Consider the following 72089-nt stretch of genomic DNA (forward strand, 5'->3'; position numbering starts at 1 on the left):
TTTGCACATGACGCAACATTGATTCTGGCGCACCTGAGACCTGACTGACAAATCTGCGACCTGACAATAGGCCGATTTGTTCGCGACGACTGACACACAGCTGTGTCCGTGTTGCCCGGAGGCTACACTTGGGACGACGTGCGAATACTTGTGTGCCCCAGTCCGACGCGTATGCGAAAAGTGACTCTCAGACCAGAACCTGACGCCTAGATCAGAGCCTGACACTCAGACCAGAACCTAACGCCTAGATCCGAGCCTGACGCCCAGACCAGAACCTGATATCGAGACCGGAACCTGACATACAGACCAGAACCTGACACTCAGAACAGAACCTGACACTCAGGTCAGAGCCTAATACTCTGACCAGAACGTGACTTTTGTGTTAAAATCTCCTGAGGCTGGACCAATATACAAATGGCTTGAGTGTTTCCCTGCCCACATGCGGGAAGTGATGAAAACTCTGTCGTCATGACACCAGACGGATATGCCGTCATGATACCAGACGGACATGTTGTCATGATACCAGACGGATATGTCGTCATGATACCAGACGGACATGTTGTCATGATACCAGACGGATATGTCGTCATGAGACCAGACGGATATGCCCTAGACTCGACTGGAGCCGAACTCGTGCACTCTGACGCTGACTAATGACTGAAGGCCTTACCGCCCTTTGCTTTAGCTGACTTGATCTGGCCGGTTTCTGTGCTGTCCGCCATAGTCTCAATTGTGTTTATCCGCCAAAGTCTCGTTCAGGACACCTGAACGAGACCTTGGCGGACGAAATCACCCCTTAATTTTGCGTGTACGCACATGTGAACTGTGTCAGACGAAACATGACGTGACTGTGTGTGTTGCATTGCTCGTGCGTGGTTCTTGATAAACTTGAAGGCAATATTTCACTGTTTCCAACTCACGTGGAACGCGCCGAACAATGCAGCACCCACCTGATGCCTAGGCTGTGGGGAGAACTGAAAGACAAACGACTGTTGTGGTCCCTGACGAGATACTACGCCCCGACTAGTGCCGACTGCCGGAAACATGTGCTGACAACGATCCGCCCAACGACGTGCCGACTTTTGTTCATAAGACGTAGGTGTTGTGCTTTACAGTGGGGCGATCACGCGGCGCTCTGTGCTCAGATGACTTGTTCTTCACCATTCCACGAGCATGTGAAACCATAGTTTGGCTCGTGCATTGGATGCGGCAGAGCAGATTGCCTCGCCTGGTGGACGTGCAGACATTACAAGCCCCTTGCCATTAGGCCATAGTATGTGAGCATATGGAATCAGGTAGCGCGTAGCCACTTTGCCTATGCGCCCATCCATACATGGGCGCGGTTTTCCTGGCAGGCTTGGAAACGGCTTTCAGGGTTGTTCAAATCGTTGGACGGAATAAAGCATGAGTGCCAGTCTGACCGCTCATTGAACGCAAGTGACGAGGTCGACGTGAGACGGCTTCCCGACATCTGACTGAGGTCCCAGGTCAAGTAAGACGACTCCCCGACATCTGACTGAGGTCCCAGGTCAATTGAGACGGCTCCCCGACATCTGACTAAGGTCCCAGGTCAAGTGAGACGGCTCTCCGACATCTGATTGAGGTCCCAGGTCAAGTGAGACGGCTCTCCGACATCTGATTGAGGTCCCAGGTCAAGTGAGACGGCTCCCCAACATCCAACTGAGGTCCTGGTGTCAAGTAAGACGACTCCCCGACATCTGACTGAGGTCCCAGGTCAAGTGAGACGGCTCCGCGACAACTGACTGAGGTCCCGGGGTCAAGTGAGACGGCTCCCCGACATCTGACTGAGGTCCTGGTGTCAAGTAAGACGACTCCCCGACATCTGACTAAGGTCCCAGGCCAAGTGAGACGGCTCTCCGACATCTGACTTAGGTCCCAGGTCAAGTGAGACGGCTCCCCGACATCTGATTGAGGTCCCAGGTCAAGTGAGACGGCTCCCCGACATCTGACGAGGTCCCAGGTCAAGTGAGACGGCTCCCCGACATCTGATTGAGGTCCCAGGTCAAGTGAGACGGCTCCCCGACATCCGACTGAGGTCCTGGTGTCAAGTAAGACGACTCCCCGACATCTGATTGAGGTCCCAGGTCAAGTGAGACGGCTCCCCGACATCTGACTAAGGTCCCAGGTCAAGTGAGACGGCCCCCCGACATCTGACTTAGGTCCCAGGTCAAGTGAGACGGCTCCCTGACATCTGACTGAGGTCCCAGGTGGTAATGAGACGGCTCCATGACCGTGGCTAAGGCACCAGGTCCACTGAAAAGAACTGGCCGATATCTCACCCGGGTGAGTTAGTGTGAGGACTGTCAGATATCCAGCTGGTGTCAGGAATCTGGTATGAGAACTGTTGTGCGCTGGACTGCAAACTCACCTTTAATACTTATCTGCTCTAGTAATGTATCATGAAGATTGTCAGACACCTGACATACGCTCCGGACCTAGTATGAGGACTGCCAGACACTTGACAAACGCTCTGAACCCAGTATGGGGACTGTCAGAAACCTGACTGACGCTCCGCACGTAATATGAGGACTGTCAGACACCTGACTGACGCTCTGGACCTGATGATGACTTTCAGACACCTTACTAACGCCCTGGACCCAGTATGGGACGGTCAGATATCTGAATGACACCCCGGACCTAGTATGAGGACGGTCAGATATCTGAATGACGCCCCGGACCTAGTATGCAACTATCAGACACTTGAATCATGTCGCGGGCCTAGTATGATAGCTGTCAGACGCCTGAATCGTATCCCGGACCTAGGATGACAGCTGTCAGAAACCTGACTGACGCTCCGGACGTAATATGCGGACTGTCAGACACCTGAGTAACGCCATGGACCTAGTATGGGGATTCCAGACACTTGACTGGCACTCTGGACCTACTACGAAAGCTGTCAGACACCTGAACTACGCCTCGGACCTAATATGAGGACTGGCAGACATCGGAATTTCGCCCCGGACCTAGTATGAGCACTGACAAACGTCTGAACAACGCTTCGGACCTAGTATGAGGACCGACAGACATCTGAATTGCGTCCCGGACCTAGTATGGGGACTGACAGACATCTGAATTTCGCCCTGGACCTGCGACGAGGACTATTAGATGAGGACAGATAGAGGACTGTGCCTGACCTGACATTGACGTGACCAGATGCCTGACCATGACATTTGACACTTGACGTAGGTTTGGGATCTGCTGGCTACTGAACATCTCTCTCAGACCCCGGGTGTAATGTGGACGCTGCCCGACGCTTGAATGATGCGGTGTCAAGTATGCCGGGCACCTGACTGGTGACCTTTGTAGTCTGATGTAGCCGGACATGACCAATGACCGTCCTGTTTCACCTGACGAGCCAGTGACAACGATTGAGGTAAATCAGTGGAGCGGGTCTCTCAACATGAGACGAGCGCACAGTTTGACCTGACTAACTGGTGACGCGAGCATAAACGGGAGCATTGGCTTCATCTAACCAGCTAATGACACTTGACATGTATGGGTGGACCTGTACAGTAATTGATGCTGTTTGGTGTAATGTTACAGTACTGGATTAGGCATAGTCAACTGGTATGGTTTGTGCTGACCAACAACGACCCCGCAAGTTTTGGTTTTGACGTTAATGACTAGTGACAAGCGACATGTACGGCGTAATATAAGCAGGTAGTGGCACTTGACTAGTTACTTTAGCCTCATGAACAGGTGTCTGAATTGTCGTGATTCGACCTAACCATCTTGTGCCGCCGTGGTCACAATGAGTGCTTGGCACGGGCGCATTTACTGCTCGACCTAACTGACTGATGAAACTCGACTTGTATCGTTCCACATCACCACCTTGTGACACTTGACTGTGGTATATTCACACGACCAGCTAGTTACCCTTGTCTAGTATTTTCACATGGTCGACTGTCGATAAGTGACGCTTGCCTAGTGTAGCTTTGCCTTACCGTCCTACGACGATGGTCGACTGTCGATTAGTGACACTTGACTGGTGTAGCTTTACCTCACCGTCCCACGACGATGGTCGACTGTCGATTAGTGACACATGACCGGTGTAGTCTTACCTGACCGTCCCACGACGATGGCCGACTGTTGATTAGTGACACTTGACTGGGGTAGCTTTACCTCAACCGTCTCACGACGATGGTCGACTGTCGATTAGTGACACATGACCGGTGTAGTCTTACGACCGTCCCACGACGATGGTCGACTGTCGATTAATGACACATGAACCGATGTAGTCTTACCTGAACCGCCCCACGACGATGGTCGACTGTCGATTAATGACACATGAACCGATGTAGTCTTACCTGACCGCCCCACGACGATGGTCGACTGTCGATTAATGACACATGACCGGTGTAGTCTTACCTGACCACGTCCCACGACGATGGTCGACTGTCGATTAATGACACATGACCGATGCTAGTCTTACCTGACCGTCCCACGACGATGGTCGACTGTCGATTAATGACACATGACCGATGTAGTCTTACCTGACCGTCCCACGACGATGGTCGACTGTCGATTAATGACACATGACCGATGTAGTCTTACCTGACCGCCCCACGACGATGGTCGACTGTCGATTAATGACACACGACCGGTGTAGTCTTACCTGACCGTCCCACGACGATGGTCGACTGTCGATTAATGACACATGACCGATGTAGTCTTACCTGACCGCCCCACGACGATGGTTCGACTGTTGATTAATGACACATGACCGGTGTAGTCTTACCTGACCATCCCACGACGATGGTCGACTGTCGATTAGTGACACATGACCGGTGTAGTCTTACCTGACCGTCCCACGACGATGGTCGACTGTTGATTAGTGACACATGACCGGTGTAGTCTTACCTGACCGCCCCACGATGCTTGACGGTGCAGCTTGATTTGAACGGACATTCGACGGGTGGTAGTTCAAGCTCGCTAATCCTGACATTTGACTGATGTAGTTTTCGCTTTGGAGCTAGTGAAGCTTAACTGGTATGGTTTGATTTGACAAATTAGTAGCGATCGACTGTCGTATTTGAGCCTGACCGACTAGTGACGCTGCCCTCCACGGATCCAGTTTGAGTTCATCGGCTCATGACGCTTTACTAGTGTATTTTGATCTGGCTGATTAGTGATACTCGACTGATGATGCTGATCAAATCAGCAAGATACAGGGACAGTGTGATTTCATTCGATCAGCTGGCGACATTCGACGAATCAGTGTGATCTGACCAACAGGGTCATTGAGCTTGCATGCCGTGATCACATCCATTGTTGACACTGCCCCGATGTATCTTAATCTGACCAACGAGCGAGACCGGACTGATGTTTGACCTGGCCAACACTGACAATCGGCGGCCGCAGTGCTGACCCGCCCGGCCGCTGACACGCGACTGGGAAGTTCGGTGCCATCAACTGGCAACACACGTCTGGCATAGCGTGACTTGACCAACTATGTCGAGACAACCGACTGGTATGATCGTACCAGCTAACGACGTTCGACCGGGTATATTTGATCTGACTAACATGTTTGACGCATAGCGTGTTCAGACCAACCGGAGACTCGAGTCTCCAGTTTTGGTTTTTATGACCATTTGGTAGCGCTTCCGATGTAGTTTGTTGCAACTGACTGGACATGGGCAGCATAATTACCAGTGGCGGACAATCTGGACCAACTGGTGACGTCCGACCAGCATATGTTGATCTGACCATCTAGCAACGTCTGACTGATGCACAGTTTGTTGCGACGAACTGGACATGGACAGCGCAATTTGACTGGACCAACTCGTAACGTCCGACGGGCATATGTTGATCTGACCAACCAGTAACACCTGACTGATGCACAGTTTGTTGTGACCAACTGGACATGGACAGTGCAATTTGACTGGACCAGCTAGTGACGTCCGACAAGCATACGTTGATCTGATCAACCAGTAACGTCTGAGTGATGCACAGTTTGTAGCAACCTAATGGACGTGGACAGTGTAATGACTGGTGACGGGCCAACTGGACCAACTCGTAACGTCCGACCGGCATATGTTGATCTGACAAACCAGTAACACTTGACTGATGCACAGTTTGTTTGCGACCAAGTGGACACGGACAGTGTAATTTGACTGGACCAACTGGTGAGATCCGACCAGCATATCTTGATCTGACCAACCAGTAACGTCTGAATGATGCATAGTTTGTTGCGACCATGGACCCGGACATGGACAGTGCAATTTGGCTAGACCAACTGGTGACGTCCAACCAGCACATGTTGATCTGACCAACCAGTAACGTCTGACTGATGCACAGTTTGTAGCAACCGACTGGACGTGGACAGTGTAATGAGTGGTGACGGACCAACTGGACCAACTCGTAACGTCCTACCGCATATGTTGATCTGATGAACCAGTAGCACCTGAATGATGTACAGTTTGTTGTGACAATGGACCTGGACATGGACAGTGCAATTTGACTGGACCAACTGGTGACGTCCGACCAACATATCTTGATCTGACCGACCAGTAACGTCTGACTGATGCACAGTTTGTAGCAACCGACTGGACGTGGACAGTGTAATGACTGGAGATGGACCAACTGGACCAACTCGTAACGTCCGACCGGCATATGTTGATCTGATGAACTAGTAACACTTGACTGATGCACAGTTTGTTGCGACCAACTGGACATGGACAGCGCAATTTGACTGGACCAACCTGTGACGTCCGACCAGCATATGTTAACCTAACCAACCAGTAACGTCTGACTGATGCACAGTTTATAGCAATCAACTGGGCATGGACGGTGTAACGACTAATGACAGACCAACTGCTGCCGTTTGATTATCATACGCTGATCCTATGAACTAGTAACACCTGACTGATGCAGTTTGTTGTGACTGACTGGACGTGGACAGTGTAATGACTGGTGACGGACCAACTGGACCAACTGGACCAACTGGCGATGTACGACCAGCGTATGTTGATCTGATGAACTGATTACACCTGACTGATGCACAGTTTGTTGCAACCGACTGAACATGGACAGTGTAATGACTAGTGACGGACCAACTGGTGGCATTCCACCATCATATGTTGATCTGATAAAGTAGCAACACCTGACTTGTGCACAGCTTTTTGTGACCGATGGGACATGGACAGTGTAATGACTGGTGGTGGACCAGCTGGACGAACTGGCGAAGTCCGATCAGCGTATGTTGATCTGATCAACCAGTAACGTCTGACTGATGCACAGTTTGCTGCGACAGACTGGACGTGGAAAGTGTAATAACTAGTAATGTGTCAACTGTACCAACTGGTGGCGTTTGACCAGCATAGATTGATCTGATCAGCTAGTGGCACTTGACTGACGTACAGTTTGTTGCGACTGACTGGACGCAGACGGTGTAATTTCGCTGGACCAACTGGTAAGGTTCGACCAGGTTAGATCGATCTGATCAACTCGTAACGACAGATTCATGTTCAGGTTGTTTCAACTAGACATACATTGTGTGGATGAACTCGGCGACACACTGTTGACTTTTTCCAGATGTAGCGTGATCAGACTGATGTTGATGACTCTACATTGTTTGACTTGTGCAGTTTGACATGGCCGACTGGTTTATGACTGGTAGGGTTTGATCCGACGAAGAAATGACATATACTGTATAATTTGACGCCACCAACTAATGCCGTTCGATCGATATAGTTCGATCAGACCAACTAGTAACACCCGACTGGGTAATTGGTGTCGACCAACTAGCGACATTTGACTGGTCTCAACAGTTTGACCCGACTGCCTAATGGCCCACGACCGGTGTGGTCTTGCAATGACGTGCTCTTGACTTATGGAACTTGACTGCTACCTGCCACCGAAATGGTCATTGATATGAGAGACTGCATAATACGGTTGGAATTTCGTTGATTCTGATCATGGCATCGGACTAACTTATTTGAACCAGTGAACAGCGCCATTTAATGGGGGCATGCCTGTTAAGATAATCTGGAAGTGTGATTCGACCTTCTAAGTTTGAGCTGACCTTTTAGCCACGCTTGAGCGTACTGGTTAAACCTGGGATTCAAGTGACAGCCTGACCTTGCCAGTTTCACACGATCTGCATGTGACGAATGACTGTCCGAGTTTGACCTGATGTGCCAACGCTGATGAGGTTTGACTGGCATTGTTTGGCTATCGCCCGTTGATATTTAACTACGTTGGCGTGAGCTGACCAGACAATGGCATTTGATAGGTGATCAGCTCAGCCAAAACTGACAAGGCAGTGACAACGGAAGTGCCTGACATATCACCTGGCCGGTCCGGTGACAACAGACGTGCTTGACATATGGTGTGGCCGGCCCAGTGACAACGGACGTGCCTGACACATCACCCGGCCGGCCCAGTGACAACAGACGAGCTTGACATATGATGCGACCGGCTCAGTGACAATTGACTGATTAAAGATGACCTGGGAGGCCGCTAGTGACGCTCGACTGATATATGTTGACCTCGCCGCACAGGGAGGCAACAACATTTCAGTTTGACGGTATCTTTCCGTCTGTGTTTCCTGGCATAATGTAGTGTGACTGTCAGCTGTGTCTTTACCGGCTTAGTTGGGCCTAGCCTGAACTTTCACGAGCATGTGGCTGGCAGAACTTGACCTGCCCTGGTAGCGGCAAATGATTGGTATGCGTAAGTCGCACTCGCTTTTGGCACTGACGATCGGCTAGTGATACTGCGCTGGTGTTGCTGGACTCGACCAGCTGCTGACAATCGCTTGACAACGAACAATGTAACCTTCTAGTGATACCAGATCAGACCCGCTAGACTAGACTGGGTTACTTTAGCCGCGCCAGACGGTCCTAGCCGGTGTTTTGTGACATTTACCAAGCGCCATGTAGGCAACCCCGCCGTACGCTGGACATCCTGTGACCGGACTAAAGCTTTGCCATTCGTTTGTTACTATAGTGATGTTTGACTTAACAGCACGTGGTCTAAGGGGTTCACGCCTTGTGCTGTGCACTATTCCTTCACACAAACAGCGGGTTGACGTCTCATTGACTCCTCTGGTGGACCAGAGACCAAGCAGTGACGCGGCGCCATTGGTCCTTGACTGGACAGTGGCACAGCGCCAGTGTCCATTGATTGGACATTGACGAAGCGCCATTGACCATTGACTGGACGTAGACGCAGTGTCAATGACCCTTGACTGGACAGCGGCACAGCGCCATTGGCCATTGACTGAATATGGACGCAGCGCCATTGGCCCTTGACTAGACAGTGATGTGAGGCTATCGGTGCTTGACTGCAGAGTGACGCAGTGCCATTGGCCCTTGACTGGACAGTGACGCAGTGCCATTGGCCCTTGACTGGACGGTGATGCAGCTTCATTGACCCTTGACTGGACAGTGACGTAGTGCCATTGGCCTTTGACCAGACAGTGATGTAAGCCATTGTCCGGTGACTGGACAGTGACGCAGCGCCATCCGCCTTTGATTAGACAGTGACGTGAAGCTATTGACTATCTGATCCTATCGATGACGTGACGACATTAAGTATCGAACCCAACGTTGATATGCAGCCATTCGACATTTGACAGTGTAGTGTCGAGGCGTCGTCGGCTCGTTGATCACTGTGACATAGGCCTGTTTGCCATTTGACCGGGCGATGCCCTCACATTAGCCCTGTCACCAGACGGCGACGGTGACGACACTGGCTATGGACCGAAGTGTAACGCGACACCGTTAGGCATTTGCCCTGACGGCCTTGTGTCACTGACTCTTTGATCAGACTGCAACGTGACACCATTGACTCTTTGACAAGGACAGTGGTGTGGGATAACGTCGCCCTTTGACAGGACATTTACGTAACCACCGTGGCCTTTACCAGGACCGTGGCATGCCAACAGTGACCCTTTGTGCAGACAGACGACGTGACGATATCGGCCCCTTAGTCCGTACCGTGACCGTGACCAACGTCGGTACCAGACAGTGAGGGTCCTATATTTACCGTGACGGACCAACGTCTGTACTCAGACAGTGACGTGACGACATCGGTCCTTTATCTGTACCGTGACGTGACCGACGGTGTGTACTCAGACAGTGACGTGACGACATCGGTCCTTTATCCGTACCGTGACGTGACTGACCTCTGTACTCAGACAGCAACGTGACGATATCGGCCCCTTATTCGTCCTGTGATGTGATTGACGTCTGTAATCCGACAGTGACGCGACGTCATCGGCCCCTTATCCGTACCGTGACGTGACTGACCTCTGTACTCGGACAGACGTGACGACATCGGCCCTTATCTGTACCGTGACGTGACTGACCTCTGTACTCGGACAGTGACGTGACGACATCGGCCCTTTATGTACCGTGACGTGACTGACCTCTGTACTCAGACAGACGTGGCGATATCGGCCCTTATCCGTACCGTGACGTGACTAACCTCTGTACTCAGGTGACGTGACGACATCGACCCTTTATCCGTACCGTGACGTGACTGACCTCTGTACTCAGACAGTGACGTGACGATCGGCCCTTTATCTGTACCGTGATGTGACTGACCTCTGTACTCAGGCAGCAACGTGACGATATCGGCCCCTTATCGTCCTGTGATGTGATACGTCTGTAATCAGACAGTGACGCGACGACATCGGCCCCTTATCCGTACCGTGACGTGACTGACCTCTACTCGGACAGTGACGTGACGACATCGGCCCTTTATCTGTACCGTGACGTGACTGACCTCTGTACTCAGACAGTGACGTGACGACATCGGCCCTTTATCTACCGTGACGTGACTGACCTCTGTACTCAGACAGTGACGTGACGATATCGACCCCTTATCCGTACCGTGACGTGACTGACTCTATACTCAGGCAGTGACGTGACGACATCGGCCCTTTATCCGTATCGTGACGTGACTGACCTCTGTACTCAGACAGTGACGTGACTGACCTCTGTACTCAAACAGTGACATGACGATATCTCCCCCTTATCCGCACAGTGACAGGACTGACCTCTGTAATTAGACGATGTTTTCAGACGTCGGCCCTTGATTCGCACTGTGGTGTTACCTTTGTAATCAGACGGCGACGGACGCCTTCGCCATTTGGCCTTCCGATAATGTAACGTCATTGGTCCACATGCTTAAGCGATCCCGTTGATTATCTGACCAGTGGATGGTGCGACGACATCGGCTCTTTGACCACGTCATTTGACGCCATCGGTCATTTGACCGGACGGAAATGTGACCACATTGGCCATTTAACTCGAGGGAGACGCGACACCATTGGTTATTTGACCGGACAGAGAGGTGACAGCATTGGTGATACAACTTCGGATGATTGGGGGTGACATCATTGGTGATACAACTACCGTTCGGTCAAACACTACTGGTCATTTGACCGGACGGAAAGTGACACTATTAGTCATTTGACCAGGCGGAGACCTGACACCATGGGTCATTTGACAGGACAAAGACGTGACCCCCCATTGGTCATTTGACCGGACAAAGGCGTAGCCCCTCATTAATCATATGGCCGGACGGAGGCGCGACGCCATTAGTCATATGTCGGACGGAGGCGGGACGTCATTTGTCATTTCGCTGGACGGAGATGTGGCAACCATTTGTCATTTAGACGGACGGAGACGTGACGCCATTGGTCATGTGACCGGACGGAGGCGTGACGCCATTGGTCATGTGGCCGGACGGAGGCGTGACGCCATTGGTTATTTGACCAAATGGAGACGTGACGTAATTTGCCATTTCACTGGACAGAGACGTGACGCGTTGGTCATGAGACCGCATGGGGACGTGACGCCACTGGTCATTTAGATGGAGGGAGACGCGACGCCATTGGCCATTTAGACGGACGAATATGTACCACCAATAGCCCGAGTGGCGACGAAATGACAATGGCTTTTTGATCACACGGCAACGTAGCGGGATAGCGGACGATGATGGCGCTCGTGGCTTGTCTTCTTTGTTCTTGGCCTGTTTTCTTAGGTTGTTTGCTGTGACTTAGGTAGCTTTAAGTAAAGCTTGATCAGACCAGCCTGTCTCACGGTCAGCTAAAAGTCCGTAACCAATATTTGTCTGGCCTGTGGTCGGTTTGCAAATGCACGACTTTTCTGACCCCACTTGGCATTGTTTTATCTGACGTGTTTAACAAGGTTTTGTGACATACTTGGTCTGATAACGCTGCCACGACTGGTGACTTCTGCCGACGTATCAAGCCGTTGACGTTATTTAACACTGGACGGACACGCGCCCACGTGGCTGCTGATCACGTAACACGAAAGACAGCGGACTTGAGACGGACTTACCTAAGTCGTCAACGCCTGTTGGCATTGCAGACCTCACTTTTCTGACCCCACGTGGCTGCCGATCACGTAACACGAACGACGGCGGACTTGAGACGGACTTACCTAAATTGTCAGCGCCTGTTGGCATTGCGGACCTCCGACCGCTAACCTGCCTGGTAACACGAATGTGCGTGACATGCATTACCGATCTTACGTAGACAATGCTGGGCGGGGTAATCACGCAGCTGAAGACCTAGTTCCCCGTAAGTAGGTAACTACATGCTCCGTCAGATAACAGTTAAATGCTGGACTGAGCGAGAAGGCTAAACATTTAGTGTTCCCAAACGTAACGCCAAGAAAGCTTGGCATCTGATATTCCGATATTCCAGAGGTTTTTTGCTGGCAAAGATGGGGTTCATTAAAAGTGTTAAGGCGCTCAAATGCTAGAGAGCCTTGTTGCTAGCAGAATCACGCGCGTGTCATTATCCAGGGAAGCCCGCAAGTTGATGGCTGCGTAAAGCGCTCAAATATTAAATTCGGTGTCTCCAAACCCTTGCAAACGGCAGATATCTTCGTTCACGCATGATAGGATACCGCAAGAAAAAAGACTCGTAGTGAAGGGAACGGTGGTCCCGCAGTTGTTCTCTTGGTCACGGTATTTATGTGTGTTATGCAGCCGTAACACTGCCGGCCACGCTTGTTATTTATTGCGCGGACATTTGAACGCTGTTATGTATGCTTGTTATGCAGCCGCCCCGTGACAGTGCTTGTTTGAGATTGGGACAGCTGCTGCATGTTATAAAGGGGAGTTTTTTTTCTGAAAAGAGCAGTGGACACGGCCCAACGTCACTGTCAGCTGCACGTTAGAAACACCGGCTAGTTCGTAGGCGTGTGCCGGTGCAGCTACTACTTGTAGACGGATATGTCGCCGCAGACAATGCTCACACGATAATCTTTGGTGGCTGCTGAACACATCTTGTTCTGCGTAGGCCGCTTTGGTAGATAAATCATCCTCGTTTTTACTTGTCATGTAGTTGACTTCATCTTGTTACGCAGTTAGGTTTTGTTACTTAGTTGGTAAGCAATTTTGTTGGCTAGTTGGTAATATTTTTGTTGACTTGTGTCTTAGAACCTTTTGCCAACTAGTCCGTTGGCAACTTTTGACCAGTAGTGGTAAGGACCGAGTAAGTTACTTCTCCTGACTTGTTATAAAGTTAACAGCTGACGGATTGTTACGCACGGGATTTCTACAGACTTGTAGCGCAGGTAGCTCTCTTGCCAGCGGTGCTTATGGACTAACGTTACGGCTGATGGTCCTCTCGTTATTTAGTATGACGCGTGATAGGACGTCGGGGCGTTTAGGATTCGTCGTGACGTAACTTGCTATCTGACCGTTAGTGTTGCCCATGTCTGTTGTGAACCACGCACTAGGCAGACAATCGCTTACCATGACGAGTGGACGATGGGCAATGGACTGATCCACTTACCTTGTGACGGATCGATGTGTTACACATAGTGAAGAGACCATGCGACGTGACTGTGGCGGTGACGACTGCGGCAGCTGACTGACTTTGTGTCACGACTATCCAATGTAATACCCAATGCGATGTGATTTTCGGCTGGAGCTGAGGCACGTCAGTTGATATTACCAAACATGCCCCTTTGTCTATTCAGCTATGGACTACCAAAGAAATCATCAGACAGTGATAATTACATGCAGCTGCTTCGTGATCCCATTCTCATCTTTCTTCCAAGCGCACCAACGCCTACGCTGCGTTTCAATCGGTTGGTGAAAACTGTCAGGGACATGGTGGGAATTTATGAGCAATTTTCCAATGCGACGAAATCTTTGGACTGGTTGCTGACTCGTTTGTTGATGCCTTCTGTACACGTATGTAAATGTGAGAATGTGAGCTCTGTCGGGGAACGGACAGTTTCAGCTCCGCGTTCTCAGTATAGTGCGACGACTTCACTGACTGTCTAGCCACTGGCCAGCATCTGTTAGAATGTACGCCGCTGGGCTGACCCGCGACAACAATACTCACCCTGTGGGGCCCACTAATCTGCCGCCTGTAACACTCACCCCGTAGTTGTGAAATACACGGACCGTCGTTACAGCTCGGTGTGACTGCCTGACATGAGACGTGCGGACACAGCCTGCTGGTCCCACAGACAAGACCCGACAGACACGGACAGCTGGCCCGACAGACACGGTCTGCTGGTTCGACAGGCACGGCTTGCCGGCCCGACAGACACAGTTTACTGGCTCGACAGACACGGTTCGGTGGCCCGACAAGCACGATCAGCTGGTCCGACAGACGACGAGGGCGTATCAACAGCCGATGGACGAGTCTGACAGCGCATGGCCAGGGGGCGTATGACGACTAACGTACAGACTGTACCGTGCCGACGCCCACCAACAGGCCACCGAACTGCTGACCGACCAACCAGCTAACGGCGTCGTCGCCCAAACAGACACCAGGCATCGGAATCGTTGACAAATCAACTGACAGACAGACGGTCTCGACTCTAGCTGTCGTGCAAGGGTGCCAATTTATATAATTTTGTGAGGGAGCTGCCTTCCCCGCAAATGTTGATCCCCACCTCTTTCCGATGTCGATCCTGGTTTGATCCACCAATGGTCTGTTTCTGGAATGTTGCAAAGATCGATGGAAATGTTGAATATTGCACGAATCACACCTTCCCTGGGCTAACTGATGCCCATGACTCCCATGCTGCTCAAAGAAAGGAAAAATTATATAGGTGGCGTAACGTTATGACACATTATTGCTCGTCAAAATCAAGTGGCCTACCAGTTCAGACAAAGACATTCGAATAGAGCTCACGTTGTTGGGCCTCCGTCTCGACCACCGCAGTCATTTCACAAATTGCCACCTCTTGTCATTTGTCGTTGGGCTGCAAAAAAGTCAGCAACTGGTATTAATATCTGCAAAGCGAAACATATATACTAATGGACAAACGCAGGGCTGGACAGACAGACGAAAGTGTTGCAAAGGGTGGCAGACTTTGACAGACATAAATACGGGCATATATGGGCTATTGCATAACCTCCAGATATGCGGACGGCCTCTGAGCCAACTGCTTATCATCTGGCGAACCACGGACTGCAGACGTGCCAAATAAACCAAAACAAAACGCTGCAGTTGACGTACCCAGGACTAACAAGCAAATCGCCTAGCGATAGAAAACTTTACAGGTTGAGTAAACCCACGGATACCCATATCAAGTGAGTAACGGGTTGGATTTGATGCATATTTTGGGGAAATTACGGACATTGGTGCGGGGTAACAAGTTTACTAAATATCTGTTAGGTACCCCAAGAGATGATGCCCAATGTTACCACCTTTTCAATTTAGTCTAGACATTTTTAATTGGAGGCATTTCTGAAATGAAATCTCACGCCAAGCAGTGTTTTTTTGTGAACACTAATCTCACCATCCGATGGTGAAACCCCAGTTCCACGGCAGTAACCTGCGGCGGAAGTTTACAGTACTGCAACGCTCGGCACAGTAAGCTCCGCCCACTGACCTCACGTGACCTTAAAGCGCGGCTGCTGCCACCTAGCGCGGACCCTCCCAGCCTGGGCCAAACAGCCAGCAACGAGGCGACTGGAACCCACCCTCCCCGCCACGGCTAGTGCGGGAGGCAGGCGCTTGAACCGATTGAGCTACGGGGGCAGACTGCTTGCATTTATTTAAGGCATCATTGGGTTAATGTCCCTATACATTACTTCGGCGATTATCAGTAAACAATAGTAAATTTGAGTGTAAGCTGGCAATTGAGTGTGTGGAGGATGGGTACAGCTGTTTTAAAATGGGTAGCGAGTGAGTATGGGCACAGCCTCAGGGGCAGCAAGTTGGATTGGGCACAGAAAATCTCACCAATGAGACCCGGGGTCGTAGCGCCTGGCATCTCACGCACTGACGTCAAAGACTACACAAAGTGCTGGTCCCTGGACCAAACGTCGAACAAACGAAGACCCTGACAAAAGGCGCATCAACAAATTGACACGGGACCAAAAGCTCATCAGCCCTGACCCGAGCATATCTCATGGACAAAAAAGCATAAAAAATCAACTGCGGACCAAGATCTTACATTTAAGACCAACTTGACTATGACCAACTACCCTTGACCAAACCCGTCAGCTGACAGACTATGAATTAAAAGCACACTATCCGACGAACGCTAGACGGCAGCCCACAGACTGACAGACTGCCGACCACAACAGCGCGAAAAGGCAGGCCCTATAGGCCAAAACACCACCAAATCACGGACCCCGTACCAAAAACAACGGCTGGCGTGACCTGGACCAGACGCACGGTGACTGATAAGACGCCGGACCAAAACCACATGAACTGACATGTTCTGGACTAAAAACATTTTCATGTTATTCATCATGGCAGATAGACCTAACTGACAGACCCTGGGCTATGAATACACTAAATGTCGGAATCAGAACCAGGTATTGACTTACCTACAAGCACCGGACAACAAAAAAGAAACTGACGATTGCCCAGACCAAAATGTACCAAATGAACCGTCTTGAACAATATCCTAAGAATATGCTCAGTGTGTAAAGGACCCTACATCAAAACCTTACCAACTGACGGCCCCTGGACCAAAACTGTACCAGCTGATGAACCCGAGGCAAAAAGACACGAACTAAGACTCTGGATATATTCACAAGACCCGACGGACACCGGGCCAAAAAGACCAAAGCTGACCGACGCTGACTGACAAGCTTGCTTATAATGAAATTTGACCAGAAAATCATTAAGGTCGTCAGATACCGACAAAAATCCCAGCTGACAGACGACAGGCCAAAAGCACAGAAGCTGACGCACCCTGGTCCGAACTGCGCGACCATGGCCCAAACTGATGTACCATGGCCCGAACTGGCGCACCATGGCCCAAAACTGATGCACCCTGGCCCAAACTGATGTACCATGGCCCGAACTGGCGCACCATGGCCCAAACTGATGCACCCTGGCCCAAACTGATGTACCATGGCCCGAACTGATGTATCCGGGTCTAAACTGACGCACCCTGACCCAAAATGCCACGAACTGACACCTCCAAAAGCCCGTGAATTGGCGGATGTTAGACCAAATCCACGAACACGACTGACGCCACTGGGGTTGCGGTAAGCCGAACTGTAACCGGGGCAAACGAGCAGTCAGGCTTCACTGCACGAACTGATCATGCATATTCTTAAGATGGCGTATTCTGTCCAGTTACACGTAAATTTACCACCAGTGCACCGGTGTGCAGCATACAAACTCCAGGCCACATACAAATAAAACCAAAGAACTAGAGAATGCCGCTCTATACAGTTGTATCTAAAATCGTGGGCGTATAGGCAATATGCGGGTCTACCCAAATAGGGATACGGATGACGTCATAACGGCCTGACGCTTGACATCCACGTCACTGAACCAGGCAGAGCAAACCCACAGGGGAACAAACGACTTTGACGATATGTGACAAACAAACGATAGACGACGAACATGCTTATCTTGACTTTGGTGATCTTGACTTTGGTGCAACTTTGACTTTCTTTGACTCCCTTGACTATCTTGACTTTTGGTGCAAGCAGACAGACCTTCGTGTATGACCATCTCTATACGTAAACCTTAAACCATTGCTGCACCGGCTGACGGACAGACCGCAAGACACTCAGACAAAGCTTAAACTAAAAGACGTCAAATTGCATACTTTGGACCGTTGACTGATTGAACTGGCTGACTGAGCGATGAATCCGCGCAGTCAGTTGCTAAACTTACTTAAGTGCTGATTTATTGCATTTCTTACTGGTTTGTAACCGATAAAGTTCAGGCTTTCTGGCTAACTCGTCAAAAAAACAGACCAGTTTTGAACGAATGGCACGACTGATTTGTAACTGGCAAAGCTCAGGGTCCTGAACGCTGCTTCAGCAGCAGTTCTTTTAATTCGGACAAATGATACAGAGTAAACCGAAGCAAGTGAGAAAACACCAACTATTAGCACGTTTGGAAAGTCGCGGATCCCAGACCAGTGTCACGTGACGAAACGCTAGGGGTATATTGGCAGCGACCCAACGACAAAGAATCTATGCCGTCGGCGTCACCTGTGACGTCGTACCCCTTAATTCTGCACCTTTTGGTCTTTGAAGCGACCCGGACGAAAAATATTCTGCGTAGCGTCATATAGAATCGGGAGGCGCAGAATCTTTGTATGCGACTCGATCGGAGTGATACTGAAATGGCGAACAGATTCAATTATGAAGAGGTCCGTTTGCGGGACCAGGACCGACCACGACTCATGAAAGCTGTTTCATATGTTACAACCAGCAAAAGCTGCAGTTTCCATTGTCAGGAGCACTCATAGCAAGCGCAAACGAAAACCTTGTGTCTTTACATGCGCAGTTATTGTCACGATAGTTACAAAGATGTAAACAGGAAACGTCTCGCGCTGCGAACACGTGTGGCTAGGAGACTCTTTACCGATGTTACATAGCGACTATGTTATTGGACCCTGGACCAATATTCCTCGACGGACGCTAGACGAGTGGCACATGATGGACGCTAAACGCACGTCACATCTCATATGACGGGTGATTGACACATGACGTACGTAGGTCATTACGACGTGAGCGACACTGGTCAATTTCGCTCGACGGACCACAAACCAATGCCACATGCCCTAGACACCATGCTAAAGTCATGCGGTAGACCCTGGAGCGCAACCACGTGGCGGTAAAATCACTTTACACTTGACTGACCCTAGACCTATGTCCGACACCAGACCGCAGATCAGCGCTCCATAGCGGAGTAGAACAGTGGTGTAAGGCGGACCCCAGACCAAGGTCCTAAGACCAAGACGCATCCTGAGCCAATGTCATGTAATGAGCTCTGAGCCATTATCAGATGAAGAACACTAAACCAGAGCTCCAAAGCAGACACTAGATCTGCCCTTATCCCGAATTCCAGGTCTGTGTCAGCTGACCAGCCCCCGACCAATGTCACCTGAGGAACGTGGGTGCCACGTGACGTCTGACGGACGGTGTCTATTACGGGACACTAGATCAATGACATGTGACAGACTGTAGGATAATGTCATGGGATACCCACTAGATGATTGACATTTGATGGACTGTAGGCCAGCGCCGTGGGACGCATGCTAGATCAGTGACACATGACAGACTGTAGACCAATGTCATGGAACAGACGCGAAATTACTGTCGTGTGAAAGACAATAGATCAGTGACACATGGCAAACTGTGGACCAGTGTCATCGGACGGATGATAGATTAGCGTCGTATGGGGGACACTAGATCAGTGACACATGATACACCGTGGACCAGTGTCATGGGCGGACGCTGTAGACCAGCATCATGGGATGAATGCAAAATCAGGGACCATGCACAGACTGCAGGCCAGTGTCATGGAACAGACGCTAGAGTAGTGTCGTATGAAAGACGCTTGATCGGTGGCATGTGACAAACTGTGGACCAGTGTCATGGGACGGACGCTAGGTTAGTGGCGTATAAAGGACACTGAATCAGTGACACGTGACACACTGCGGACAAGGGAAATATGGCGGATGCTAGATTAGTGCTGTGTGATGGACACTAGATCAGTGACGTGTGACAGACTGTGGGTCGGTGAAACGGGACAGATGCTTCATTAGCGTCGTATGGAGAACGCTAGATCAGTGTCATATGAAGGGCACTAGATCAGGGACACGTGACAGACTGCAGACCAGTGTTATGGGACGGACGCCAGATTAGTGTCGCATGAAGAACACTAAATCAGTAACACGTGACAAACTGTGGACCAGTGTCACGGGACGGACGCTAGATCAGTGTTGTAAGGACACTATATTAGTGGAACGTGACAGACTGGAGCAGTGCCGTGTGGGACGGATGCTAAATTAGCGTCGCATGAAGGGCACTTCGTCAGTGACACGTGACTGTGACTGTAGACCAGTGAAATGGGACGTGTGCTTGATTAGTGTCGTATGAAGGACACCAGGTCAGCGTCATATGGAGGACACTAGATCACTGATACGTGGGATAGTGGACTGGTGTTATGGGACGGACGCTAGATCAGTAATGTAAGAAGGACACTAGATCAGTGGTGCGTGACAGACTACGGAACATTCCCATGGGACGGACGCTAAATTAACGTCGTGTGAAAGACCCCAGATTAGTGGCACCTGATGGACCGTGCACCACTGGCATGGGACGAACGCTAAATTAGTGTCGTATCAAGAACAATAGATCAGTGACACGTGACGGAATGTAGTCCAGTGAAATGGGACGGATGCCAGATTAGTGTCGTATAAAAGACACTAGATCAGAGACGCGTGACAGATTGTGGACCAGTGTCCTTGGACGAACGCTAGATCAGTGTTGTATGAAGGCACTAGATCAGAGACACGTGACAGACTGTGGACCAGTATCCTTGGACGGACGCTAGACTAGTGTCGTATGGAGGACACCAGATCAGAGACGCGTGACAAACTGTGGACCAGTGTCTTTGGACGGACGCCAGACTAGTGTCGTATGGAGGATATCAGATCAGAGACACGTGACAGACTGTGGACCAGTGTCATGGGACGGACGCTTGACCAGTGCGCATTGAGGACACCTGACCATGTTCACATGCCGACCTATAAGTCATGCTGCGCATGCTGTCGCATAGTACCATAGTTAAATATCGCATGTCGACACTACGCGCATACAGACGCTGTTGTGGTATGAAGGAAACTTGGCACGAGACTGACTAAATGCTAGTCACACAGCAAATGTTAATCATCAACAGAGCCCGCACAGTAGATGTTAATCATTCACAGACCGTAGGGTCACACTGCAGATGCTAATCACTAACAGACCCTAGGGTCACACTGCAGATGCTGGTCATTAACAGGGCCTAGATCGCTGCGTAACGGACGGCAGATCAGTCACTCGACAGACCCGAAACTAATGTTGCGTGACGGTTATTAGACTAGTGTCACGTGACGGGAACAGACCACTGTCACATGGCGGCACGAGCCCCCTGTTGCTGGACTGCCAGTGGGGTGCATGACGTACCCCAGACCGGGTGGACACCAGACCGGTGGTGGGTGGCGGAGACTGAACTAATGGCATATCATGAACAGAAGACCATTGGCCCCTGACGAATTCTAGATCAGGGCACGTGATGGACATCAGGCCCACAGCATGTGACATACTGCCACATGCTGTCGTCATTATCACGTGTCAGACCCAAGACCAGTGTCACTTGACGGACCCTCGACCAGTGTCAAATACCGCGCCTTCTAGAACGGACCCTAGACAGACGCAACACAATTCCAGTGTGATGGGCGCTAGACTATTGTCGAGTGGCAACCTTAGACAGCTGTCACATGACGGACCCTGGAGCGCACTTGACGAACACTAGATCAGTGTTGCGTGACGGACAATAGGCCATTGTCACATGACGCTCGAGCACTACAGCAGCACAACGGACTGTAGATCCCTGTGCCGCAATGGACCCTGAAACAGTACCACGTGACGAACTCTGCGCCAGTGTCGTAAGCCGAACACAGTACCATATGACGGACTCTAACGGACATATGACGGACAGTGCCGTAAGTCGAACACAGTACCACATGACGGACTCTGCACCAGTGTCGTAAGTCAAACACAGTACCACATGACGGACTCTGCACCAGTGCCGTAAGCCGAACACAGTACCACATGACGGACTCTGTACCAGTGTCGTAAGCCGAACACAGTACCACATGACGGACTCTGCACCAGTGCCGTAAGCCGAACACAGTACCACATGACGGACTCTGCACCAGTGTTGTAAGCCGAACACAGTACCACATGACGGACTCTGCACCAGTGCCGTAAGCCGAACACAATATAACCACATGCGGACTCTGCACCAGTGTCGTAAGGCCGAACACAGTACCACATGACGGACTCTGCACGAGTGTCGTATGCGGACGGATACCCGCCGGTTGAGCAATGGCCCACCGACGGCCCGCCTGCCGCGATGTCCCGACAACCAGGTATAGGACCAGGACCAGGTTACAAGCCGCATGGAGGTCCCGTATACGAGCGACATGTAATGTCCTTGACCGCCCACCGCATACCAGGACCTTTCGAAACGTAGCCTGGACAGACCGCGTGCGCATGACCCATACTGAAACGGACGGTGCATGTGACAGTTTAACGTGCGTAGCCAGCGTGGAAAGACTGGCTGTTACGAATGACAGACGAACAGACGTGTACCTAGCATAGCAGACTGGCGTGTTACGAATGACTGACTAACAGACATTTACCGAGCCTAGCAAGACTGGCCGTGTAGGAATGACAGACTAACAGACGTGTACCCCAGCATAGCAAGACTGGCCGGTACGAATGACATACTTACAGACATGTACCCAGCATGGCAAGACTGACCTGTTTACGAATGACAGACTAACAGACGTGCACCCAGCATAGCAAGACTGGCCGTGTACTAATGACAACCAAGACAGCTAACAGACACGTACCCAGCATAGCAAGATTGGCCGTGTACGAATGACAGGCTAACAGACGTGTACCCAGCTTAGCAAGACTGGCCGTGTACGAATGACAGACTAACAGACATGCACTCTACCCAGCATAGCAAGATTGGTCGTGTACGAATGACAGACCAACAGACGTGTACCCAACATGGTAAGACTGGCCGTGTACGAATGACAGACTGACAGACAGACCCAGCATAGCAGACTGGCTGTTCACGAATGACACACTTGCAGACGTGTACCCAGCATAGCGAGACTGGCCGTGTATGGAATGACAGACTAACAGACGTGTACCCAGAATAGCAAGACTGCCTGTGTTCTAATGACATACTTACAGACGTGTACGCAGCATAGCAAGACTGGCTGTGTACGACATGACGGACATGTACAATGACCAACAGACATGTAACCAACATGGCAAAACCGGCCGTGTGCGAACGCCAGACTAACAGACGTGTACCCAGAATAGCAACACTGTCTGTGTACGAATGGCATAGTTACAGACGTGTACCCAGCATAGCACGACTAGCCGTGTACGAATGACAGACTAAAAGACTCAGCATAGCAAGACTGGCCGTGTACGATTGGCCGACTAACAGACGTGTACCCAGAATAGCAACACTGTCTGTGTACGAATGACAGACTAATAGACGTGTGCCCAGAATAGCAAGACTGCCTATGTACGAATGACATACTTACAGACGTGTACCCAGCATAGCAAGACTGACCGTGTACGAATGACAGACTAACAGACGTATACCCAGAAAAGCAACACTGTCTGTGTACGAATGACAAAGTTACAGACGTGTACCCAGGACAGCAAGACTGGCTGTGTACGAATGACAGACTAACAGACGTGTACGCACCACATGGTCTGACTGTATACCAGTGGCAGCGCTCGATCCGAGGTGGCGTTTCCAGTTCACGGATCATGGATCGGCACGATCCCTGCGGCCAAAGGCTGAACCGGACACGCGTTCTGCCGTAATAGGGCAGCCGGCAAGACCCACATCAGCGACACCGACCACGCGGCCGTGGGCGTAACAAGCATGGGCTGAACAGAGATAAACTGTTGTATAGTGTGGGACGGACGACCGTCGTTGGGCCAGCACAAACACCGTCTGCGGTGAGCGGGCATCGCAAACCATAATGGAGTGTGCCGGGGGACGAGGCACAAAAGATTGATCTGATCAGAGCGAAGGGGCAGATTACAGGACCTGAGTAAATAAGTCGGTTCGAACGTAGGCAGTGACGGCGGGCGGCGCCTGAATAATCGGTACATCATGGTATGGACATGGTTTCTGGTGGAAAGGTCCGATCTAGCGTCAAAAACGCACTGGGCAATCCACAAGAACTGGCGTTCTGCACTTGTATCCGTATAAACAGGATAACAACATATTGGCACAGTTCCGACTTAATTAACCGACAAGCGACCGACCCGGCATTAAAGCAGGACCCCTAACCTGCTGAAAATGCTGGCCCCGCTGACCAATTCGTGGACAAGGGTCTGAACTGGTAGGGGAGGGTTCGGCGGGGCACGTGTGTGTGATGATGCGCAGGGACACATAGAACGGACAACTCGCACTTATCTTAAGTAAGCCGGAACGTAAAGTGACAGAAAGACTGAACTTGTGCATGCGTGCACATGTATGACTTGACAATGACGATGGCTTTGTGGACATTACTCGGAGTAGGCCGAAGTGACGACAGCCTGGATGTGTGGTATGCACGCCTCCGACAATCGAACTGTGAGAACTGTGATTACATCTGGAAGCTCTGGTGCGCGACTGTCGATCGTTGTTTGTGACTCCGCTGCCCATGGTGTGCAGCTATCGCCTGTGACTCCTGTGGCGTGACGAGCATATGAATACGTTAACTAAACCTAGCATTCTGTGTACAGGAAAAATACACGAATCCATGAAACCGTGGTTTGTGTTAAGCGCAGCACAAGTTGTGCTCTACCGGCCCTACCGACGTGAGAAACTACTCCCAAAAGATGTCAAATGTATATTGTTCTCAAACACAACAAATGCTCAAAAACCCGTACAAGGACAAATCACAACCGCGTCAAAGGTGGCCCCGTCGCAGGAGCCGCGCCACCTGCGGCGGGGAGGAGGACGCCCTGGTCCGGCCGTCCACCTGCGCAGCCGCAGCCCTTGGTCTCGGCCGAAGATGCGGCGCAGACCGGCGCGGGGCCGTCATCGGCCGAGGCGCTCCGGGCCTGGCCGGAGGGGGCGCCGGCCTCCCGGTCCTGGCCGGAGCGGGCGCCGGCCCTCCGGTGCCGTCCGGCGGCGCCGTCGCGCGGCGGCCGGTGATTGGGCGTCCACGGGCCGAGGCTGTCGGCGGCGTAGAAGTCCATCGGGTACTGGAGGCCGCGCCAGGCCACCTGCTGCAGTACTACATTCGCCTCGTAGGGTGTGAGCAGCGGCCGGGCGAAGGCCGAGCCCCAGTCTGCGGCAGTCACAGCGTTCCGTCACGCGCCAACAGTCAGCCGGGGCCGGCGACGCGGGCCGGTGCCGAGGCGCCGGCCAGCACGGCACCATCAGACGTCACCACCACCCGAGCTCAGGTCGAGGCACGCGACACAACACCACGCAAATGTCCACAGTCTTATCGCGGCCACTACTGGCCAAAGAGCCCTTTTTCGTTCGTGACAACAGTGAAGCGAAATCAACGCATCGTAACTCTGTTTTCGCGATCCCGTATTTTGTGTTTCTGATCACCGAAATGACTTCCATTTGAACACAGATATATTCGTTCACTTAATCCCCACTTCTTCCGACAGCACGAGCAGCATTCCTTCGAACATGTCACAGTGTGAGCGCCGACGCCCCGCCTCCAGCGGTGACCCGACGCACGGCCATGGCGAGATGTCCCACAACTCACCGATGGAGAGCCGCGGGCACGAGGTCTGCACCCAGGCGTCCACCTGCGGCAGCAGGCGCAGCTTGTCCGGGAAGACCTCCGAGAGCAGGACGGTCACGTGCTGCAGGCCCCGCTCCGTCAGCCGGTCCTGGTGGCACGGCGGCCGAGCGGCGCGTCACGCTCAGGGCGGCACGCTACGTCACGGGGCGTCACACTAAGAACAAAACGGCACGTCACGGGGCGTCACACTAAGAACAGAATGGCACGTCACCGGGCGTCACACTCGGAGCAGCACACCACGCCACGGGGCGTCACACTTGGGGTAGCACACCACGTCACAGGGCGTCACACTCGGGCAGCACACTACGTCACGGGCGTCACACTCGGGCGGCACGGCACGTCACGCCCTCACGTCGCACGTCATGCTACATCACATCACATACCGCACAGAAACATCAGGTTGCACATGCAATGTTGCATCGCACCACAATCACGTGGACTGACGGCGCTTCGCCAAGTCCTGTCACGCGCTGCATAGTCACACCACAATACAGCATCATGGCACGCGACGCGCCATGTTCACACAAAACGGCGAATACGGCCGGATGCCATCACCCCCGCTTTATGCTGGTCATTAAGTTTGGCGCAGCGACGATGCATGAAGTGTTCACAGTATGACAATGCATGCGGCAAAGCGCCTGAGGTGTTTGAAAATGCTTGGCAAACAAAGAAACTTTGATCGTATGGTGAATTCGAAGCGGGTTCTCGAGACTCAATCGACTCATGGCAGTTACCTTCAGATTCTGCATAACCTTTGGACTTCCTTGACGACCTAGGGTGCCCAGTATGACGCCGAAAGTGCCGGCTGTCGTCGCCTTGGTAACGGCGTCAGACCGCGCTGCCACCATGCGGTCCTGGTCGTAATACTCCTGGCTGAACACCTTGCTGTACGGATCGTACCTGAAACACGACGCAATTGTCGTCATTGTTTTGGTGGTGGCAGCCGCGTGTCACCGCTGACAGCAAGGATCCTCTGAACACGCACGCTCGCTGGGATCACAGGCAATAAATCAGAGAGGCTATGTTTCCGATTTTCCGTCAGATCAAAGCGTTACGCCGTTGGCAACCGCGAGAGCGCACGCACTAGACACCATAGAGAGTGACTCTAGTAATCCCGCGGAGGTGTCGAAGCGAATGCTGGAACTGGCGTCATACGCAAAATGTAACAGATTGCTTGCACTGGACAAAAACAATGCAGCAGATCACTTGCACTGCACGACAACGAAGTCCCGTATGTGCGACAACTGTCACGCGCTCTGGCGACTCCTGGGCCGGTCATGTACACGTGCCTGAAGAATGTGACGCTGGGGTTAGCGATCATGGCACTCTCTAGGTGGAAGCGGCCGTCGCCCAGGTACACCAGGACGTCCGTGTCCTGGAGACGGGGCGAGGTGCAGCCCAGGATCTCGCCCGGCGACAGCGGCCGAACCTGACCGTACAGAGGAGGACGTAAGGCATCTACACACCGACAGCGGCCGAACCTGAACGTACAGAGGAGGACATAAGGCATCTACACACCGGCAGCGGCCGAATCTGACTAAACGGAGGAGGACGTACAGAGTCTACACACCCACAGCGGCCGAACCTCGCCGTGCGGAGAAGGACGTAGAGCGTCTACACACCCACAGCGGCCAAACCTGACCGTGCGAAGGTGGACGTAAGGCGTATACACACCGACAGCGGCCGAACCTGAACGCACGGGGGAGTACGCAAAGCGTCTACACACCGACAGCGGCCGAACCTGGCCGCACGGAGGACGTAAAGCGTATACACACCGACAGCGGCCGAACCTGACCACGCGGAGGAGGACGTTAAGCGTCTACACACTGACAGCGGCCGAACCTAGCTGCACAGAGGAGGACGTTAAGTATCTACACACCGACAGTGACTGAACCTGACCGTACGGGGGCGGGCGCAAAACGTCTACACACTGACAGCGGCCGAGCCCGACCGTGTGGGGAGGACGTAGAGCGTCTACACACCGACAGCGGCCGAGCTTGGCCGTGCGGAAGAGGACGTAAGGCGTCTACACACCGACAGCGGCCGAGCTTGGCCGTGCGGGGGAGGCGGTGGGATTGCCGCGGGGAGTAGCTGACCTGAGGCACTGTGACGTCATAGCCGGACTCTCGGAGCTCAGCAGCCACCGCCTGCAGAGTCGCCACAAACTGCACTGTGCTGACAAGGGCCAGCCGGCGATCGACCTGCCGCCCAGCGGTGCGGCATGCAAACAACCGTTAGTCGCTGCCGCCCGCAGACAAAACAAGACTACCGAGGCTTTTAACGAGTCATATTGCTCAATTCGAGCACTTGAGACGCTAACAAAGCACGAAATGCTGTTAAAAAACAAATTGTTCACAAAACGTGGTAAAATTTTCGCAGAAACTGATAACATGATTTACACTTCAACCGCAATCGGACATGTCAAAACACACCTTGATGTTGAATTTCAGCATTTCCACAAAGTGAAGAGCATCTATCTTGATATCGACGAACACGTAGAGCATCTTGATGGAAGTCTGATCAACGGGGATCAAGCAGCTGTGGCCTGTAAATACCGACATAGTGATCGGCAGTACACCTCGTTGAGATACAACCCATCATGGTGAGGTGCTGGTTTGGACTCACCGCCGCGAAAGCACCGCTCAAATAGTGGTCCGTTTGCAGCGCTCAACCCTGCTCTAGTAGCAGTTGTATGAATAAAACTGCACCAATTTGTATTATATGCCATGCCACTTACATGCCATGTCACAAGCATCAAAAGGGCACTTCAACATTTGTCAATCAAGATGATAGTTAAGACGCTGGTATGTAATTGTTCCCCTCCTCATTTTTGCGGCAGTTATATACATATAGCGTCACTATCTGTACTGTGACAACCTTATTTGGAGTTATCATTCTTCTTAATGGCACTTTATAAGCAGTACTCCCTCGTGTTGAAGGGTTATAACAAGTTGCATGCGGTCAGTATGCGTTCGAGCCAGACAACTCTGACCACACGCTCGGTAATAGGTCGGAAAATTATTTAACTACCTACATAACACAGCACTAAGGCTGTAAAGATTATCTTTTTGCAATCCACAGGATGTGTGTGTCATGCAAAGTATTAGCGGTACACTCACACGCGATCTGGTGTGTCAAGCCATCCTAAGTAAACTTTGTGTTTTACTGCAACTCCAACATGGGACTGAAACGATAGGTGCGGAGGGCTCTGTACACAATCTGGAGGCCTCTTATCCACAGTCCACGATGACACAAATTCGCTAATGACCTGGTAGTGCTTGGCATCACGGCTCGTCGCTGTAAGATTATACTGTGACAAGTGATACTGGTCATACTGGTGATACGTCGCTGCCTTCCGAGTTTTAAGGTCATTCTACACCATACAAACATCTGGCACCCATTTTCTGGGTGGGCTGCCTGACCTTTCCCGCCCAAAAGGAAAAGCAAGCCTTGATCTGTCCGAATGGCCTTGATGCGTTTATATCATGTCGGCAATGTTACGGCCTGACGCTTACCGTCGCTATGGTAATTACCATACTTGAAAGGTAATATGATTTGTCACTATTTTCTGGTCGTTAACTATTTTCTGCTTTGACGATGACTTTTGATGTGCGACGCCTTTGTATAAAGCGAGAACAAAATTGATCGTAATATTCCTACACGGTCACCTCTGCCCCAAAACTTTCAGCGAGGCCATGAGTCAGCTGGCTAATCTGCAAAACATGGCATGTTTCGACGAGATCTCCTTGGGGTAGGGTTGGGGAATAATTGGAATTTGGGGCAGATTTTGGAGATTTGGGGGAAGGAATTCCTGAATTAGGGTACTTTACGTTACTTTGGGGTAGCTCATGGTACCTCGGGCAGGTATCGCATTAGGTAGAAAGTTTAGTTTTTACCCAATGAGATGCTTTCAGAAAAAAAGACATTCGGGCGGAGCCGGAAAGCGCACTGAGGTGCGTCAACGAAAACCAGAGTGACAACCCACAAAGACAATAGCAGCCCAAAGACTTGATTCAGCCAGTTCATTACACCGAGCTGAGAGCAAGTCAGCTCTCAACAGACGCGTGTGTCACTGACCGTAGTGGACCATGAGCTCGGCGCCGAGCGCCTTGGCGCTGAAGTCGTCCACACAGCAGGCGCCGTACGTCACATCAGCCATGATCAGCGTCTCGACGCCGGTGAAGCGCTCCAGGATGTCGGCGATGGTGAGCGAGAACACCAGCAGACCTGGCCGACACGCGACACCCACGTCATAGAGCAACAGACGGCGGCTCATCAGGACACCAGCAGGCCTGGCCGACACGCGACACTCACGCTATAGAGCAACAGACGGCGGCTCATCAGAACACCGGCAGACCGGCCCGCCGTACGACATCAGAACACCGGCAGACCGGTCCGCCGTACGACATCAGAACACCGGCAGACCGGTCCGCCGTACCACATCAGAACACCGGCAGACCGGTCCGCCGCACAACATCAGAACACCAGCAGACCGGTCCGCCCGCCGTACGACATCAAAACACCGGCAGACCGGTCCACCGTACGACATCCGAACACCAGCAGACCGGTCCGCCGTACGACATCAGAACACAAGCAGACCTGGCCGACAAGGGTCGCCAAAATACCAGCAGGCTTACCCTGCACGTGACGTCACAACAGCAGACTCACCTGACACCGAAGATTAGAGCAATAGCAGACTTCGTCGGCATGGGACGTCGAAACAGCAGGCGTCTCGGACAGGAAACATACGAGGTGTGGATGCAAATTCACACAAGATAAAACGCACTTACCCTCTGGAAACTGAAGAGCCACACATTTTACACTCAATTGTTTTATCCTCCATATAGTCTTGTGCAACTCAAAATTATAGTTCTGAGGAAGAACTTGGATAGCATCATTTAGATCCGCATCGTTTAGAATTTCCTCGGGTATCTTGTTTGCCGTGCGCAGGCCCCCAGTAATGACCTTCCTATTCTTCTGAGCGCTTATGACAACGGCAGTCTCCATATCTGAAAGGAGAGTATTGCAAAACTGACCACATACGGCCCCCGCATGAACAAGGCGAGCGACGCGTCGTGGACATACCAAAGTCCGCGCAATATCGAGACAAAGATCAGCGAGTGTTCTCCATGGCAGCAGCAGCCCACACTCGCCTGCCAGTCACACCTCTGCTGCAGATCATGAGGATAAAGGGCCCAAAATGTGTCTATTGCAGTCCACCAGACACCATACAGCATCCACTCACTGCATACCCAGTCCACCAGACACCTTACAACATCCACTTACTGAGCACCCAGCCAACCAGACACCATACAACATCCACTTGCTGAACAACCAGTCTACTTCAAGAAGAGATGGCAGCTGAAGGGCAGCCAGTTTTCCACCAACCTCACTATCATCAGAATGTTGGCAGCATCAGCTGCCCAAATGACAAAAATGCAAACACAGTTTTTTTCTAAAGCAGAAACATTTAGTATACTCATGCATCTCTGATATTAATGCTGTGTTACATGCAACCTAATCTTTTGTGGTGGAAGCAATGTATGCATTCCTAATGGTCACATATAAGTTCTTACTTTTCAGTCTTTGTTTTTCTCTCTCATGCACTTTTTACTTGAAGTTTAACACGTTGACTATATGACAACACGGTATTTGGAACACTGCATACAGGAGACTTGGTTCTGAAATTCCTTTACTTGAAGCAAGGAATGGAATAATGCAAAATCCCCATGTGCATAAAGGTGCTGTGCACCTATATTAAGGATATCAACACATCTGGATTGAGGTTATCTTTTGGGTTTTCCATCATGAACAATTACCCACAGCAAACCAAGGTGTGTACTAGATGGAGAAATTCCTTTGAAGCAAGCATGTTGAATGACTGGGATAGCCTTGCTGTCCTTGCTATTATGGCACAGTCAGTGTAGGGTTATTGAATTACACAAACACAATCAATCAAAATGTGAAGCACTTCTTTCCATTCTTATTGCTGTAAATTTGTTGTTGCTGTGGATTACATGGCAAAGACAAGCAATGTACAGCTCGTTTTTGTTGTGTGCAGACCGCTGCACATAACACATCTGGCCAATGTGCTAGTAAGGGTGCATGCCTTTAATTTTTCCAAACAACTACATGCACAATTTGAGCCCAGATTTTCATAACCTTATAGGTCAAGCTCTACCCATTGATGAAGCAGCTGGTGATAACACAGATACAAGCAAATAAAGTTCCTTCAGTTCCAAAGGTGGGCAACACATCAAGTAAATTAATTCCAGCACTTGGGTGCAGCCATAAACAATTTACAGGCACACACACTTACCTCCCCTCTTGGCAGCCAAGTTACAAATGGCTTTGGCCATGGCATCACAGGTAAATCAGGAATATGACATGGACTTTCTCCAAGTGGGGAGTTGGCTTCCATTTGCCAATAATGATTAGGCCCCTACAGTCTTTTAGAGTGCATTATTCTGAATTAACCAGCCAAAATTTTCTGAGAGCACAAATGTAAAGCAGACACGGCAGAACAACACAACCAGATTGTTAACCATGCACTCACATGCCTGCCATCTCCCCCCCCCCCCCCCCCCCCATGAAGGAAATTAAATGTCATAACACCCAGATCACACTGTTCAGCATACACAAGTAAAGAGTCACATCAATGACAAAATATCCATGGCACTTGTGTTTCCTATAATTCCCTGTGAACCATAACAAGAAATTAACCATTCACTGTCCCCTCATTGGGAGCTGTCCAGTATGCGTCAGGGAGTCACTTTGGAAATGCAGTGTCAGATACGTACCACAATATACAAATCGCTTTCAAAAATAAATGCTGGTAAAAAAGCTGTTGGGGAAAGAACAGAAAGTGTAGAGTTTAAGCTATGCACCACACTCATCTGTGCAGCATGGCACAAGGCTGTATGTTGCACGTCCGTAGTTCATCAGGCTCGTCTTTGTAAAGCCATATATGACTTCGGCTGCACAACTGTTCGGCAATGGTCACTAGTGCTAGTGTTGTCATAAATCGCTCACTCATTCGTCAAATCATCGTACAGAGGTTGGTCATTGGTGAAGATGGTCTGTTTATGACAGTACTATCTGACTGTGTATACAGGAATTGCGCTGGGCGCACGCATCCTGAGTAAACCTTGATTCCAAACGTTCTGCGTGTGGACGGTGGAAGGTGTAAACCCATCGCCTCTCCATTTTATGTTATCGTGAGATTGATGTATTTCAGTTGGTAGGTTCTGTTAATATGATGTGGGTACCGTACCGCTGACATTGTGTGTAGTTTTGTCTGCCGCAGAGCTGAAGTTTGTTATAAGGCGCCTGTCTTACTAGAAATGCTGGCTGGTACGGAAACTTTCCGAAGCCCTGCCAGGTTCCTGTAGGTTGCAGTATGACGTTTCAAACTTATCCTGGTCCTAGAACAAATAACTGTATATGTGTGAAAATCAGATGTGTGTCTGGTACATGCTAAGGGCTGGGCCCACCCAGTCTGAAAAGGATGCACTCACATGGGGAAGACTCAAGCCAGGCCAAATTGTGCTGAATGTTAAGACTATTTTTGTGTGGGAAGTGTTATCAGAGATTTTTTGAAAACACCTTTGTGATAGGATAATATCTTAAAACAAAGGCTCTCTGCCTTGAAACCTTTGGTGACCAGGCACAAAATGTTAAGCCCTACAATTTGCAGTGTTCATGCTGCTGTGATGTTGATGCTGCAGTGCAGTGTGACTGTCATGTCTGACACTTTTGGGTTGTAACAATGCATTTGTGGCAAGCCTTGGGACCTGCCAAAACTGTCTAACGGTATTTGCAACTGGAGTGAGAAAAACTTGTGATCCCATGGAATAGTGGTTTTCATTCCAGGGAAGGCAAAACATTTGGATATATCCATACATTTTGCATTCCACTAGTTAACCAGGTGTCAAGAAATGCACTGATGTGTGGTTTTACATCTTGATGTCAACTGCTGACCTTCTACCTGAGGTCAGCCTCAGTGCTTGGGAACTTAAAGCAAAGGTTATTTCATGGCATGAAATGGTGTCTTGTATAACCTGTGAGCATGTGAAATAGTTACTTCAACCAGAAGAAAGCAAGAAAAATAATATAAGCCCAGCCTAGTTTAGAGTCATATGCAGTCATCATAAGGTATTAGCCTCTGTTGGTCTTGAATCATGGCAGACAGCTGAATTTGTGAAAAGCAGTCACAGTCTGGTGCCTGTTATAGACTACAGCCTGTGCCTGTTATAGACCACAGTACAGTCTGTGCCATTCTGGTGCCTGTTGTAGACTATGTTGCTTTTTGCTTTGCCTAATGTTAGTTTTACTGTTCATAACCAGCTTCAACTTGCATTTGGGAACAAAGTCATTCTGCCACCCTTCAAAGGGGATTCTTTGAAATTCAAAAGTTGTTGGTTCTGGTTCAAAACTAATCTAGCATGCCTGCCATTGATTCCTTTGCCAAACATGTTAACAAAGTGTGTTGGCAATGCCAAATTTCTTGCTTGGCAGGGAATTATATGACATGCTCTTTAAGTTTCAGTTTCATTGCTTTTCAACACTTTGTGTCATAACCAGGTATAGTTTTCACCAGCTTCAGTCCATGTGTCATAATCTCAGCAGCTGTGCTATTGTGCAGTGATCCTAAGCAACATTATTTTTCCAGCAGGCAGTGATGGGTCGCTCCCCCGAGTCTCGCACGTCCCGGCGGGCCGGGCGACCGGTCGCGTGACTCTCGGTCGGCCAGCCCGCCGCACCGCGGCCGGCCTAGCTCCTCGCGCCGGCCGCTGTCGCGGGACCGCAGCCGGGAGAGGCGGCGCGGCGGCGACGGCCGGTCCGAGCCGCGCCGGCGAGAAGACGTCGATTCCACGTCACGTGCGCGGAGGAAGTCTGCCTCACCTCAGAGAACACGGAGAAGGGAGAAGTCCGCGTCCCCCGGGAGAACTCGGCGAAGAGAGAAGTCAACGTCCCCCAGGGGATCCCGGCAAAAGGATAAAAAGAAGTCAAAGAAAAGCGAAAAGTCACGCAAAAGGTATGACAACACACACACATCATTCATGTTATCTGTGCACAGCATTGTGTGCTCCATTTCTGATCGGTTCATGGTTCCTCAATGTATACTTAACACTTTACAGGCACATCATTTTTCGATGTGGGGCAAGAGGCTGACCTATACTGATTGAGCTGTGGTTTTGCACTTCTACTGCATGCCACTTGTTGATCAGTTACCAGTGTTATGTGTGCACAGCTGATGTCCTCCCCCACCAGACCCTGCCATCCATGACAGGTGGTCCCCTACCCGACCTTATCGTGTGCTGCGCGTCATCCGCCGTCCGACCTCGTCGTCTGCTGGAGGTCATGTGCCACCTGACCACGTCACCTGCGTCCGGCCCGTCCCCATCCAACCTTTCTGCAGGCTGCAATTAAGTCGGGTCGGACCCACCCGCTCGCTTGCTCTCCGCGTCACCGGCCGCCTGGCGCCGCCCCTGCCTCAGGTCGTCCTCGTCATCGAGCGCCACGTCCGGCTCGGACCGCTCAGCCAGTCCGGGCGCCGTGCTCACCATGCTGGAGCAGGAGCGCGCGCGCAAGAAGGCTGAGCGGCGCCGCCAGAAGGAGGCGCTCAAGGCGCGCGAGACGCCCGAGGAGAAGCGGCTCCGGCGTCGCCTAAAGCGTGCCGACAAGGAGCGACGCCAGAAGGAGCGCATGGGATGGGAATCAGGAGTACCGCATTACAACCAACGAACGACAACCCGTTCGGCGACAGTAACCTGCTGGAGACGTTCCGCTGGAACAAGAAGCTGCAGAAGGAAGGCCTGACCGACGTGCCCGACGAGGAGCTGGAGAAGATGAACCGCAAGAAGATGGAGGAGAACAAGCGGGAGCTGGAAAAGGTACCACAGTGCGCTCTTTTTGCAAGTTTTGTAACTGTCTGCTATGTAACCGTCTTTGCGGGCTGTTGTTAAGCAGGCGACCTGTGCAGGCATTGGTCTGCGGCGTAACCGCGCTCCACTGCGTGCCGTATTTACTAACAGGGACGTCGAAGAGCCGCGTCTGCGGTCCTGAGTGCGTGTGCTCGGGACGGTGCGACCCGCTGGTGCGGCTGTGTCGCTGACAGCTGGCCTTCGGTACCCGCCAGGTGAAGGCTCGTCGGCTGGAGCGCGAGCGCGAACGAGCCGAACGAGATCAGGAGATGGCGCTGCTGCAGAGCAAGCAGGAGGCCGAGCACTTTCGCGAGTGGGAGAAACAAGAGGACCAGTTCCACCTGCGCCAGTGCAGCATGCGCTCCCGCATCCGCATCCAGGAGGGGCGCGGTTAGTCGAACGTTGAGTCTCATAGGAGGGGAGCAGTCAGTGGACCATCGGGTCTCATGCGAGGGGAGCGGTCAGTGGATCATGAGTCACTGACGGGAGGGTTGGGTGGGTGGACCTTTGAGTCTAGTGGGAGCTGCGGGGTCAGTGGACCACCGTGTCTGATAGGATGAGCTGGGTCGGTGGTCAATTAAGTCAGATGGGAGGGGAGCAGTCATTGAACCCCCATTGAGCAGGTGAAGGGTCCAGGGCGTTAATTGCAGTTGGAGGACGTTTGTTTTTTTTACTTTGGGGAGGAGGGCAGGGTGATGAAGTTTGGGGGGCAATGACATGGTGTGTGTGTGGGGGGGGGGGAGGATCAGGGTGATTGATGTGCGGCGGTTCATGATGAAAGGACATGGGCGCAGAGTGACGGGGTGTGCGGTCCAGAGCGATAACTCTGAATTTGGTTGCCAGTGTATATCTGTCTCGGGGCCCAGTGGCAGTTTATTGGGCGTGGATGCAAGGTCCCGGCGTAACGGTCCGTGCTACTGTTCCAGCCAAGCCTATCGACCTGCTAGCCAAGTACATCAGCTCCGCCGAGGAGCTGGACGCCGTAGAGGTGCACGAGCCCTACACGTACCTGGTGGGCCTGTCGATCGCCGACCTGGAGGACCTGCAGGAGGACATCCGCGTGTATGGAGAGCTCGAGCGCGGCGAGAACCTCGACTTCTGGAACGACGTCACTGTCATCGTCGAGGACGAGCTGCAGAAGCTGCGCAAGCTGGACCGGCAGGCTCGCCAGCAGGCATGTGAGTGGCGCCACCCGTCTGAGACGAGCCGTGGGAGGAGGAGGGCGCGTCGGCGGCTGGCTGCGCTGGTCCCGCTGGTAAAGGCTGATTATGGGCGCCCGGGAATTCAAACATCAGAGGTGTCCGACGTCTGAACGGACTCGTTCGACTGTCGCGATGGACTGTCGTGGCTGTCGTTCGACTGTCGCGTGTGACTGTCGTGGCTGTCGTTGCTGTTGTTCGACTATCGCGTGTGACTGTCGTAGCTGTTGTTCGACTATCGCGCTTGGTTGTCGTAGCTGTTGTTCGACTATCGCGTGTGACTGTCGTGACTGTCTGTCGTGGCTGTCGTAGCTGTTGTTCGGCTATCGCGTGTGACTGTCGTGGCTGTCATTCGACTTTCACGCGTGACTGTCGTTGCTGCCGTTCGACTGTCGCGTATAGCTCATGGCTGTCGTTCGAGTGTCGCGCATGAGTTGAACAGTTAAATGATGCCACGCCACTGACAATTATGTGCCACCCAGACGTGGGTGGTCGTTGTCGTTAAGCGCCTGTGGATTGGTACCATCGCCTCATTATCTAGGGACGGGCGCTTCTGATCCGTGCTTTCAGCAATGAGCCAGCGTCCGTGTGTGTCGAGCCATCCAGCGCCGTTGACCGCCGCGGCGCCGAGTTGCCGTGGTTTGTGTGACGTCACTGGTCTCTGCCGCAGCCATGGGCCGCCGCGAGGGCATCCACGACGCGGTGATCAGTGACGTCACGGACGTGTTCCGCGGCAAGACGGCCGAGCAGCTGGCCACGCTGCAGACGCAGATCGAGACCAAGCTGAAGAACACGCTGGAGGGCGTTGACGTCGGCTATTGGGAGTCGCTGCTTACACAACTGAAAGGTGAGCGGCGACCGGCGGGGGCGGACGGCAGGCGGGTGGGGAGGCACGGATGGGTGGCAGGTAGGTGGGGAGGCATGGGTGGACGACAGGCGGCTGGGGAGGCACGGGCGGACGGCAGGCGACTGGGGAGGCACGGGTGGACGGCAGGTAGGTGGGGGGGGGGGGGGGCACGGGTGGACGGCAGGCGACTGGGGAGGCACGGGTGGACAGCAGGCGACTGGGGAGGCACGTGTGGGCGGCAGGTAGATGGGAGGCACGGGTGGACGGCGAGCAGCTTGGAAGGCACGGGTGGACGGCGAGCGGCTGGGAAGGCATGGGCGAACGGCCAGAACAGGCAGGGTCTTGCTTTCTTAAAAATGGGTGGCGACATTGGCCGTCTTCCGTCTTTTAACACGCGCCCGGGTGGCCGGTTGGATACCCTTCGTTCGGGTGAGGGGTCAATGTGACCCCCCTGAGATCTCTGGAACTAAGAGAGTTAGGGAGACCAAATTCACAGGGTGTGTTGACCTGTATGTGAACTCACTTAGGTCAGAGTTTGAAGTTCCCAGGTCATGACCTCCGGGTCAGATAAGGTCAAACAGGTCAAATTACAGATTGGTCTCCAAAGGGCCCCTAGAACCTAGGCAACTGTTCTGAGTAAAATGTCACACGTTCAGATAACCTCATTTGACCTCGTTTGACCTTTTAAAGGTTATGATGATCAAAATGATATAGAACTGATCTGAGTTTTGCATTTGGAAAAGGGGCAAAGATTATGCTGAGCAGTATGCTCCTAAAAACAAAATGTTGACCTGGGTCATTTTAGGTTTGAACTTTTGTGACCCATAAGAAGTTCGTGGAAGGTGTCTTATGCGACTCCTGCCATCAGTATATTTGAATGTGTGACCATGTGTTAGGATAACCATGCTTGACTTGCATGGCATATGGTGACCCCGCTGTGAGACCGTTTGAATGTTTCACTGCTCGATTTGCCCGGCTCGAGTGAACTTGCTCCCGATTTCTCGCGTTTTATTTCGTTCCGTCTCGCTGTGCTGTCCTACCGCTGCTGTGGCGGCAGCAGCTGGCACGGGTGGACGGCCACTCTGGTCTGCCGTACTGGCGACAGACCAGTGACGTCCGGCCTGGCCTGACCTTGTCAGCTGCGATGGTGCGGTGGGTACGGGGGCCGCTGTCTGGACCTGACCTAACCTGACCTGACCTGGTCGGGCTTTGGCAGCGCACCTGGCGCGGGCGCGGCTGCGGGACCGGCATCAGGCTCACCTGCGGGAGAAGCTGCGCCTGCTCAAGGTGACGCAGGGTGTCAGCGAGACGGCGGCGGCGGCCGAGCCGGCGGCTGCGGCGGCCGCGGCGGCTGACGACGGCCGAGCGCCGGCCGCCACGGAGGGGGCGCCGGCGGAGGAGGAGCCCGAGCTGCAGCACGCCTTCGTCAGGTGGGAGGTGGCGCCGACGCCGAGAGAGGCGGCGCAGTGAGAGTTATCCGGTCGGGACCGCTGCGGCGTGTGACGTGGCCACCTCGCCGGGGTTCGCTCTGAGACGCCGGAGCGGGGCGTCCTCCGCCGTGTGGCCACCCGGCACTGTTGTGAGCCGTCGTGTACAGCCCGGTGTGTTCGCGGCCCGTTTGGGACTGTTGGGATGAACGGTGCGGCAGCGGGGTCGTGCCGGGCGCTGGGATGGCCGGGGCTGCAGTGGCATGAGCTGCGGCGACAGGGGTGTGTCTGCAGCGCTATGGGTGTGACTGCGGTGCCAGGGGCGCGGCTGCGGCGATAGGGGCGTGGCTGCGGTGCCCGGGCGCCAGGCTACGTGGGATGGTGACAGGCTGGGTGTGGATGTTGCGTGGTCGTCCCGCAGTGGCGATGTTGGAGATAAATACGGCTCATTGCTCGCCAAGTCGATAAACGCCCGCGAACCCAGGCGATCGCGGCTTTCGTGGGCGGATTTCGTTTGGTGTTGTGCACGACAGTTAATTTGGGTCACTGCTGCGGGCAAGCTTAACCTGGCACCATCCAGAGTACTCACCACCCACGACCCGGCACCGCGTGGTGTAATCGCCACCCACAACTGCCGCGTGGGGGAAGGAGCTCGCGGTATCCCAGGATCTTATGGAGGGATCGAACAATAATGAACGACGATCGATACCCGTATTAATCGATCGGATACAGACAGGAATCTTAAGTCATAATTTGGCTTATGATAAGATGTTGCAAATCATGCCAAATAAGACCAAGTGTATTGCAGACCGAGGTCATGTGAGGTTTAAGGGAATGTTTCACCTTTGAGCTGAAGCAAGCATCAGACATGATGAAACAAGCTCACCTATAACCATTGGTATACTTTTTAAGTGGAAAGACTGCTCTAGACAGTACGATCTCTGTTTGGTGAATATGCACCTCAATGCGTCTTGGTTTTATTGTGTCATCGTGCCGTGCACAACATTTATCGAGAGCCAATTGCTGGCCGTTATATCTGGAAATTGCTCGCACGAACGCCAGATATGAACGCATCGACAAAAATGGTCTTGATTGCGGTATGGTTTATGGAATGGCAAGATTTAAAGGGCGCTTAATGCATCATGAATGTCAATAATGTGACCCTGAAATTCTTTCCTCGAAATACTCTCACATTTTCGCGGGCGTGCGGGTCAGAATATAGAGGGGCTTAGGTTTCAAGAAGGGCAGGGTTGTGAACAGAACTGAAAGGTCTTCAAGATGGCTATTTCAGTTCAAAACCATATAAATGTGGAACACTTCCTTTAAGATTACGTAAGGTATAGTTAAAATCATATCATTGGATGTTATTGCTATGCTCCTCTCATTCACATGTTAGACATGAGACATCGATGTGGGATTGTAGGTCAAAGTATTTTGCATCCGTCACTTCGGCTTAACACCTGCAAGTAGACCTCACATGAGCTTTTGGTGGCAGTTGGATCAGACCTTGTATGGTGTAGACTTTGATTGCCTCTAACTGATAAGCAATTAAGCTAATCGACCCATGACATCAGAGCAATCGAACCTAAGAGCAAAAACTCGACTAATTACATGTGTGGTCGAAGATCACCGTGCACGCCTTCACCGGCCATGGTGTAACGCGTGGCCGACCTGACATCGATGAATTTTCGCTTCATAGTGTGTCATCAATCGCTTGTCAGATGCTGTAAAATTTGTCGATCCTGCGTGGTACCGTGTAGAGGGTATTAACTCGTGTACTATTTATTAACTCTTGACGCTTTAATTCGTGTATTGCTTCGTTAACTCGTGAGCCGCCTGTGGTGGTCGACAGTCAACACACCCTGAGCTGGGGCCAGCACCGCCTGGCCTGCCAGCTGTGCGTCAGGCCTGGGGCTCATTCCAGGCTGGTCTGTCAGGCGTACGTGACGACCCACCGAACACCGGGTCACATCCAACTATCGTTTTACGTTCCCAGTCCAACTGCTCTGATCTTTGTCTTTTGGAAGTCCCCTCGACTATTGAGGTGAATTTCCACCCGCGCCTTACCCAAGGCCCGCTCCGGTGACCTCTTAGATGACCTGTCCCCGCGCCCTTCCCCAGGCCAGCTCCGGTAACCTCTGACGGCGCCGAGGAGGCGGAGGATGACCTGGTGACCTCCTGCCTGCGGGAGTACGCCAGCGGCCGGTACTCGCCGCCTCTGCTGACCGCTGACCAGCTGGAGCCGGGCACACTGGTGGCGGATCCTGGCGAGGACGGACAGCGGCTGCGGTACGCCCGCAGCATGGTCCAGAACCAGGGCAGGAGGGTGGAGGTGAGTGCATCAGGCTGAGCCAGCGCTGGAGCGTAGAGGAGGGGGACGGGGCAGGTCTGGAAGATGGCCTGTGAGACTAGGACGCAGTGAGGCAAGGCATGCGGGGGTCAGGGTACCGTACTGCAACCAGGGGAGGGGGACGAAGTCAGTCCCCTGGTGCGAAGCCCAGACAGCACCAGGACAGGAGACTGGAGCACGGTGGGCTGGACAGAGTCAAGGTAGAGACGTGGGGACGCGGTGCGGGGTGTCCGACTGGGCGTGGAACAGGCCGGACCGGCCGGTGGGGCTCGACGAGAGCTGAGTCACGGCCTTTTGCTTTGGCGTGTCCCGGGTAGGTTGTTGTCCGGGCCTCAGCGTCCGTCACCGCGGCGCTTGGGGAGGTACAGCCTCTCAATCCCTCGACGCTGGAGCCAAACACGTCCTGCAGGATGCGCGGTGGATGCCACACGCGTGTGCGCGATCTGTTGGCATCGCTGTGTGGCCCAAGGGCGTGGCCGTCGCGGCCCGCTGACTAACCCGACCCTCGTGACGGGCTGACCCGACCCTCGTGACCGTCTGACCTGACCCTCGTGATCGGCTAGCCCAATCCTCGTGACGGGCTGACCCGACCCCCGTGACGGGCCGACCCGACCTCCGTGACGGGCTGACCCGACCTCCGTGACGGGCCGACCCGACCTCCGTGACGGGCTGACCCGACCTCCGTGACGGGCTGACCCGACCTCCGTGACGGGCTGACCCGACCCTCGTGACGGGCTGACCCGACCTCCGTGACGGGCTGACCCGACCTCCGTGACGGGCTGACCCGACCTCCGTGACGGGCTGACCCGACTCCGTGACGGGCTGACCAGACCTCCGTGACGGGCTGACCCGACCCTCGTGACGGGCTGACCCGACCCCCGTGACCGACTGAACCAGTCGTCGTGGCGGGCTGACCTGACCCTCGTGACCGTCTGCCCTAGCCCCCGTGACCGGCTAACCCAATTCTCGTGACGGGCTGACCCGACCCTCGTGACGGGCTGACCCGACCCCCGTGACGGGCTGACCCGACCCTCGTGACGGGCTGACCCGACCCTCGTGACGGGCTGACCTGACCCTCGTGCCCGGCAGTCGGCGGCCACAGCCGAGGAGAAGGCTCTGCAGCAGGAGGCCAAGAAAGGAATGGGCTCCGACGAGGCGCGCTTCTCCGTGGAGACTGACCTTGGCCAGCAGACTCATCTCTGGTCGGACAAGTACCGGCCCAGAAAGCCCCGCTACTTCAACAGGTCAGGCAGGCTTCCCTGTACCGACTCAGTAGGTTAAGCAATCTTTAAATATCAGTGGAGCCGCCCTGTTCGGCCCAAACAAGTCTCGCTACCTGACAAGGAGGGTACTAGCTACAGTTTACTTAAATGAACGTAATCGCACTTTCACGCGTTTGCTGGCGAGCAAAGATTGTCACATGCATTAATTGTATATATGGTATGCATATATGGCATGGTATATATATATATATATATATATATATATAAATTCTATCGTGGGGTACAAATTGTAGCGATGTTTTCTTATGGATTTCCATGTGACGGAGGTGCGCTGCCACAATTTCCATGCGTTAGCCCATTAGTCCCGCAGCGAGACAGGGCGTCTGGCGACTGCGGCCTCAGTCTGCATGCTGTTTCCCAGAGTGCATACGGGCTTTGAGTGGAACAAGTACAACCAGACGCACTACGACATGGACAACCCTCCCCCGAAGATCGTGCAAGGTTACAAGTTCAACATATTCTACCCGGATCTGATCGACAAGAGCAAAACGCCGGAATACACACTGGTATGTGCGTGTTGGATATTGCTAATGCGTGAGTGGGGTATGTTTTGGCGTTTCTTCATCTGCAGTGAAGCCCACAACCTATCCGGGTTGACAGTGCACGTTTGTTTGTATGAGGGTTCAGGTATTTTATTGCTGTTGTTCCGCCACCCTCTGGCTCTATTTTGTTAGCGTACAGCGAAAAGACCATCGGGAATTAAGGAAAGCACGGGAAAGTCGTGCGGCCTCTCATGCAGCGTGTTCCCCGTGCCAGTCACGGCACTGTCGCGTGTTTCTGTGCTGCCACCCGGGTTGTCGGGTGTTTGTGTGCTGCTACCCGTGTTGTCGGGTGTTTGTGTGCTGCCACCCGGGCTGTCGGGTGTTTGTGTGCTGCCACCCGGGTTGTCGGGCGTTTGTGTGCTGCCACCCGGGCTGTCGGATGTTTGTGTGGTGCCACCCGGGTCGCCTGTGATGAAACCACAGACACTGATGAAGCTAACCAAGTAGCTACATGTATTTGCGACCAGGTTTATCACGCCGCTCTGCCCATGGACTTCATGCTTCAACGAGCGCTGTGTTGACCTGACATGACCTGCGGTCAGACGTCACTTGAGAAACGCGTCTGGATTTCAGACCGTGTGCTCCGACAACAAGGACTTTGCCATTCTGCGCTTCCACGTGGGCCCTCCGTACGAGGACATCGCCTTCAAGATCGTGAACCGGGAGTGGGAGTACTCGTACCGCCGCGGCTTCCGCTGCCAGTTCCACAACAACATATTCCAGCTGTGGTTCCACTTCAAACGCTACCGATACCGCCGCTGAGGGGCCGAGGCGCCTCGCGTCTGTCTACTGACGTTCCAGCCAGACAGGTCCGGCCCTGTTTTATGGGAAGTGTTGTAGTGCTGTGGTGCGCTGCACGCGCGCCTCGGAAACGAGTTTTTGTCGATGTTGAGCCATATTACGGGCGTATTTTTTGAAATGTCACTCACGCGACGAATGACAAACTAAATGACCTGATCATCATCGTCATCTCAAGCTGGTTGTGTGTTAACGACTTTCGGCAGTCCAGAACATGTACTGCAGGAATACACGTCCGCGCACCTAGAAAAGCCAACCGTTTGGGCCTGTCGTATTTGAGGCACGTCACCGTGACAGATATACCAACTTGTCTAGACATCACTTTTACATTCAGTCGCCGCGGCAAGAGACGAACCAACACTCTGGAAAATGCACCCAAGACACCACGAGCTCGATGCCAGTACCGGGGGTGTATTGGCAACATACAGGAAATCGGTGTCGTAACTGGGATCACAGCGCGATGAGAACTCGAAGCGTGATCCTGAGCGAGCGGCGCCCGTGACAGCTCCGACCGAGCGGCGTCCCACGGTCCGATGGGGCCAGCGCGCCGGCGAGATTCGGCGAGTACCCAGGCGGCGCCAGTCCCCAGCTGCTCCCCTGTTGCCCGCTGCCCCATTGTGTCACCGACGCCGCGCAGCGCTTCAGAAACGTACGATAACACGTAAACAATATGTCCTCGCGCTTTGCAACACATAGCCCGGCGTGGGAGTCCAGCCAGCATGCTGAATACGTAACCGTGGGCGGAGAGCGGGCCGCGGCGCGACCGGCCCGTCCCGACCCACCACCCGAGGCCACCGGCAGCGCGTCTCCAGCGGCGGCGGTACTCTTGACGGCGGCCAGCCCGCCAGCTCACGACAGCTGACGCGTGACCGAGCGTCCCCCGTCACCACACGCGCTGGACGCCGCCGTCGAACGGCGGCGTCACAGCACCGCGCGGACGCGACGGCGGCGTGACGGCAGTACTAGCTGAACCAGTGTCCGCTGCCCGCGGAGGTCCGGGACCGGGCGCCAGTCTAGCTTGGGAAGGCGATGGGAAGGATGTCGGTGTAATGCTTCACGAAGTGCACCTCAACGCCCTCCTTGATGAAGCCGGGCAGGTCGTCGAAGTCCTTCCGGTTCTCCTCCGGCAAACTGATGACCTTTATGCCGGCTCGTTTCGCCTGTGCACAAGGGGCGCAGTTTATTCACAGGTATCAAACGAAAAATGAGACCGGACTCATAACAGTAGCAGCAGTATGGCAGTTGGCAGAAGGCGGAGCCAACGTGGTACTGGACGGCGTATGATAAGTACCTATGTATAATGGGATATAGGCGACATGGCTAGGTCGCTGGGTAGGGCAATCGATTAATTTTTGTTATCTGGAACCTAACCGATTATGGACGCTATCAGTCTCCGCTTGATGCGTCCGATGTGCAAACATGCCACCGTTTCGTATTGCCTCAATGTTTCACTGGTCACACAAATCCGGACGTGCGCCGGCCAACTCCGCGAGCCATGCACTTCCCGGCAGGGCGACCGCCCCCCGCGGCTCCCGCCGGGCTCCATCTCAGCGGAGAAGCGGCCTATCTCAGTACGGACGACAGGGGCGCCGCCGTCGTCGGTTGCCACTCACAGCGATCGTCTTCTCCTTGATGCCGCCGACGGGCAGGATCTTGCCGGTGAGCGAGAGCTCGCCGGTCATGGCCAGGTCGGGCCGCACCGGGCGGCCGCGCGCCAGCGACAGTAGGGCCGTCACCAGTGTGCAGCCCGCACTCGGTCCGTCCTTGGGCGTGGCGCCCTGCGGCGGCGCGCCTCGCTCAGCCGTCACACAGACGCACCGCGCAGCCCGCACCATGGCACACCGCACACCGCACACACGCTTCTGATACACCGCACGACACCGGGCGGGACGGCGTCAGGGGGCGGGGGTGAGGGTCACGAGCAGGGTCGGAACTGGAATGTTACAGGAGATTGGGCGGAACAAGTATGAGCACATTCTTCGGTTTCTCGCCAATATTATGCAAGTGGAAATGGATGGGGCGGTGATCAACACTCGCTGCCTGAGTGGCGACTCTTCGAGCACGCATCTTTGTCCGTGGCACAATGCTAGCCACGTCAGTAATTAATATCTATTAATCTTTCAATGCTATTATTGCCGACGCACAACCCTTTGCCCGGTCTGAATAACGCAAGGCCTTTGCGCTGCCTGGCGGCCACGTCGTTATCCGACCTTACCTCGGGAATGTGGAGGTGGACTCTGGTCCGCTCCAGGAAGTCGTTGTCCGGCTCCAGCTCCTGCAGCAGCTTCTTGGCGTAGCTGTGCGCGATTTGGACACTCTCCTTCATCACCTCACCCAGTCGGCCGGTGGCCTCGATCGAGCCGCGTTTGGACTCGCCCACGCTCGACGATTCGATGTAGCGCGGCGAGCCGCCCATGGCAGTCCAGGCGAGTCCACACACCACGCCGGGGGGAGTCTCGTCGTACATGCGGTCGCTGGCGAACAGAGGCTTGCCGACAAAGTCGGGGAGGCTGGCGGTGTCCACAGTCAGCTGGTCCGGGCTCTCCTTCACCAGCTTGAACGCCGACTTCCGCATGATCTGGAGCATCGGCACGCCTTAGCGGGACACGCAGGGAGGCGAGCCCAAAAGGTTGCTGGGTGGACGCGTGGGCTCGAACACTCGGGCACAGCCAGGATCGACGCCCGGAGTACAGTTAAAGCACGAACACTGCATGGGAGGTACGTAACGCACAGGCGGCGATGTAGATCTACGATCACTGACCTAGGACACTCGTTACTTTTAACGGGCATAAACCTTAGAGAAAGACAAAACAGAATATTTTCCACGGTGGCAGCTCTATAGCAATGATCCGCAAAGGTCACGAAAAACACCATCTGCCCGATCGTCCCCCACCATGTCTACCCCGTGGACCGTCCACGAGCCCCTCATGCTGTGTATCACATCCCTGTCGTCTCTAGCCGGCGGCTGGCTGACCGGCCGTGACCAGCGGCTCCCTGGCCGGGGGGGGGGGTGGGGGGGGGGGAGGAAGCCGGCGCCCGACAAGCCCTGCTGCACACCTTCTCGATCTGCTTCTGCAGGTTGCGGACGCCCGACTCGCGGCAGTAGGAGCGAATCAGCGTGCCCAGCGCGCCGTCTGTGATGTCCACCAGCTCAGCCTTCACCCCAGTGTCGGTCCGCGCCTGGGGGCACGCCGCAGACACGCTGCGTCACGGCACACAGGCTGCATCGCCGCAGACACACTGCATCACGACACACAGGCTGCATGACCGCAGACACCACATCACCGCAGACACACTGCATCACGACACACAGGCTGCATCGCCGCAGACATCGCATCACCGCAGACACACTGCATCACGGCACACAGGCTGTGTGGCCGCAGACACCACATCACCGCAGACACACTGCATCACGGCACACGGGCTGCATCGCCATAGACATCGTATCACCGCAGCCACACTGCATCACCGCAGATGCATACACCACGCGCCTGCGGCACTCGAACGCTCGCTGTCTGTTGCGTGCCGGCGTGTGCAGCTACCAAGATCATGAAGTGCAGCCCGGAAACACGTATTGACAGATGGTACACACGCTGGATGCCGGGCACGGGGCTTGAAAAGCACATCAGCGCGAACCGCTCTGGCTAGTGACCATTGGTGGAAATGGCCGCGCGGCAAGCACACAACTGAGTTGCATGACTAGTAGAGACAACCATGTGCCTGGAGTCCGCAAAGGATACAGCATCCCATAAGCGTGGAACCGGTTAGGATCCTGGATCCACCCTTGGAATGCAGGCACATGCCTGAATAGAAGCCTGTCGATTGGTAGAAACACTAAGGCTGTCAGCAATTATTTCTGGACCAGAGCTGTGCATATATAGAGCTAACATTGCAAAGAGTGTAACGAGAGCTAGCGACGAGGAGAAGGCCATGCAGTGTACTGATACAAACCACGCGTATACACCAGCCACGATCCGCACGGGGTGATCGATACCAAAGCAGCCACGCGAGAGGTTCGGAGCAAGCAGCACCAGGTTAGCGTACGTGGGTCGAAACTATGGGGACGTCGGCCTACCCCGCCAGACCCACCTGCGGTATGATATACTGTTTGGCGATGTTAAGCTTCTCCTCAGCCACGTAGCCGGACACCTCGATCAGCTCCATGCGGTCGCGCAGCGGGTCCGGAATCGTGTCGATCACGTTGGCCGTGCAGATAAACAGCACCTGTTCGACCGCGGGCGGGGGAGGGGGGGGGGGGAAGTCAGCGGGAGCGTGCAGATAAATAGCACTTCCTCGGCCGCGGAGGGGGGGGGGACGTTAGCGGGAGCGTACAAATAGAGTACTGCGACGGGCGCACATGGCCAAGAGGCCATGTCCTCCGAACTGCACATGCAAAAGAATGCAACAGAAGTGGCGGGAGACACTAACACATTTACCGTCAAAACCGTCACAGCCATTTATCGCGCAAAATGGGTGCGGCAAGTGTCTCTAAGTGACCAATGGGCACAACATGGCCGCCGCTGTCGACGCACCCCCCATTCCAAACGACAGCAACAAATAACAAGATCCTTACCGTAAGAACCGTCACAGATGCTTACCACCAGAAGCGCTATAAACGCGACACATATTTCAGCGCACGCACCCCAGTGACTTCCGGAACACGAAAGACCGGTGAACAAAATGTCATGGTGCTATCTGTGATGGAGCCGACTACCCCGCCAATAGGCTGGCGTGGGGCGGACGCGCCTCCACCCGCGTACCTTGGACAGGTCGACGGACACGTCCAGGTAGTGGTCCAGGAAGTTGGCGTTTTGCTCGGGGTCAAGCAGCTCGAGTAGGGCCGATGTCGGGTCCCCCTGAAAGCCCCTGGTGGCAGAGACGGCAGACCGGTGTCGGCCGTCGGCCACCCGAGCCGTGGCGCCTCTGATCACACCCGGCACGCCGGGAGCCCACAGGCCACAGGCCGTCGGCATTCCTCCGAGCTGTAGGCGCTCACACACGTGTGCGTAGAAGAGCATCGTAGCATATCTTTGGAAACGACCTCTTCAACTACCCTACTGGCAAAAGGGCGTGGCTCCAATGGGTTGACTCGTGACTTTATTTAACAACCAAATTACACTGAGACTAAGCACTTCTAATTCCTGGAGGCTTCCACGAATAAGCTGGATGCCGCGCATCAAGTGGTGCCTGAAGCCGTGCGTCGGCTCGCGCGCCGAACGGTGAGGATCTTTTGCCGGCGGGAGACCGGGACTCACCTGCCGATCTTGTCTACCTCGTCAATCAGCACCAGCGGGTTCTCTGTCTTCACCTTCTTCAGGCACTGGATCATCTTGCCTGGCATTGCGCCCACGTACGTCCTGGGCACACGCGCTTGAGTTGTCGCAGGCGCCCAATTTCCATACATCAGCAATGGCATGGTCAGGTCGGGAGTCACGTGTCAGCAGTACCTGATGTGCAGACCCCTACCAGCACCAGCCTGGCCAATCCACATACTCCGACCGCGGGAAGCGGGCAATGATGGCGCGTGAAAATGTGTCTTCCAAGACAGCATGCAGCAAACGTCGAATACAGCCTTGGCAACGAACACTCACGCGCTTTCCGACAGGAGACAAACACGGCAAAAGAAACCAGCCCGGCGCCCGGCCGTGGCCTGGGGCGGCGCACGAGCCAGCTGTCCGGCAATGTCCGCCGGAGAAGCTGACGCACGTCCGGCCGTCCACGCGGCCCGGCATCCGGACCAGCCTCACCTGCGGTGGCCTTTGATCTCGGCCACGTCGTACATGCCGCCCACGCTGAACCGGAAGTACTGTCGGTTCAGCGCGCGCGCGATGGAGCGCGCGATGCTGGTCTTGCCAACGCCCGGTGGTCCGTGAAAGCACAGGATCTTGCCCTGCGTGCCACCCTTCAGTTTGCTGACTGCTATGAACTCTGCAAACGCGACACGGCGACATCACACCGCCGCGCCGTGTTGCGAACACACCGGCGCAATAGTGCTACACAACACTGAATGGAGCTAACACGACCGTTACACAGCCACTGAATGGAACAGCAGCACGACCCGCCACAAACAAAGGCCATCTTGAAGAAATGTCATGGATCGGTTCCTCACGATTACACGCAGTTCTAGCGTAAAGAAAGAATAACACATGTGTACATGTAACGCCACTGAAACAGAAGAACCTATCCACAGTGTTGCAAACGGCGAAGTCAAGAATCCGTCGCAGTGACCTAGTATGCGCTTTTTGACGTCCTCCATGCCATAGTGGTCCTGGTCGAGGATCTCCGACGCTTGGTCGAGGTCGAGTCGCTCCTCGCTGTGCGTGCCGTACGGCAGCCACGTCAGCCAGTCCAGGTAGTTCCGTGTCACACTGCCGACACCGAGACGTGGTGTCAGTGTTGGTATCAGCGTCAATGTCCGCGCCACAGCGCCGCACGCCAGGTCGGCGCAGTGTGACCCGCCTATACTGATGATTGACCACCAAGACATCACCGTCCGTAATGGAGAGCAGCCGCCGAGGCAGCGCGCACACCTCCCGGTACAACACACTTCAGAACACGATGTGGAAACCAGCAGGACAGCGCCGGCAACACCTGCAGAGCCTGCCACTTCGCTTCGTACGTGCAGCAGCACTGCCAGGGACGGTGCTGCGTCATTGTCCGACGCAAAGCACACTCACTTGAACTCCATCGAGTGATTGTCGAGGAATCCCAGCTTGCTAAGCTCCTCCTCAATCACCTCCATGACGGCAGGCGGAACCTGTTTGTCCTGTGAACCAGCCATCATCAGTGCAGCTAACGAAATGCTGTAATACCCATCTACACCAAGGGTAATGCACAGCCGAAACACTGCTGGGGGATGTACTTCTGCTTCGCGAGTCCATGTCGGATGTTCGATGCGTTCGAGATCGGGGCCAACATTCAAACAAAGTGAAGTTGTCTGTTCAAAGCGTGACAGGGCAAACATGGGATACTTTTGCAGCTCATTTCTGTTGTAGGTACTTTGCGAGACACCGCTATTCTTTTGGTTGTAAAAACGTGTTGTAAAAATCAATTATACCCATCACACTATCCAAATACGAAAATGTAAGAGCAGCATGCCATAATAAGGAAGGCAGCACATGTTTTACCTTAATACGTTCCCGGAACTTCTCCTCGATTGCCTGCTTGTCATCCTTTTCCAAACCCAACTCCTTCTTTATTACCTGCAAAAAATGTCAAAGATGATAATTATGCTCGACAAAACGAATACGTGGTATCCCTTGAAGCTTATCAGGAGCTTGCCAGTGACAAACATTCATAAATATTCAACCTTGAATTTCACAACCCAAAAGTGACTCAGCTATCGTATCGAGATTTGAGCATGAAAACCCGAAATTCCGGCATCCACTACCAGTACATGCATTGTAGCGCAATGTGCTGCTGGTCTGGACGCTCATGCTGGTGGTGCTCTTCTTAATGCTTAGAAGACTAAACTGAGCATAACTCATAGCCAACATAAAATATTTTAGTAATGTGCACTTCGGCTCATTTCGTCCACGCCTGCTGGCACGAATATTTCATTTCGACAGTGGGACAGCCTCAAATGTTAAGTCAACGATATACCGTCATGGCCATTTGTCTGATCTCTAGCATTTACTAATTGGAGCGAACTTCCAACACAGCAAGTGGATGACGCCCAAAGGTGCCCGGTATGTGCAAGAGCCCTGGCACTGACAGCCAGTCACGTCAACTTCAGCCAGACGGGAGGTGGAGATAGGGAGGGGGAGGGGGAGTGAAGGTGGACGGGTGTCAGCCCTCTCCATCTCAAGCATGAACAGAACTGAAGAAAACAATGCAGTAACGCTGGATGGCACCCCAGTTTCGAGCGCACGCATTGAGCACATGTGTTTTTGCATGTCATGTTGGGATCACATGTCGCGGCATGAAGCAGTTCCTTTCCTTTGCAATGGTCCCTTGAGCCCCGAAATCGAGCCGTACCCGACTCCTTGTACACAATGTCCGTAAGCCGCACACAAGATAAGACAAATGGACTTAAGCTCCTCTACAATGCATGGTAAGTTTTACCAACGACTGTAAAACCACAGTAACAAAGCGCCATAATATCGTCCAGCTTGGACAGAATGAGACAAAACTACCAATTTACCGTGGGAACGCTAAGCCTCGGCTTTTGGAAGTTGCGGGGGGAATTTTTAACAGAGTATCGTAGCGATCATTGTGCCTAAAACGAATCGTCGCAACTGCAGACCCAAACCCAGTGCCCAACTGCTGCCGACTGGAGCTGGTCGATCCGCCACCCGCCGGCCGGCGGCGGGCCCCACCTTTAGCTGCTCGTTGAGCATGAACTTCCGGTGCTGCGTCTTGACCTTCTCCTCCACCTCGCGTCCGATCTTCTGCTGCAGTTTGCTCAGCTCGTACTCCTTCTTCAGCATCGAGAGGGCAGCATCAGCCGCTTCGGGATCTGCCCGCCGCACGATCACAATGGGTCAGACTGATGGTGACGGTCGGTCAGCCGCAGCCGCAGCCGCAGCCGCAGCCGCAGCCTGCAGCTGCAGCGCCAGTGTGCGGAGACATGTGTCGTGACCGAGGTCGCTCCCGCTCGCGGGAATACGACGGTTAGTTTGCCATCCATACCGAGTCATGCTAAGCGTGCCATCCAGTCACTGCGCGTCGAACTTCATGTGGAACCAGGGTGAGACGGACGACAGACGACAGTGTGATTGGAGGGCAGAGGTAGCCGGAACTACGGCGCTGCAAATGTTCAACACCATCGGGGAAGCGCCGAAGTGGACGCAGAATCCCGCGCAGGGCGAACTGACGTCCCGCCAGTCCACCGAACCAGAACCCAGTTCACGTACACCGGCAGCTTCGTCACATTCAACAGCTGTCACTCCATCTCACCCAAACCATAGCGAATCTCGTATTCTTTCGTGTCTTCCGCGATGTCGCATCGATGCATTCCACTGTCGATTCCAGACATGTGGACCCAGCCAGCCCCGTCCCACCAAGTTATGACCCCACCTATCGCCGTATCCCTTCCCGTCGCGCGCGTGCAGCGTACGTCGCACACACCCGCTCCCGGTTCACGCGCACCGCATACGTCGCACACCCGCTCCCGGTTCACGCGCACCGCATACGTCGCACACCCGCTCCCGGTCTACGTGCACCGCGTACGTCGCACACACCCGCTCCCGCTCCACGCGCGCCACGACTCACATTGGTCTCCTCGAGCGCGCGCTGCACCTCGTCCGGCTCGCTGGCGGTGAGCGCAGCGCCCAGGTCGCTCAGGTAGACGGGGTTGTCGACCACCCGCTGTCCCTGCGCCACCATCTGCTGCACGCTCTCGCGGTACAGCGGGTTCAGCGCGATGATGTCGCGCACGGTCTTCACGATCTCTTGCGTCAGCGCCTGGGAAACGGACGACGCGTCGCCGTGACGTCTCGCACCGGCGTTGAAGGCAGGGATGGCGACAGCCGCTAGGCGATAGTGTGAGGCGTTCGTCCCCTTCCGGTGGCGTCCGAACGATACGCGAGGTGCCGTGCACAAACGTTTCCCGTCTGTCATAAATCGTTTGCAACCGCACACGCCAGAACAACACCGAACACTTGGTGTCAAACTGGTCGCGTGACTTGCTAGCCTCGATATCCACCAAGGGATCGAACACATAGCCAACAAGCGGAATGCAACCAAACAGTGGTCGCGATCGGTATGCACACTGGCCTTCCACCTGGGGCTGGTGAAAGACCGCCGCGCCAACGCACCTTGACCTCCTCAGTGTGCTCAAACTTCTCGTGGGTGACGTTCTCCACCTCAATCATGAGCAGCTCGCCCAGCGGGGCGGCCGGCCGCTCGGCCACGCCTTCTGCGGGCTCGGTCGGCTCGGACAGCCCGGCCGGCTGGGACGGCTCGGACGGCTCTGCTGACTCGGTCTGCTCGGCCGGCTCGGGCGCCGCCGGCTCGGCCGACCGGCGGCGCCGACGGCGCCGCTGGAGCGCGCTGCCAGGCTCCGCCTCCTCCACCGGCGAGCTGACGGATGTCCGGAACGCCGGGAAGTTCAGCTTCAGCACTGCCGAGACAGGGCCGGAGCTTGCCGCAGGACCCACATAGCGGCAGGGGCCGGCACAACGGTAGGGGGCGGCACAGCGGCACGGGCGGTATAGTGGCACGTGCCGGCACAGCGACACAGCAGCAGGGAGCCGCACAGTGGCAGGGGACGGTACAGCGGTAGGTGGCGACACAGCGGCAGGGGGTGGCCTAGCAGCACGGGCCGGCACAGCCACAGCAGGCCAGCACCTCAAAACTGCAGACATTGAATGGAGGCGTCATTTCACGTCACTGACAATAGATCCTGCATGTTTCGCTTGTCACTACCACCAAATGTGAGAGACTGGCGCGGAGGCCATCGCGACCCCATTACCACTGCGGGGCGCACGCCATGATCACGTTGGTACGACCCCACAACTTAAATCGCGAGCGGGCAGACCTTCGCCGGCCGTCTGCGTGTCGACGGACATGGACTGTCGTCGGCTCACTGTTGTCGTTGACGGGCGGTGTTTCGACACCGGCGTCGGCGTCTTCCGGCAGCTGGCGCACGGCGCGGATGCGCCGGTGCGCCATCACGATCATGCGCAGCTTGTCGCCCAGATCCTGCAGCTCGTGGATCTGCACGAACGTGCCGACCGTGTGGATGTCGGAGAGGCGCGACACCACTTCGTCGTCACTGGCGAGGTCCAGGCGGCAGGTCAGGCGAGCCAGCAACGGGGCGGCGAGCGGGCAGTTGCAAGTGCGCGGCGGCATACGGGGTGCACCCAGCTCTGCGCATCGCGCAGGCCCGGACGAAGGCTGGATTGGCACCTGGTTATAATGTTGAGTGGACAAATATCGGATGGTACTGGCACTGCTTGGCGAGTCACAAGGAGAACTCACCCTTCGGTCTTTTTCAAGAAAATACCCGCGTAAGGCTGGTTCAGCTTCACTTTCCTCCTAATCAAATCCATCAGTGGTTTATTTGTTATCTGGAACACAAAGAAATGAGGACAGCATTAACATAATTTGCTCATGCTTAGGTAATGTTTCAGCTTTTGACAAGGCATCTAATGGCCATGGCATTTTGTTATCTCATTTCACTTCCAACCAATGCACAAAACAGAGTGACATTTCCACAAGTTCCATCTTAGCTCTCCACAACAATGTGACAATGGGAAGCACTCACTACAATTTGCTGTTCTCTCACCTCCACAATCTTGATGAAGCGTGGAAAGACGGGGTTGCGGTTGATGGCAATGACAGGCACATTGGGCCACACTTCAGGCACAGTCATGGCGGCAGGCAGGTGGTGGAAGCTGGCCGCCTGTGCCGGCGGGCCGTCGCCGTCGGACGGCGGCTCCTCCTCGGGCGGCGGCTCCGAACTCAGCCAGCGCCGGCCCCCGCCGCCGCCGCAAAAGACGGCTGAGGCTGGCCGGCTCCGGCCACCAGCCAGCAGTGCGCCACCCCGCCCACGCACGGCCAGCGGCCAGGCCGAACGGCACAGCTGGCGATGGGCATGCTGACGCGAGCACCGCAAGCACGCCTGCAGAAGCTTAGTAGCCATCCTCAGCTGGAAACATCCACAACACATGTCACACTGTTTTAGCTGGCAATTCAACTGGTGACTGCCAGCTACATGGCAATTAGCTAAATTGCCATTAAATTGATTGCCAGCTAAATGGCAATGGCTGGCAATTTGCCTGTTTTATGGGTGTATGTCAAATATAAGATTCATGCTCACTGTGTTTGGGCACAGCAGTGCACTGGAAACATGAAACTATGTGCACTAAGCAGACAACACAAGCCATAATTTCAACTTCTGAGGAGTGAGGAAGCCATCACTATTGCCACCATTGGGGCTTTATGACACACTCAGCATCTAGGGCCATATTTCCCAATACCTCCCTTTCCCAGACACAAGAGGTAGCCACTACACTAGGAGTACACCTCTGAAGAAACTGGTGGAGTCATTTCACAAGACATAGCATTAATTCATAGATTGACCACTTATGTTTCCTAATAATTACTAATCAAGTACCACCTTCATCTTTTGTGACTGTCTGACCTTGATGCATGACATTATCTATAAGCATGCACAAGTAATTGGCAACATATCACAATTATCCTATTTTGAATGTTGATAATATCTTGTCTACATTTTCTGTGCCTGCCAGACACTCAATTTGTGACCATGCCATGCTAAATTAAAATGACACATTCATCGACCATGGCACATTACAAAATGTAATTTAAGTGACATTTTGATATCATATAATTTCATCACACTGTGGAAACAAAGAGAACAGAACTTAAGTTGCATTGGATCAAAATGAAAGTATGACTATACATATATGAGAATCTTCCAGCCAAATTGTCCTGATAACCAAGCATGGATGGACATCATGATACAACAGATTCACAATTACATTTATGGCCTCTTAAATTTATTACTTCAAAAAGCATAATCAATAATGAGAGATTCAATGTATTTCTTTCAGACGGTATAGCACAACCCCATTATGGTACGCAATCATATTGTTTCGTGGCCAAGCGGCTATTTCATGCATCTGCACGACGCAAAGATGACTAATGCCGGGTTCCTGTTACGTCACTCGTTAAGCGGAGGTCTACATAGACAAAATATGTTTCTACGGATCCCACCACTCCAACACCGTATAAACCCTGAAGCTACGGCGTGCGCCGACATACTCAAGGTCTTTGAACACATCCCCTACACAGTGCACGAAATATCAACATCGAATGTCCGCGATCCAGTAGTGCGCTATATCCTTGTAGTTGCCTGCGGTTTATCTGTCCCAAAATGGTATTCGCGAACATCAAGTGCGTAAAGAAGAGTGGAGATAGTTGGCGATATGTTTCAGAATAGACAAACTTTACCAGGAAAAAACGAAGGAATCAGTATCTACTATTTATAACTAACCAATGCCTGAGACCATGCAATGCCTAGAGTTCTTATGATGAAATGCATCGTGAATTTCTGATTGCAAAGGTAAAGGTATTCTTTGAAAGATTATCGCGCTGCCGTTACCATATTTCCCTCCGCGTTGCGCATTTGCGACATTTCTTTGACAGTCGACATTGACACAGCAACATTGATATTGATATTTACATTCAATGAAATCGCCTTGATCATAGACGACTGCATCGGCAAGTGTTCTGTTGTAGGGTCTTGGGCGAGTACTAATGGCACGGACCTGGTAGAACCGTGGGTGTGACCGAGAAGGACAGGCCCGCAGCAACCATGATATGCATGGAGTGGATCGTAATTTGTTATGTTGAGATGCGATGGCAAACATAACGGTCCCATGGGACCGTATGTGTTTTATCTTGCTTCAGGATAGCCGACTGTTTCAAGAATGCCTTGTATGTGATGTGGATGTAAGGGTTGTATGGCTCTGTTGCTGGAGTGCTTGAATGTCCAAGCTGTGGACCAGGCCATCAGTTGTTATCTAGCCCCCTGTCAGGTGCACAAGTTAGTAAAATTAGTTCAAGGGAAAAACAAGCAAATTGGGTAAAATTGCTCTTGGAAAGCTTGGAAAATGACTTAAATTGGTGTGCTGTTGTTATATGCTTCATAATATTGGGATGGGGCACCATAGTTTGTAACAGATATTTGTAGCACAATTGATGGGGCAGTCTTGGTCATGCATATGCAGGCATATTTAGAACTATGTATGCTACCTACCTAGTTTTGAAGAGCTTACATTGCAACCCATTTTGGATTTCATGGTGGTACAATCATCTGGCCTTAAAGACAGTTTTTTCTGATTCATCAGGTTTGTCTGGTTAGCTCAAGTGGAGCTGCAATGCTGTGGTGCCACCATGTGAACTATCCCTCTCCAAACAAACATCAAAGCTCAGTCATGCCCTCTCCCCCTTATTAAGTCCAAAATGATGAGGAAATAGGAGTTTTTGGAAAGTTAAATGATAGTCTAAGACTATGGTGCATGTAAGGAAGCATCATTGGATGGTATCAGCATTGGATGGATTTATTGTTTGGCATTTACCCATGTAAGTGAATGGTGTTAGTTGCAGAACTGAATCAGGAAATGTCTGCCTTTATAGCAATATTATCTTATTGCATCTAACATTATCTTAGTGGTATTGTGTGGCTTATTATGGAAATATATGTGCATGGTTCCAAATGGTTCAGTGCTAATCTTACAGGTTTTGCCAGAGTTCATACAGTTACTAGCATTTTTTTATTTTGTTTTATTTGTGCTCTGAGCTCATTTCTATTAGTAGGAATTCAGATAATGGTTTGTGCTGTCAATTTTAAGTATGTGTGGTAAGTATCAAACAAGATATTAACAGTTTTTAGTGTGTTTTGGACATTTTCCCATAATGTATAAAAGTTTCTGACTGTTTTTCTACCAATCAGTAGGCAGGCCCAAATATCTGTTACCAGTGCATTGGTTACTTAGGCCATTTTGATGCTTTTGTGCACTTAATTAGGCAAGGATGTGTGTTGCACAGTTTACTCCTTATTCCCTGATTCTGCTACAATCAGCATTATTCCAGGTTGTGGGACAATTTGGCCTCTATGTTAGACTTTGGTGAGGCAGCAGCAGCAGAAGCTGTGGCCAGTTGCCAGCTGACTGACATGCCTAGCAGGGCAAATGAACTACCAAGTCCACCAGTCTCCATCCTCTCAGCCACAGAGATGACCAGTTTGGTTCCAGCAGAGGTGCATAAATAAAACTCAGTCCTAACCACAATGCCTATGAAATTAAGTTAAGTGCTCTCTCCCACCTGGTTATGGGTCCAGATTCAAATTTAAGTTTTGATTATTGGCCCATGAAGAAAAGGGTATCCTGTAGAAAAAAAGCATGCCAACTGAATTCTGCTGGATGTCCGTATTATTGGACCTTTTTGTCAAACACATGATGTATCCATGTTTCACTGTTTGTGTATTGCTTGAAACAATATGAACACAAGGTGCTGCTTAATTCACATATGATAACAGCTCATTGGTAGTGTCATGCTCTTCCAATTTTTTAAATAACAGAAAAATCCACTTGTCCCTACCTCTTTGAACATGCCATGATGGTGAACAAGTACCTCTGCCCCATAATCATACAAAATGTATAATGGCTTTGAAAACCAAATTAGGCTAGTTAAGCTTTTTGTAGTTTATGCTGGTTTTGTGATTGCTGTATCTCTCTTGCAGGTTTTCATCCTTTGATTGAAACTGTGTTCCTGGCCTCAAGAAATGGATGAAGCAATGAGTGATCCTGCTAATGAGCCTCCTGACCTGGGGATCATTGGAGCAGATGACCTCCCACATGGATGGGGTTTAAGGTCAAGGAAGAAGTTAGAGTCAAAAAAGAGTTTAAGCTGAATGATTTGGAAGGACAACGTCGTAGTGCCTTTATGGCATACAAGGTATTGTCGAGACTTGACTTAGATACCTAATGCAGATATGCATTACAAAGTGAGTGATTCAGTGCTTTCTCACATTTCTAGCAATATTCTGTAAAGCCCATGTCACATATTTCACTACTAACAGAGCTAGACACCAGCTGGCTGATGTCGGGCTCGTTTTCAGCCGGCCACCACCATCCTGACAAACTTGCAACGGGGCAATGTGCAGGCCGAGGTGGTCAGCGTGGAACCAGGCCAGCTGACGCTGCACCAGCGCGCTGGCATGGGTGACCTCTCGCTGCTCGACCTGCAGGAAGGTAGGGCCCTGCCCAGACCCCCTGGTCTCAAGTGACATCACTGCAGGATGAGCAGTCCTTCCACTGACATTGCGCCCTGATCAGCTGTCCTTCCACTGACATCACACCCTGGTTAGCAGTCCTTCCACTGACATCGCACCCTGGTCAGCAGTCCTTCTACTGGCATCACACCCTGATGAGCAGTCCTCCCACTGACCCTAGGTCCTGATGAGCATGCTCAAGCAGGCATGACGACCCGACCAATCCTGTTTGAGCCCTGCTTTTTCCTTGTTTGAGCCCTGCTTGGCCCCATCCCTTATCCGAGCCTGGCTGGCGGACTTTCGTCCCTCATCTGAGCCTGGCTGACAGATTGCCGCCCCTCATCTGAGCCTGGCTGACGGACTGCCGTCCCTCATCTGAGCCTGGCTGACGGATTGCCGCCCCTCATCTGAGCCTGGCTGACGGAATGCTGTCCCTCATCTGAGCCTGGTTGACTGACTCCCATCCCTCATCTGACCCTGGCTGACGGGCCTCTCCTCCGGCAGCGGCCGGCGTTGATGAGCCAGACGAGCTCGGCTACAGTTCGCTGATGTGGGCGGCCGCGTACGGCCAGGTGCCCACCGTCCGGCTGCTGCTGGAGCAGAACGCCGCCGTATCCCGTCAGGTGAGTCAGCCGCTCCTGCCGGCCGCTCCGCTTATCACCCTCGGCTCATCGGGCCCTCTGCCGCTCTGCCTGCCACCGCCCGGCTCGGCTCAGCGGCTCGGCTCGGCCTAGTGAGCCCCCGGCCGCTCCGCCTGTCAGCGCTCGCTCGGCGCAGTGGGTCCTCTGTCGCTCTGCTGCACTCTGCTGACTCGGAAGCCGCCAACACTGAATGGCGTCCTCATCGTCCGCGCGCAACAAAGAAGCGGGCGTACAGCGCTAGAGTTGCAGTGCGGGATGGGAGGCTCCGAGGGACAGTTCCACTGATGGGATGTGCGTGGGCTGGTCAGCACGCTCTGCGTGAGGCGGCGCGCATGTGATAGGGACAGCGTTGCGGGCTGCTGCGTGTGGCGTCACGTGACACTGTCGTGTCCTGCGCCGCCAGGGCCCGGACGGCGAGACCCCGCTCATCATGGCCACCAGTAACGGACACTACGAGATCGCCCGCCTGCTCATCAACGCCGGGGCTGATGTCAACCACGCGGACGAGGTGAGACCCAGCGAGCTGGCCGTCCACCGCCCGCCGCCCGCCGCCCGCCGCCCGCCGCCCGCCGCCCGTCGCCTGGCGCTCGGAGGTTCGGTGGCAGTGTGGTGGTGCCCATCACGCGGGTTGTTTAACACTTTTGTAAGGTGCTGACAACCATCTGGCATGATATAAGTCATCAGCGGTCCAATTAACGCTCCAGAACGTATTGTGCAAAGATAAGGTTTGATAAATGTGCGGCTGGCAAAGCTAGCATCAAGGCAGACAAACACGTTGATGAAAGCGGAATACCGCACACGAGCAACACTGTTGGGCCTATAAGTGTGTCAGTGGTACACCTGGGAGCAGCCGCAGTTCTTCCGAAGCCGGTCCCATATGTAGTTAAACACATACCTGACCTAAACCAAGACACATGGGGCCACGAAAACTGCGTGCGTCATGGCCCAGTTTCCTTTGGCCGATACCCAGCCGCATTATCACCTATTGCCAATGCTCTTGCGACAGTCGTCACGAACGTCAGCTGTTTCAAGCTTATTCACATCGTCCATTAGAATCGTCAGGGTTTGGTAGGCCCAAAGCAAGCCAGTAGTACGACATTGGGAGTTATAAATGAGCGCGCAGACGGTAAACATAGCTCCACCTTGAAGGTTCATGGTACGAAGGCATTCCAATGCATTTATAAGTCCTATCCATGTGCATTCCCAAAGGCGGCGGTCTTTATTTTCACGGTTGGCTCTGTTGTAGATATCATTAACGTGGTCATAGTAATTATGTCTATCATGTTCTCGCTGGTGTCACGCTCGTCTCACTCGTTTAACTGTCCTTTTGTTCTTCGAAATTTCAACGTTTGTGTTAAAGTGTCGCTGCTTCGTCCATTTATTGTACAACTGCTATGAAATAATAGCATGGTCCAGCGGTTCACACTTGCTTCGATTAATAAAGCTCCACCTCTTGTAGACTTAGTAACACGCGGTTTGGATGCAATAATCGCGTCAAACATTTCCGAGCTGTTAATTACAGCGTTCAAAAGTACCGTGACTGCGCCGAGGCCAGGGATTAGCTACCACGGGATTGGCCTCCCGTGTCCTCGCCTATTGTTCTCAAACCAGGGATCAGCTGCCGCAGGATTGGCTTCCCGGGTTCTCGCCTATTGTTCTCAAACTAGGGATCAGCTGCCGCGGGATTGGCCTCCCAGTGCCTCACACATTGTTCTCAAACCAGGGATCAGCTGCCGCGGGATTGGCCTCCCAGGTCCACACACCTTGTTCTCAGCACCCGTGCGTGGATGGCGAGGGGGGTGGTACACGCGGCCATACATCAATATAGGGTTTGTGTGACCCACTTGATGACAGCTATGAAAATGGATCTTGGCGTGGCTGCCGGTGTAGTAACAGGTCAGCAATATGACATAGGAATGTATGCTTGCGCGCGAACAGAGGCGGATCCAGCCGCTTTTTGCGGGGAAGGGGTGGAAACCGATGATCGATGGCGATGGTCGGGGTTTTTTCATCGATTTGTTTTCGAGGCGATGGCCGAGAGACGCAGTGCTGCATAACAATGAGCATTTCAGTTTTGGTTGTATCGGATTAGGCACTCGTCCGTTTTAACTCCTATCCCGACCTTTAGATGCACCCGCCGTGTTCAAGGAACGTGGCAAGTTTTCCTGTCTGGGCTGCCGCAGCGCCACGCGTGGGGAGGCGGATGTGGGGGGAGGGGGGGGGGGGGGGAGAGAACGTGACTACCTGGGCAGCCTTCATCTATGCTGCGGGAGACGGACAAGTTACCCCACGGGCGACTGCCGAGTCCCGCCAGTCGGCGGACCGGCGACCGCGGAGCACGTGCCAGCCGGGCTGCCCAGCTCTGGTTGCCTTTGAGGTGCGGGCCCAGTCGGGGCGCCCGCGATCTCTGGTGGCGCTGTTCACGATGTGCCTGGGACAGTGGTCCGCCGTCCTGTGGTGCGCTCGGTGCCAGCCCCGCCCGCCTGGCGCCGGGGACTGCGCAAACGGCCGGCTGTCGCAGAGCACCGGGCTCTCCGCCACCGGCGCCGGTGGTGTCTGAGGAGTTCGTCGGTGTTCTGGGTGGTCAGTGGCACACTGAGTTTGTGATACCCGGCTGAAACGCCCTCCGTGGCATGCGGACCCTAGCACCGGCTAGATGGCTGCTGGTTTTCGCTCGGCTCAGGCGCATTCTTAGCTTGTCACTGGGAAGCATGAGCACAATGCAATTGTGGGGTGAGGGGGTGGGGTTACGGTGGTCAAGCTGTGCATCCGGGAAGCCGGAGGCACGGGATTAAATTATTCCACAGTGCCCGCCCTTCGTGCCAGGGTGATAGGCAGGTAACGCCATGTAGCCTGAGCAGCTTAGTGCGTCGTCAAGCTCCGCCTCAACGACGGATAACGTTTGGTTTGTCCCGACTGCACCAAATGCCCGCTTTATTCAGCTGTGATGTAGTTGGAAGCCTGTTAAGCGGTGGAGCTATGCTTCACGCCCGGCCCGCGCGGACCGCACGGCTCGGCGAAGACGGTGCCGGTCGTGTCTCTCTGACGTGTTGGTCTTGCGGCAGTTGTTATCGGGACGTGGTCGAGGTGCTGCCCCGGCGCCGCAGCCTGCTGCTCCCCTTTAAACAGGTTGCGCTGGCCTTGTCATCCGATCGCTGCTCCGCCGTTGCCGTCGGCCGAGGGAGTGGACGGCCGGAGCGCCTGTGATGCTATCTGCGGCGCGGCGCATTGTTGCCACCTGGACGCGGTGCGAGGCGTGACGGCCCGGCTGCCGCCTGTTGTGGCACGCAAGGCCGGTCAGTTGCAGGCTCCACAGCTGATCGCGCCGCGCCAGCGGTCCAAGCAGCAATGCCAGGAATGTCGCTATATTTGGGCTGTGCTCTTCAAATGTGCTGGTTGGGCCCCGACGCGATGCGTTACGTAAGACGGTGGCCGGGATTTATTACGCGTGTAGTGTTGATTACGGGCTGCTGCGCTCGTTTGAGCACTCGGTGCGTTTTACTACATGATTGCCAAAGTCGACATTGGGTTCGACGTATTTCGCTCTGCTGTGGGACCTACGTCTACCGTTTGGACCTTGTCATTAGCCCTTTAAAATTTCAGGGGAAAACTGGCCAGCTGTGCTCCGTTCTAACCCTTCCAATATCTGGCAAGCAGAGATGCCGTGTGCGCGACCGCAGTAGTCGTGGCACCGACCACGTGGGTGTCGAGATGTGCGCTGAATGTGAGCGGGCTGCTGTGTGTGCTGTGTGCGCGACGCTGTGCCAGTTGTCACGCCACCGCCTCTGCTGTGGCACTGCGCCAGCTGTCACGCCATCGCCTTCGGTGTGGCGCTGTGCCAGCTGTCACGTCATCGTCTCTGCTGTGGCACCGCGCCAGCTGTCGTGCGTGCTGCGACACCGCCCCTGCCGTGTCGCCCTGCCGGCTACTGCCTCCGCCTTGGTTGTCGTCGGCCGCCGGTCCTGCTGTGACACGGCCCGTCGTCCCCTCAGAACGGCAACACGGCGCTGATGTTCGCCGCGTTCAGCAACAGCCCACACTCGGTCCACGAGCTGCTGTTCAGCGGCGCCGACATCACGGCCACCAACGTCAACGGCGAGTCGGCCCTCTCCATTGCCGTCAACCGCGCCAGCCAGCTCGGTAAGACGCCGTCCGTTAGAGCGGCGTACGGTTGTACGGAATACGTAATATATAGTACGAATAATATATAGTACGAATAGTATGAATAAGTAGTACGGTAGTACGGTAATCTATCGTGAGCGGATTGAGAATGTCCGCTAGATGTTGTAAAATCTGGAAGACTTCAAGAGCCAGAGTGGCCAGCACTGGGAGGATTCTGTCGTATAGAGTTTCCAACTTGGTGATGCCGCTTGAATAAGCCTGTTAGTACCGCACCATCCAGAGTAGCCAGACGGGTAAGACCCGACCGGTCACAGTGGCTAGTTGGTTAAGACGTTTTGAGTCTGAGTAACTAGATCGGTGTGACTCAGTTGAACAATACTGGTCGGTAGGACTCAAAGTAGCTAGTCAAAGTAGCTTGTCCCGAAATTGGCTGTTACTTCAGCTTATTTGCTAACTGTCAGAGAGAAACCTGGTTGGAAACAGTAAATCGGCCAAAATAACCGGTTCAGTGTGGCCGCGTGCTTGTCAGAATGGCCAGTTCAATAAGAACCCGTCAAACGGACACGCAGCGTCACGAGGGTTGTAAAAGCCTGAAAAGTAAGGTTCATACTTGGTTTGCTGGAGTTTAGAGCAGGGTAGTCAAGGTGGTTATTAACCACTGTTAAGCATGTTCAGCTGGCTTTACTCACTGGTTACAATGTCTTCAATGCTGAGTTGTGCAAGCCGTCGCAATGTTTTCAACTTCTTGGCCACCTTATTACGATCTCGTTAAGTAAACCTCTAAACATCTAGAGCATAAAACAATCTAGGATCCGACAAGTTTTTTGAGACGGTTTTGAGGAACGGGTCAGGCACTTCCTAGGGAAAACCGAAGAAAAATAGTGAGCGAGTCCGGATAGGAACGAGCCAGAACTGACAGCGGACAGCTGCGCCGCGGCGTCTGCACGCACCGCTGGCACGAGCGTACTTCTCGGTACCGCTACCGCTGCGGTCGGTGTTCCGATTTTCCTTTGAGACCATTGTCGGCACTGGGCGGCGCTGACCCTGGCCTAGTTAGCACCACCCATTGGCTTCCTAAAGGTCTTCAGGGAATGGTTGGAAGGCACGTCTTCATCTGAAATTATTGCAACGGGACATACAGGCGTGTACAATGTTTCTTAGGGCAGCATTGGACTTAAAAGGCTGACTTAAAGTTAACCAGCGCATGCCTGTCGTAAATGGTCGTGACTGGTACTCCGTAATCGTGGTTGGTGGATTGACCGCACATTTCTCTGCGGTGGCCTTTGAAATGTCCAGCTTCTTATAACGTAACTCGACACTTTGGATAACCTTTCATAATGGAAATTGTGGTGACTGTTGTACCATGCAAACGTTTCATCTCAGACGAGATACAAGACACTTTCCGTTGGTGTTGACTTTGAACAGCTGGGCCAGCTTTCGGTAATGACTCTGGGACGACTGGACCGTCTGCCGGTGATGACTTGAGAACAAGTGTACCGTCTGTCGGTGATGACTCAGCAAGTGAACTATCTGTTGGTGATAACTTTGGGACAGGTGGGTCGTCTGTCGGTGATGCATGAGCCCCTTGATCACATGTTGGTGATGACTGGGACTGCGGATCGTCTGTCAGTGATGACTCTGGGACAGCTGGACCATCTGTCGGTGATGACTCTGGGACAGCTGGACCATCTGTCGGTGATGACTCTGGGACAGCTGGACCATCTGTCGGTGATGACTCTGGGACAGGTGCCTACGGACCAGGCTCTCACTCCAGTCCGCCCTGGCAGCGCAAGTGGTGCTGGAGCGCTACATGATGGCCCAGGTGCTACCGGCGCTGAAGGAGTCCGTGCCGGAATCGGCGGCCGAGCTGCGGTGACGGCCGCCGTCGGCGAGCGGCCGCTGGCGGCAGCACGAGCCGCCTCTGCCCTGGCACAGACCGCGCTACGACCAGCCCGGCCCTGCAGGTCGGCGGCCGCTGCCCAGGCCGGCTCTGTACCGGCCTCCCGACCGGTGTCTGTGTGTGGGTGGTACATTCTGGCCGGCGTGTGCACCTGTGCGTTGGCTGCTGAGGCTGTTGATGTTGCCGCTGAAGAGATGAGATGGCTGTATGGCGACGGGTATGATTTGTGGATCAATTAGGGAGATATAGGTGTGCGGATATGTATGAAATTTGATCGGTACCTGCCACCACCGCGATTCTGTGGAACGATTCTCAGTCATGTGACGTCATTTGCATGCGATGCGAATCCCAGACGCGGCGCGGCCTGTGGTCTTAATGAAATGAGAAGTCAGATGGCGGGTGGACTCAGACTGTCAGCCTAATGGCCGTCTCGCACCACTGCGCGGCGCGCAAAAAAATCCGTTGTCATATCTGGTAGAAGGTCTGATGTAGTTATCCATCAGATGAGCCGAAACGGCTTAATTTTGGTGCCTGGATCATTGTACCCACAAGAAGCTTCGCTTCGCTAGTGCTCTAAACCGAAAGCCAAGTATGCAGAGAACATGAAATAGGAACTAACAGAATTAAACTAATACGGGCCGTGTTTCTATACAGGCGGACACTAATCCACATGTGTAATCGGGTCGGCGGCAGCGTTTCAGCGTTGCGTGATGCGGGTGGCTGTGACGCGGCCTACTGTCGACGAAGCCGGCGACGAGGCTGTCGTGTAATGCAGAGGTCCGCCAACAACATACAGTGGTAATCTTCAGATAGTTAGAAACTATGTATGCCGTGAATTGATCGTGCAGTCGCGCGAGCGATCCATGTCCCGAGCCAAGTCGTGGTGCGCGGCCAAGTGGCGCAGCCTGGATCGCTGTACCGACAACGCTGTACTGACAAGTTTTGCTCAGGAAATGCGCTCAACCGAAGTACAATCACGGAAAATGTCTGGAATAGTTTTTGGAAAAAGTGAAAGGATTAAACAAATACGTTTCATATTTAAGCAAGCATGTTAGATAGCTTTACTGAAATATATTGAATATCTCAGATAATTAAACAAATATGCTCCCTTTCGTGCGCTGTTGCCCTTGAGAAGTCGGACCGATAGCTGTACATAGAAAGCAGCACTGTGCGGATTTTTAACCACAGAAGATTGTAAACCCTCTTAACAGCGGTGTCAGCCGGCTGCAAGCCCGAATGATCCTGCTTATACTCCGGCTGCGAAATAAACGGATGAGCTGTGGTGCAGCTGGCGCCATGTGGAGGCCAGAGGGTGTGCATGTGGGTGCGCGCGGGCGCGTGCGTTTGCACACGGGCATGCGCATGTTTGATACTTTATGCCTTTCATTGCCCTCATCTTTGTTATTTTTACGTGATAGGAATATCTCCGTGGCCCGATCTTTTTAGGCATTGATTTTGTCAGCTAAATATTGGCTGTTTTTATCAAAGAAAATGCCGTCATGCATCGTATTCTTTAGAGATGAGTTGCCGTGATTCGTTCCGCAAACGTCCCTGTACTTGCGGCAGTGATCAGTGTCTAAGTCTGTATTTCTGTCGTGGCTTTGTTTTCGTAGTTGTTCATTGTGACGGATGATTTTTGGTGGCAGGAAAAGTGACGCAAGTGAACACGTTGTGTAGGATTGCAATGCCCTTTGGTATGGTTTAAATGTGCGTTCCATTTCACCTGCCGTGACGGTAGTGGGTCACCATGAATGCTTGCTTCCGCTAAGTATCGAGGTTGGGCTGCACGTCCAGCTTCAGGTCGCTGAAAGTATCCTTTGGCCGCGCTCCCCGGCGGCATTTCTGGCTAGATTCCAGCCTTTGTGACGCCTCTCAGAATGAGTCGGGACGCGCGTCTGGATGTACTCCCCGCGTCACGAGCTGGGGTAGCCAGTGCGCTTTTTGTTGTGAGCTGGTCTTATGTCGTCCACCATGATGTGTTATCTCGCCAGTCTGTTTGTTGCAAGGCGATATCAATATACTGCCGAAGTGTCTACCAATTGTTTACGCCATCCGATGTTTTCGTGTTGGGCTGCATCTGTTTTATCGCCGAACGTTGAAGTACACTAATATTGCGTTTGTCTTTTGCCCCAGGTTTACCCAAAATTCCGGCATGAATGCTCTGCAGCAGCCCTAATCCCGCAGCATCTTTTATAACGTGACACAGTGTGAAAACAATTATTTCTGTACTCGGTGAATAAGATAAATGACGATAGAACGTTTAAAAGATCGGGGTATCGGCTGCAAACAAAAACCTGTATACTGCACGTATCAAGGCCATCACACTCGCTACAAATGCAAACATCTATTGGCTGGGCGGCAACCTTTCATACTGTCGCCGGACTAAACTTAACGTGGCTCTTGATTGTTCGTTTCGCTGAGCTTTTAGGCAACATTTTTGATGCCCTCGGGCAACATTTAGGTCTGCTGGAAAATGTATGACTTCATTTAGAATAAGGAACGCGTGTACGCACGAGTGCGCTGGGTGGAAATGGTGTTTGAAATATCGTAGTGCAAGATAATTGCTAGATGTCAAGAAAAGATAGCTACCCGCATATAGCATTGTCAAAAGCTGTTCGTGGGTTCCTTAAACGTTCTCAAAAATATAACTGGGCCAGTGCATCTGGTCTGCTAATGAAACCTAGCCGGCGGCGGCTGGCAATATTCACTTGTATTACACAAGCGGATACAAAAATCCGCTTGTGCTTTGCTCACGACAACGTCGGTGACCTCGTTATTCTACTCAGACCCGCTCCTTTCCAGAACTGACATCACGCCCGCCCATTCAAGGCCATTTACAGCTAATCACCTATGTTATCCAAGTTCAGGCCACAACCAGCCGTGCCAACACGACTCTCGACATGACACATGGGCTTTGCGGCGCAGGGAATACCACCGGTAAAAGAACAGCGCGGGCAGCTTTCGTCATTCGCCGCGCGCTTATATGCGCACCTTTCCTGTGAATGCAGTTCCGGCGTTGTACACGCGGCCCTGCAATCAAGCAGACGTATCGCACCTAACCTGTAAGTGTAATCCCGGCGTTGTACATGAAGCCCTGCAGTCGCACAGTCGTGTCGCACCTAATCTGTGAATGTAGTTCCGGCGTTTTACACGGAGCCCTGCAGTCGGGCAGCCGTGTCGCACTTAACCTGTGAGTGCAATCCCGGCGTTCTTCATGGAGCCCCCCAGTCGGGCAGCCGTGTCGCACCTAATCTGTGCGTGTAGTCCCGGCGTTGTACATGGAGCCCTGCAGTCGGACAGTCGTGTCTCACCTAACCTGTGAATGCAGTTCCGGCGTTTTACACGGAGCCCTGCAGTCGGGCAGCCGTGTCGCCACCATTCGTCCCACCATCCTGTGCGGCGCTACTGGGCAGGTGTTGAACTAGTCAAAGTGCAGAGGCTCGCACAAATGCGGAGTGCTTAGCTTTTTCAACCTTGTCATCAGTGTAATTGGGATATGCCTTATATCTTCGCCCCCTCATTGACGGGAGGAGTAGGCATCTGTCCCCATGACCTCTTCGGATATAGCTAGAGAACGAAATACCCAGGCGTCCTGAAATCTTCAGCATTTTTATTGATTTCACGGGTGCTCCAACACTTGTAGGTCCATGTCATGTCGGGTCAGTGACCCGAGCGGTGCTAGTATAAGCATGTCGGCGCAAAATGGGAATGAACGTAGACATGTTGGCAAAGTGTTGTGATGGCTTCCCGTAGTCTTCATAGCTTGTTACCCTGAATCCTCACCTGCATGTGGTCGTCATAGGTCACTGACCAATTTAGACCGTAATCTCTGACCCCGGTAGTATCCGCTCTAGTAGCGTAATTCACAGAATTATTCACTTTTTACCCTACGATATCGCCTCTTCACCTGTCAGTGGCATGTTGACCTGGATGATTATCATATGCCATCAGGCTGTCTGTGCTTTGAGACGTCGTGCACCCGACCGCCGGCATTTGTCGGCTCTATTTGCCCTTTCACCCCATAATGTCACTTACTCATCTCTAGGTAGTAACAATAAACTATACGTGACTTTTGGATGGTGATCTTATTGACGTTCATGACCTTGAGATTTGATTAATGGCTGTTTGTGCGAATTAATCGCTTTAGCCTAGTGCTTTCCAGCGGTCACCACCATGATCTTGTTCAAATATTGTGTGCTGACGTCAGAAAGGTCAGCATATCTCACTAAGTTGAAAACGAAGTTGAGGTTTTGTTTAAATCGGTTTTGACATTATCCACGGCTCCTGCCTGTAAACAAGAAACAGAGCTAGTTGGCATAGACACATCTGGTTGAAAGGAAACAACAGATGGCATCGGTGACCTGTAGTGGCGCGCGCTAAAAGTGGATAAACAGATCATTGTGAAACTGGTCAAACAGATGGACATTCCAAAGAACAGATAAGCCCACCATACGTTATTTGGAGAAAACGCAATTTGATAGGGCACAATGTGATTTCTCTATTATGACCTTGACTCCGACCTAAAACACTAAAACAGTGTCGTAAGCTCATATAAAGCTTTGCATGAGCTAGCGAATGTCATTTAGGTCGTATGTACAGTCCTTTCCAGTCTAAAGATACCAGAGGAAGGTGGTAGGCGTCCCTCTCCCCGTCTGGGCCATGTTCGCCCAGACCGCCATCAGGGCAAGGGTCCCAGTCGGATACTGAGACGACTGCCCGGTATAGCATGCGGCCTTCTCTTTATCGTAGGCATGGCATTAAGGTTCTCCGATTCTGCCAGCGCGAGCTCACAATATTGCTTCTGGACGTTGAAGTGATCATTTGTCATCTATTCGCGGGTCGCCCATATCTTACGTTATGCGTGGAGGAGGGAGGGGAGTTTGGTGGAGAGTGACAGAACCGTAACGCGGTGTGTTGAAAGCGTAACGTTACAGTGAAGGCGTAGCGTTGCAAGCCTAACGAAACCGTAACATTACGTTCAGGTGTGGTTGCAAAGCATGGCATCTTTTTATGTCCCAAACCCCTAAATCTATGTACCGTTGGCTCCCTCTCATGCCAAAAAAACCCACTAGGGACGTTACATTCAAGACAACTTAATAAGGGGCGGCGCAACCCAGCATAACCAGTGCGTAACCAGAGCAGGGGTTGACAATGGCCGACATGGACGACCCCTTCTGGAAACGAGACGTTGTCAGCCTACTGAACGCCATGTTAGGTATGCCCACTCGGTGCCCATCTGATCCGGGCGCGTGGGCCTTTTATTACGAATGTATTACACGTGATAAGTGGATGACGCGATGACGCAAACAATCCAATGGCACTCATGCTGCGAGCCCAATCAACAACCTCAGATATTTCAACAACGTCTGTCGCATCGTACGCACACCGCAGCATCGAAGGCCGCGTTCCGACGGAAAACAGCCGTCCGTTAGCCACTCGCCATTTTCCTCCTTTCCCAATCCCGACGTGCGCGCACACTGCCCATGAACACGTAGGCAAAAAGCCTG

General features: G+C 53.1%; 4 protein-coding genes across 5 annotated transcripts; 2 read left to right on the forward strand and 2 right to left on the reverse strand.

Moving 5' to 3' along the window:
* Positions 1–24901: 24901 nt before the first annotated feature.
* Positions 24902–32718, reverse strand: LOC119103382 (2-(3-amino-3-carboxypropyl)histidine synthase subunit 1). Of its 2 annotated transcripts, none has more exons than XM_037226902.1 (9): positions 32690–32718; positions 30593–30811; positions 29880–30029; positions 28235–28347; positions 27899–28003; positions 27092–27231; positions 26537–26702; positions 25764–25890; positions 24902–25328 (listed from the first exon to the last, which is right to left on the reverse strand). In XM_037226902.1, the coding sequence occupies exons 2-9, from the start codon at positions 30807–30809 to the stop codon at positions 24934–24936; spliced, it is 1413 nt and encodes a 470-aa protein (XP_037082797.1). In that variant the 5' UTR covers positions 30810–30811; positions 32690–32718; the 3' UTR covers positions 24902–24933. The 2 variants fall into 2 exon arrangements, with proteins under 2 accessions (XP_037082797.1, XP_037082796.1); XM_037226901.1 differs by lacking the exon at positions 32690–32718 and adding an exon at positions 32603–32688.
* Positions 32719–34274: 1556 nt separating this feature from the next.
* LOC119102702 (cactin-like) lies at positions 34275–44167 on the forward strand. The gene is given in 13 exon segments (XM_037226160.1): positions 34275–34285; positions 34612–34839; positions 35303–35543; positions 35546–35698; positions 35944–36118; positions 36655–36906; positions 37598–37774; positions 38991–39094; positions 39140–39204; positions 41323–41533; positions 42641–42795; positions 43196–43340; positions 43950–44167. Coding segments are annotated over 13 exon segments (2106 nt in total). The 3' UTR covers positions 44139–44167.
* Positions 44168–44952: 785 nt separating this feature from the next.
* LOC119103799 (lon protease homolog, mitochondrial-like) lies at positions 44953–56964 on the reverse strand. The gene is given in 19 exon segments (XM_037227452.1): positions 44953–45334; positions 45788–45952; positions 46390–46752; positions 47232–47354; positions 48264–48398; positions 48935–49040; positions 49430–49531; positions 49922–50102; positions 50403–50542; positions 50852–50940; positions 51302–51376; positions 52493–52611; positions 52614–52632; positions 53388–53579; positions 53933–54237; positions 54704–54891; positions 55098–55186; positions 55405–55767; positions 56907–56964. Coding segments are annotated over 18 exon segments (2895 nt in total). The 5' UTR covers positions 55762–55767; positions 56907–56964; the 3' UTR covers positions 44953–45187.
* Positions 56965–59516: 2552 nt separating this feature from the next.
* On the forward strand, positions 59517–68602 carry LOC119103914 (ankyrin repeat family A protein 2). The gene is made up of 6 exons (XM_037227612.1): positions 59517–59603; positions 59767–59899; positions 60424–60542; positions 60964–61068; positions 64553–64700; positions 66470–68602. The coding sequence occupies exons 1-6, from the start codon at positions 59592–59594 to the stop codon at positions 66556–66558; spliced, it is 606 nt and encodes a 201-aa protein (XP_037083507.1). The 5' UTR covers positions 59517–59591; the 3' UTR covers positions 66559–68602.
* Positions 68603–72089: the final 3487 nt, after the last annotated feature.

This window comes from Pollicipes pollicipes, unplaced genomic scaffold (assembly GCF_011947565.3).
Source record: "Pollicipes pollicipes isolate AB1234 unplaced genomic scaffold, Ppol_2.1 Scaffold_5724;HRSCAF=6776_pilon_pilon_pilon, whole genome shotgun sequence".
NCBI lineage: Eukaryota > Metazoa > Arthropoda > Thecostraca > Pollicipedomorpha > Pollicipedidae > Pollicipes > Pollicipes pollicipes.

Coding starts and splice junctions, on each gene's coding strand:
- LOC119103382 (XM_037226902.1), bottom strand. CDS start 30,809: ATGGAGACTGCCGTTGTCATAAGCGCTCAGAAGAATAGGAAGGTCATT. Junction 28,004..28,234: donor TGCTGAAATTCAACATCAAG/GTGTGTTTTGAC, acceptor GCTGGGCGGCAG/GTCGATCGCCGGCTGGCCCT. Junction 27,232..27,898: donor ATGACGTCACAGTGCCTCAG/GTCAGCTACTCC, acceptor CTGTACGGTCAG/GTTCGGCCGCTGTCGCCGGG.
- LOC119103914 (XM_037227612.1), top strand. Junction 60,543..60,963: donor ACGCCGCCGTATCCCGTCAG/GTGAGTCAGCCG, acceptor CTGCGCCGCCAG/GGCCCGGACGGCGAGACCCC. Junction 61,069..64,552: donor ATGTCAACCACGCGGACGAG/GTGAGACCCAGC, acceptor TCGTCCCCTCAG/AACGGCAACACGGCGCTGAT.